Below are 72,089 nucleotides of genomic sequence, written 5' to 3' on the forward strand. Positions count from 1 at the left end.
GGCTCCAAAGTGTAAAAAAAATTACAGCACCATACAATCTATGCCATCATAAAATAGCCCTAAAGTTTTATAAAAAAACCCATACCAACCACGCACATGACTGGCAACAGGAAATTGCCGGTGGATGAATCTTAATGATCCAGGTTGAATCGAACGGCCAGAAATTTTCTGAGGGTTAAAAGATGATTTTACCGTTAGAGCACCATAACAAATGCCATATACATATATATCAACGATGAAATTGACTTTAAGCATTAGGTAGGCGTACAAGTTTGTCCGAATTACATCGGAGCATAGCACTTCCTTTATCATAAAATTTCCACTTGAATAAGTGTATCAATTGATTTGTTACATTAGACCATAAATAACAAAAATAACAAAAACGTACATCAATTGATTTGTTACATTCGATCATAAATAATAAAAAAATATGCTACTTTCCCGACTCAAAATACAATAACTCTGCTCCATAATTTACTACTGCTTGCAAAAACCAGCCATTACAACCACTCATATCAGGACACCTGCTTTTCAACTTTGATAATCTAACCTAGGTTCAGACATGCTTACCTGGATGATGTCTGAATGAATTTTTAACATGATGAGCAACTCTAGAGACCCAAAATTCTAGATAGCCTCACACGTGATGATTAGCCGCAAATTCATTTTTTTAAACTGATTTCAGCTTGAGAAACGAGTATATTCTATCACCATAACTCCAGCTCAAGCAAGCGAGCTCTCCACATACTCCAAAGCTCTCTTTTTAACGTGCTCTATCCTGTCTTCATCACCATGAGCCTTCTCATACTCCAGATACTTCTTAAACAAGAACTGCAAATATAGAGTAAGACCATGTTATATATTGTTATTTATTATTTAGCAAGAATATTGAAGACAGTGCACTAAAAGTTCTCCAGGAAACCACGATAATGCATTCTCAAGAAAATTATGCGATGACAATACAATTTTTGCAATTTCAAGACTACTAGAAAAATCAAGTATAATAATATGAAATCATACCAACTGTCTAGGATAACGCAAGCTCAAGGGTTTAGTTTAATTGATGCTCCAATCACAACCGAATTGTGAACCACACAAGATAAACCCAAGGCCCTTTTTGGCTAGATCTGCTGGGGCTGGGTGAAGGGAGAGAGGGAGCGGTACTGGAGGAACAGAGATCGTGGAGGCTCATGCGGCCCACTTCCTGTGGGATCAAAAAAGAAAAAAAGCCCCTTAAGATCTTCAGTGTTTTTATTTTACGATCCCACAAAGATTGCGCCCCGCTACCCTGCTAACCCATTCTCCCTTCCCTGCTCTCTTGCTCCTCCCTCCTTCCATGCACTCTCTCTCCAGCCATTCCTGCCGGATTTGGCATGAAGTTCCAGAAAGGCCTTAACAGAATTAGAATTTCTTCATGAAGATTAGTTCACTTAATTCACGTCCTCTAACTTTATTCTCAGATGTCTGTGTATTATCTAAATCCACACTATTTTATTAATAGATTTAGTAAATAAATATAAATTTTCATTTTAAATTAAATACGAATTCTTATTTTAAAATATAAATTAAAAAAAATGCAGAGGTATTCATCCTACTGCAAGAAATCATTGGGAAAGAATGAACCGTGAACAACTCACTCAAACCACGTGAATCAACAAAACAGTGCCTTACTGACAAAGTTCTAAGTGCCTTACTGACAAAGAAAGTTCACATCAGAAGAATGCAATAAAGAAAGTTACACAGAAGAAATTACTTGACCCTCCTTTTATTGTAGTTCCAGTCCATAGTTTCAAAGTTCAGACATCAGAAGAATGCAATAAAGAAAGTTCAAATGCATATAACTGAAAGGCTCACCCAAATAATTCTCTGTTTAATGCTTTTAGCATAGAGGGGGAGAAACAAGAGGCATATACCCTGAATAATGCTAGCATAATCATCAAACTGAACAAAGAAGTCAAAACAGAAAATCCAAAAAAAAGCATTTCACCGGTTGATGCCAGGACAATCTAGTGCATCAGATAACATGTACTGCTTAAGATTTCAGTTATTCATATGACCCTTTAAAAAGCTTCTCATACATTTGCAATATTCTTGTTGGAAGAGGGTATAAACAGCTGATATTTTCTTAATTGTGTGACACTATAAAAGAATGACACAGAATGTGTCCACAATAGCTCTGCAAAGGGGCACGCACCTTCATTTTTTTTGGTGGAAGACTCAGAAATGTTGCTCTCTCAAATAATGCACGTATCACTTCCACGTCACCCAGGCGAATTTCCTGCCAAAGGGAGATGTATCAGGGAAGGTAACTCCAGTACAAGGCAAACATTTGAATCCTGAATATTTGAGGGGCTGAGACTACTAACTTGATCGAGGTATATGCTCCAAAGATCTGTTCTCTTGGGATACTCTCGCAATATACCTTCAAACATAGATCGTCCTCTATCAGGCACACCAAACTTGAATTCTAGGATAGCAGTCTGTGAAATGAATTTAATATGCTTGTTGCGTGACAGACTCAGAAGAGCACGGTTTACAAGAGATTGAATTCCATCCTTGTCTTGCTTCAGGAAGCTTTGAACACAGTGTAGCCAAACCTACAATACCACAAGGGATCTGAGGTGTTTGCATTTGGGATCACAAAGGACAGATTCCATCACTTACCTTGCATGAGTTTTTGAACTTTTTGGTCATTCTCTCCAGAAGCTCATCTGCTAGTTTGTGTTGTTCGGTCCTTTCATACATTCCCAGAAGAGCTAGATACAATTTTTTGGGATCGCAATACTGCAATGCTCTCTGGAAGGTTTTCTTAACAGCCTCCTGATTATGACACAGTATTACTTTGTGCCTCCAAACATAAGATAGCATAGACTGTAAAAGATCACCATTTTACCTCTGGTGGACTTCCATATTCATTCTCTAGATTAAAACATGCGACCCAAATATTAAGCTTTTCCCCTTCCTCTCTGATGTTTATTGTTCTCAGAGCCCTTCAAAAAATAAAATCACTCGTCAAGAAACAGAAAGACCCTGATATAATAGACATAGGAACTACAGCATGTGACAGAGTGAACATTTTTATGCATTTTTTAAGGTCAATATCTTGTGTTATAATCAGTACAAATTCAACATAATCTTCTAAAACAACAAAACAATTTCATACAAGCTATGCATACAAGTGAATGCACATACGTATATATTCGTATAATCTTTTTATTGTAAGCAATTTAGAGACAGCGGATCACATTCAAACGCTTGGTGTAGGCCCTCATTTTCTGGCCAAGACCAACCTCATGAGTGCTATTTTTTGGGTGCCATACAATAGCTCTACTATGTGTGTGCACGCGCCTATGCACGCCTGTGTGTTAGTGTCTGTATGTATCCATATATCACATATGTCTATGCCTTGTATATGTATATGTGTGTGTGTGCATGTTGGTGCACGGAAAGAGAATGAGAGAGAGGTAGACTTGACTACACTCAAGTGGATCACCACTCAGAACAGGCCGAGTCTAGATCAGATGATGGGGGTCTCATATAGGACCCCTATTATCCATTCTAGATCTGACTAAATTTAATTAGTCTACTTGAGCATAGCCTTTAATTGGTCTACTTGAGCATAGCCAAGTCCATCTCTCTCTCTCGCTCCCCCGTGTGTGTATTTGTATGTATGTTTACGTATGTATATGTATATGCGTGTGCATGCTAGTTCTTTCAAGGAGCAACCAGGTCAATCCTAATGGAAAACAAGAAATACCCTCCTAAAGCTCAAAAGGAGGGGGTAGCTTTGGTCATTTTCAATAGTCAAATATCTCACGATATTCCTACTGCTCATGAGAAGTTGGCTTGTCCTACACAATGAAACACAAAACCTCATGAGAAACCTCTTCACTTTCCTCCTCCTCTAGTCTCTTCTTCCTTCACTCACCACAAGCCCTCTTCCTCTCAACATTTTGCTCAAAGGCCCACCATCTATTTCTCCCACCACCCATACCACCTCTCCTCCTCCTAACTCCAACCACCACAAACTTTGCCAACCATCCATCACCTCCCATCTCAGACCACCTATGGTTCCCATATTCCCAGCCTCATCCTCCCATTACCCATCACCAACTTCCGTCCACCAACTCCCATGGCCCACCACTTCTCCATCCTCTGCTCTCCCTCCCACCTCTCATCCTCTCTTTCTTCCCACTGCCCGTGTCTACACTTCTCCCACTCTTTTCACATGGTCCATCAATTCTCTTGATCATATTGCTAAACAATATGCTTAAAACCATAAGCCAAAACCAGTCATTGCCTTCTAGAGTCTATGATTAAGAGAGCAAGGGTGATTTTCCAGATATAAAAGGTCAGAATTGCTTGCTTTGGGTTTAGCAACATGATTCTAGGATGGTCTGGAGTCTCTGAAGTTCTGAACTAAAAAAATTTCTATGTTTAGATGAAAGAAGTGATTTAAGATTCCTTAAAAGAGGCAATCATGTTAATACGATGAATGGTTAAAAAGATGGACTAGAAATTTGGTGGGCTCTGAGCATGCAGGTGTCTGGTCAACAGGACTTGGGTCCTTTGGTTTCCTCACTGAATGCACCAGAGAGAGGTATGGGATTAGAAACCAGATGGTTTCTTTCCTACAGTATTTCTAAAAGAAAAACAAAAATACATCTATTAGGTAGTTGAAACTCTTTTTTTTTTTCTCTCAAAACAAAAACTTCCTAGATGGCATAATCACCACCATAGCAAGATCAAGACCTCAAACTAAACATGATGAACAGACCAAGTAATTTGTGAGATAAAACCATGAACTAAAATTTTGGAACCTGCGATATATTCGGTCAAACATTATAAAAAACTAAAGTGATTTGACATGATGGTTGTAAGCAGCACATTGGGGGTCAGGTGTTATGAAACAAAAAGATGAGGTGGGTTTCAATGATCAAGGAAGAAAGAAAGCAGGGAAAAAGCTGGCAAAGATTGGGGCACAGAAGGAAAAAGAAGTAAAAAGAGAGGAGAGGAGAGGGAAGTCCACAGGCTGGGATTGTGATCGGATGTTTGGGAAACCAAAATGCCATGATTTATTTGTTACAACTCACAAAGCATAACATATCAAAAATGTCAAAATAGCCCATTCTGCATTATTTTATTTTATTTTATCTTATTTTTTTCATTTTATTCTAGCATTACCTACAGTTGGGACAAGGCCTGATGGTTAAGGTCATAAAATGTCTCTACCACACCCTTATTCCACCTTTCCAAAAATAATGTATTACCTTAAAACAAAAACATAACAAAGAAGAATAAGGAGGAGGTAAATATTAAATTAAACAAGAAAAAAAATATACATGTTGAGGCATCAAGTTGGCTAATTTAATAAACATGTTTTGCAACCTAAGTCAAAGGCAGGAGTAATCACTACGATTCATCTCCTCGAATTTCAATATTCTATAAACTCTACATGCTTATTATACTCTGCTTTCTTTGCTGATACAGATGCAAGACCATTTTCTTTTTCTCTTTTTCTTATTTTCTTTTCTTTTTTTAAAATTTTCGAGTAAGCATGAGAATTTGATACAGCAACATCACGTTATTAATGGCTACAAAGAACGTTCAAGAGATCAAATAAATTATACTTATTGCGACCAATGACTCATGGCTCTGCATATGAAGCATTGTCCGCTCTAGCCCATAGGCCTCACGGTTGTCCTTCAAAAGGTGCCTCACATGGAAAAGATCATCTCTTCCTATATAAGCTAGAATCCCCCTTGACTCACAACCAATATAAGACTAATGATGCCCTCCCTTCTACATCACAACATAGCCCCCCAATCAAAGGAGAGTCTGTGTATAGACGGAAGGTGCCCTCCTTATTTTTATCAGAGACCGGTGTACAGACAGGAGGAGCCCCATAGTTGCAAGGGTGGTCTCCTTCCTAGTGTGCCACTATTGCGATCAAGGACTCATGGCTCAACATGTAAGGTATCAGGTATTGTCCAGTCTGGCCCATGGGTCTCACGGTTTTGCCCTTCAAAAGGCACCTCACGTCGGAAGGATGGTCCCTTCCTATATAGGTCAGAGTCTCCCTTAACTCACAACCAATAGAGGACTAATGATGTCCTCCCTTCTACACCACAACAATACCCGTACGTCATAAGTATGTTTGTCATTTTTGTTTCAATGTAAATCTCCTTCATTAAGTGATATTCCCCACTAAATGTGCAGAATGTGGTAGAGTAATAAAGTATGATACCATTACCTGATTTCCTTTTCATTATCATTTGTGAGAACTAAAATGATAACAATGCACAAACAATCTTTTACTTAGGGCTGTGAATATCTTACTGCCAGAGGCATACCTTTCTGCAATGGAGCGTGCTTTTTCAACATCTGCAAGAGATAACATGAAAGCCATGTACTTTATCCAGACAAAACTACTGTTAGGAGAACTTCTGACCAATTTCTCAAATTCATCTGCTGTCTTTGGTATATCCTTCTGTAGATTCCTCTCCTCAGAAGCACTGATTTCTAGCTCCCTATGCAAATGATAGCAATACAAGGAAATGTAAGTCCAGAGAGGAAATTGTGAAGACTTACACAGCCTTGAAAAATGACAGAGATGAGAACAGACCTTTCCTCCTTGGCTTTTTTCTTCGTGCGTCTATCACTCTTTTTTGCAGCCATATCGGTCAAATTGACAATTTCCTGGCTTACAGTTACATTATCCAAATCAGAACCATCTGAGTCATCAAGAACAACCTGAAGAGGAAGAACAGAAGCCCTTGTTTCTGCTGGTTCGAGAACTGCACAGGCCTCATTATCACACCCAAACATCCTTTCAGCATGGGGTAGGTCATCATTCTGCTGCAAAGCAAGCAATGTATCATCCACAGTAGAAATACCATCAAAACTGCCATCAGCTGTACCATGACGTGAGATGATAGGAGCATCGCTGGCATTTCCAATGTAAGATTTCTTCATGCCAAGGGATATTCGATGTCTTTCCTCATCAACCTGGCAAATTGAAAGTAAGCACACAGGTAGCCAGTCAGATGAACAAAACACATCTGAGCATATGTTGGGATACATTATCATGAGGCCCTCAAAACTAATGAAAGGGGGATCATTCACGAGATGGAAGCATGCTGGTTACCAATGTTGATACACACACACACACAAAAAAAAAAAAAAAATCTACTTACCTTCAAAACTTTTGCAACAACTCTATCACCTGCTTTATATCTAGTTTCAATGTTATCGATGGGCTCATCTGAAAGTTCAGATTTATGACATAAACCAACCTGTGCAAAGAAAAATACATCAAATCACTGATTGCAAAGTAATTCCCTATTGGAGGCGAGGTAAGAGGACATTTACCACATTGGTGTTATCAATTGCTATAAACAGGCCATATGGCTCAATCCGTCTAATCTGGCCAGAAATAACATCACCGACATGTAGATTACAAAAAACACTGGCATCGGATTTTGCTACCTCGGTCTTCATTTCCGTCTTCAATGTCACCTCAACTCTCTTCGATGCAGGATCCACAGATAAAACCCTGAACAAACCTTTTGTTACCTCGAAGCATCTGATAATCTCTCTCCTAATCAAATTATGGTGGATAATTTGATACATTACCTGCCATGTACAAGCTTTCCAGCTGGAAACTCTTTTTCAGGATTTTCAATGTATCCATCAGACAAGTTTGATAGGAGGATTCTAGCATCAATCATTCGAGACAGCATAATGAAACATCCTTTTGAAGTTACATTCTTGACATATCCCTGCACATTCAAAGCAGTAGAGCCACCTGTGATCTCAAATCCTTTATACTAAGACCATCAACAATAGTTGTTTTCAACTGCTGTTACAAGTTACAGTCTAGAGGGAAGAATCCAACTATGGAGAAAGCAATTACAGAAAAAGATAATTACTCGAGATTACTTTCATCTACATATTGTGTCAACGTTCACTCAAAGAATTAGATTAAACATGTCCAACCCGCGGCAACCAAAAAAATTCCTGATACCCTGTAAGTGGTACATGATTAAAGATGGCTCACCAGATCAACATGTATGCTCCTCATACAAGCAATCCAGCATAAGCAATGTTGCCAATTTGCCTTCTGTACAGTGTCTTGGCACTCCCATGGGTTGGAATATTTCTCTTACATCTGTGGCACTAGTGTCTTCTCACTAGGATGGGTGCTTCAAGAATGCCTGAATGTCTTATGGTAAGCTAGTCTTCTGATTACTAGATGGAATATTATGAAGTGACAAAGCAGTTGTTGACTCCAAAAAATCCACATTTGATGCTGATTCTTATGGTGGGACATGCCTCTCACTGCTAATCTCTCAAAAACTACTTCAACCTGGGTTAAGAATGTCATGTACTTTACCTTGGATAGGTCAAAAATATATTCAGAATAAATCTGTTTTTCTTTTCTTTTGATAAAATAAATCTGTTGAAATTTCATTTGATTGATCTTAAAGATTTGATCATATAACTCTAATATAAGGACTTTTAAAGAGGTGGTGCTCTGATATAGGACAGCCTAGGGGAATGAAGAAAAGAGGTCCATATGGCATTAGGATGTCGGGCTGTGTTTGCTGGAATTTTTAGGTTTAAACCTCAATATTCAATAAAATCAAATTAGAAAGTAAATGTTCTAGAAAAGAGTAGATGACTATCATATAACCTAGGGTTTAATCTAGGGCCTAACTTGGTTGTTAAATGTTTCTGCTATTGTAATCAAAATCAAGAACTAGCTGAAATTCTCTTGGAATAACTGATATTGATATGACACAAAAGACCTAGAGAACGTAACATGATTAGAAGAAAGACAGTTTACAACTTTAAAAGAAGAAGAGCAGGAAAGTAGCAGACAGTTAGTGCCCTTACACCGCAAGGAAACTTAGGCCTCAACCTCCACTGCAAAATTGCACCACAAGAGAAAAAAACCAATGACCTCATTAATTTCTCCCATCAAATCTCTTTGCCTAAAGAAGTGAACCTCCCCTTTTGCAGACTGTCTATAGTCAAGACCTTCCCCAAAGAAAGGAAAATCAATGGTTTCCAAGAAGTGCAAAATTTGAATTTCCCTCAAAACCCAACAGAAAAGTATCAAAACTACCTAAAAGCATAATCTTAGTGATATGAAGAGATTCCCCACCCAACCAATACTTAGAATAGAACCCATGGACATGAATCCTACTTAAAATAGAGCTTAGAAGCCTACCAATAATACAGTCTAAGAACCAATCCGAAATTACCATAAACTTGAAAATGGAATTTCATAACTACTATATATCTTGTTTAAATCTAAATAGGCAACCTCTGCATATTTCTCTGCAATAACATTTGCATGATTTATCAAACTGAAGCTTTTTCTGATGTGACTTTGTATGCACAGATTTACTGGCATATAGTCAATGTTGGCTGTCCTACAAAACCAACCTGGCACAAAGTCAACCACCATTTTGTTCCTCTTACTAGTTACTAGTTTTGTGATATTTGATTTTCTATTGTTTCTGGCAAGCAAAATTTTAAAATGCCTCAAATCTTACAGAGTAAAAGCCTTGTAAGAGTGCCTATAGAAAAATGCTTTAAAGATATATTGCTATTAGTAAAGACTCTAATGCACCTCAATGAAACAAGCAAAGATATATCATTCTAGTTCTAACCAAGGATTCAGATCCTAGCAGGACACCAGGACGAGGTATCATCCTATGTGTCAGGATAGTATCCCGCTAATGTCCCAGCATCCCAATCGGGACATCTTGGGATATCCTCTGTCCCGAGTGTCAGGATAGGACGGGATGGCGGTGCATCCTGTTTCATGAAAAAATCGAGACAACCTCATCCTACGGGATTTAAAACCTTGGATTTAGCTTTATGGTAGATTGCTAAGCTTCCTCAATCATCCAACTTGCTCAAGGTTACAGCTTAGGTTTAGGTCTTTGAAAAGATTTTGAATCAACTGAATAATCCAACTCCGATGAATTTTGCTCATCCATAGCTCATTTATCAAAGAATCCACAACAAAAATACTTAGTGTATATAAGATGCATGCAAAATATGTGCATGTATATGCATATATATGTTGATGTACCATATGTATAGAAACTATAAACATGGTGTTTGTGCTTGTATAAGCATGCCTGCACATGCACACATACATGAGATGAGTTAAAATCCATCTTTGATAATGGAAGGCTCCGTCTTATGCGTAAAATGAACAATGAAACATCTAAATTGACAAGAATGCCATTAAACACAGCAAACAACACCTAAAAATGCCTAGATGTTATAAAAACAATGCCCAACAATATCTGCTTGATAACCTTCAAACTGGAAAGAGAAGGTGAGAAAGTAGTCAAAGGGGAGATTTGTGGGCTTAAGAGAAACTGTTGATCCAGCAGTGTCCAAATTGACAATACTAGAATCCATTCATAGATGATTTATTTTATCCCTGATTCCCTGAACTTTAAAAGATATGATGGGCTCATGATTGGTTGGGTCCTCCATGAGAGCTGTCAGTTTCTTCTTTTCTTACTCCAACTTTCACATCTTTCCACCAGCACAGCTGCAAAATGTATTGGTAACGCAAAATTCTTTGAATTATGGTTTAGAAGCACCAAGGTTGGTTCAACTTTTTGTTCCTGCTATGTATCAGACATGTATGGATTATGATCACTAGCTAGGATTCTCAATTTATATGGGCTATGATGTTCATCAACTTTTGTTCTGAACCATCTGATTTTTTTTTTTTTTAAATAATGATCAACAGTGTTGATCCTTAACATATAAGGCCCATCAATAATTTGGATGTTTCTAGACCAGACAAATGAAATTTACACAGATCTGGATGCTCCCAAACCACAAACTAAATCAAAATATTCTTTCCAGTCACTGAAATGCCTATTTTGTGATGCTTGATACAAAAAAAGGTAATCCAGAAAACTTTTTCAAATTTAGTTTTGAGGCATTTCAGATGTCGTACATCATGTTTAACTATGTAGATATTCAATTTAGAAGTTCCATGATTGGAAGGTCCCCCATCAATACAGGCAAGCAAACTTTCTGGTGGCTGTGCCAAGAAACCTGGGTTCAAATCCTGCCTAAAGGTTTGGGGGTTGGGGTGTTTGAGGGAGGACTGCCCCCAAAGGTTTATGTACCGGTCATTCCCAGAAGGCTATGGTACTCGGACGATTCCGGTACCAAATGAACCAAGACAATCAGTATCAACAAGAATAAAAAGTAATAAGTAGAGTCTATAAAAATTTGTTGATACACAAGCAAGGCAGATCATACAGACCAGTTCAAGTGAGAGCCAGCATCTTGAAGCCATACCAGTGTCATTTTTCTCTAAATGGTATGTGTTATCAAACAAAACTAACAGTATATAAATCCCTGGCTACCACCATTACTTAGTACATTGCCCACTGATCTCTTCTACCAGAAAAAAAAAAAAAAAAGAAAGAGAAGTACCATCATTGATTTTGCATTGAAAGGATTAACGCTTCAAACTAAAGAGAAATCTCTACAACACAGAGTTCACTCTATGCATTATAAGGCTATCATGTCGTTTAAATAACTGCAGTAAAAGCACCAATACCAGTTTGTAGCAAGTGTTGATTGGCGCACGTACCATGGTTGCCCTTGATTACCACAAAAGCACGATTCACTTCTAAGTTCTAATCCTTAAAAGCTAAAAGCTAACAAAGTTCCACATAAATCACACCTTGTTGCACCTCATAAGACAAAAATAATTCATAATTTAATGCACAAAGTACATCTTCCAAATATAAGAGTAAGCAAATAAACAGTCATGACAAATAATTTCGACAATTATAGGCATTTCTTGATGACAATTGACTGCCTAATATCACTAAGTGGTTTTCAAATAAACAAAAGAAATACAAAAAGAAAAGAACTACCTGCACATCCATGTTAGGATGAAGATCTTCAATCTTTTCAAACCGCTGGATGTGAGTATTCCTACAATGCATAATAAGCCTTTTAAAAACTTCTTCCCACCAAAAAAGAATTCATAATTAATCATGCAACAAAGCTTTACTGAAGAGGTATTTACCAAGGAGGCCTCTTTTATGCCCTTTCTACCTTAACTAATAACATTCATGTACCATATGACCACTCTAACAATTTCATGTCCCTCTTTTATCCTTAGATGCTTGAAAAATATTAACGATACCAATGCACCGTACCGAGTACTGCTGTATTAGACTGCATTTGAAATCTTTTAAGAAGCTCAAATAGCACATCTAATTTTGTAGTTGCTTTTAAAATGGTGCCAATATCCAGGTAGGGTAAGCAGAGATATAATGAAGAATTGCAAAAAATATACTGTACACATTACATACAATGTGTGTACACAAGTGCCAAGTAATGATGTGCTTATACATCAATTGTATTGATATGACCAGACGATTCTTTATAATAAATATATCCAGGTAAAGGCACACATTGCATGGATCTGATATAAACAAGAATTATACTCTGACAGGACACATTAGATTGATTTTATTCCCCTCATTTGCTAATTACAAATTCAGATAATCATTCCCAAAGGCTGGACTTATTAGTTAATAATTGATTCAATCCCTCATTCTATCCATGCACTGTCGCCTGCTTTTATCTTGTTCTCAGAAGCATCATTCATAAGCAGGTAGGAAGAACAAAAGAGGTCCGCGAAATATTGAATAAGACGAATAAAGTATGCACAAAGGAGATAAGCTGGCAGGAAAATATACTAAATTAAACATAAAGACCATACCATAACAAACAGAACATATTCCATATATTTGTGACAGACTAAACTGCACTAGAAAAAAGGGCCTGAACATCTTTTATAGTGATGTTAATACCAAATAGGTTCTGAGACGAAAAACATTCAGCCCGTGTATTTTTTTCCTACCGCCACACATTTTTAACAGAATACAAAATGATCACATGATGGTATTCAGTGCAACTTCTAGCTACATATAAACAATTATGGCCCTCAATGGTTCATGAATAAACAGCAAAAACCCTACAAAAAAAAAAAAAAAAAAGCCATTTATTCAGCTTTATTCTGCAAACCAGGACTAAGCATGTCAAAGGAAGAATATTTTGGGGATTTTAGGAAACCTGAAGACAATCCTTAATTCACTTATTCCTCTTAAATCCTGATAAGACATTTCAACCAAACAGTCTTTAGTTTTATCCGCACATGTTCAGCTTTAACCTCATATTTGGCCCCCAAGTCATTCCTCCTATTTTCAAATAGCCTGAATAATACTATGCTGGAACCAAAAAGGGCATATGTGACCATAATTATATATAATATTTTTTTTATGATGAACTGACAGAATAATGATACTGCAAAGTCTTTGCCACTTACAGATTGTTGTCGAGCACTGTGGAATCAACTGATTGGATGTCTTGTAATGAAGAACGTAGAGACAGATCAACATGTAAAGTTCCCTCCAACGAACGAGTTATTTCCAGGATCTTACATTTGACAAATTGTCCTTCATGATATCCACATAGGGGTTGAGGAACCCATGTATCTATAAGTTCAGTATAATGAGCCTTTCCAAAAAGATGAGGCCCAATCTGCACAAGCAGCCCACTAACACCAGGAAGGATTCTTTTGACTTTACCACCAACAATGTCACCTCGTATAATGTGCTCAGCACAATCCACATTAGAAACTTTATTTTCTTGAATGTCTACCTTCACAATTTCATGATCAACCGATGACCCAGAAACAGAAGAAGATGGGCATGATGCTAACCTCAACAGCTTTTTCTCTTTATTTATGCTAATGATTTTGCCTTTGACAGCTTGACCCACACTGTACCGCTGCTGAAATTCTTGAAGCTCACCAGGTTCACAAGAACTATCAAGGACAAAAATATGAGACATGACGGATCGAGACACGGTTAACCAGACCCACTCACCATCCACCTTAACAACATAACCTCGGACAATGCTGCCCACTGAAAAATTGAACTCCTCGGCAGTGGGAATTTTCATTGATTCTCCTGTGTAAGAATTACAAAAGAGAATTCTTCCAACTCAGAATGATAATTATCTGAAAATTGCCAAGAAGATGACATAACAAGTAAACAAAGACAAATTAAAAAGAGAAGCAGGTACTACATTGAATGGCACATAAAATATTGTTTCTACAAAAAAAAAAAAAAAGGGAACGAAGATAAATCAAAATGTTGGCTACATAGTACAAATTGTTATTCAGATATTCACTCAGTAAACCTTCACCATAAGTTGCTTGGCATTTTATCATCGTTCAAGACATTCCAAAAGATGTGGATTGCAATAAGAACGAAAATTGATGAGAGAAAAGGAGAGACAAAATGATTCTTTCTTTTTTTTTTTTTGGTTTGGTGGAGGGGGGAAGCGTGGGGTCCAGTGGACATTCTGTTTGTTTTATAATCAGAGCAATAATTGTCAATTTGATAGATGATAGGTCAACGCTAAAAAGCTTTACATTTTTGTATTTTGTAATAAATTGTGAAACTATACTATTTAATATTGTTTTTTATAGAAAAAGTGAATATTGAGTTGAGTATTAACAAGAAATGATATGATTATTACACGAAAATCACAAAAAAAATTAGTAAAAAGATGCAGGAAGATAATTTACATATTCAAGATATAATGGAAACTAAATTCAAGCAAAGATATCTAATGCACCTGTAAGCAGAGAGGGTCTAACCGACAGCTCCCATTGATACCCTTTTCCACTCTTCCCTGACTGCTCAAGCTTCGCAACTATCCGTGCATCAAGCAATTGTCCAATTTTAAATTTACTGAATGGATTCTCTGGAGCATGATTATTGTCGAATACCTACTCATACAAAAATTGAATTCAAATTAAAGCAACAACAGACAGTTAAAAGAAATAACATGAAATTTGGTAAATCAACAAAAATAATACATAAAATTCACCTCGGTTATATGAATTCTCCCACGAAACCCGGTCCCAAATTTCAAAATAAGTTCAAGAGGCTTTATGTCAATAATCTGGGTCAAAACATTGAGAATTAATCAAGTGATGCTTGAATTTGCAATTTAAAGGACAATCAACATTTAGTAATTCATAAAGAGAAAAGCATTATACCTCCCCCACAACAAGCGAGCCCACTGTGTAGCTAGACATTTTTCTGGCCCTTTTAGATCTAGAAGTCTCAGAAACGTCACCCGCAGATTTAAGAAGCAGCAACAGTCTTCCAGAAGAACATGAGCTTGGAAGTACCCCAACAGTCACAAGGACACTATAGTTCCAACCATATTAAAAGCAAGAAATGCAATGCCAAGTTAAATTTTTACAATGATCATTTGTAAAGGACATGAATATTAGATAATTATCCTTAACGAAAACTAGGCTATAGGAACCTGCAGAAGGCATGCAAAAAAGCACATATATGCACAACATAAACAGGCCATAGACATAGAGTCTTAGACACAAATATTAGCTTCAATATTTTAATGCCAAATGAAGTGACGGCGCAATGAAAAGTAACCAAAAGATGGAAGATTCCAAAAAGACCGATCAATATCCAATATCATGCATTAACCAATCAGCAGCACTGCAGTTGGAATATCACATCTATGATAAACAGCTTCTAGCTTGACCTAGCATCAAATGTGATTGTTACTGTGGAAATAATATATATGCATTTGTATGAGGTTGACTTTTCTCCTCTTAAAGGAGTATTGCTTTCAAATCCCAGACCATCTGCAAATCTTTTTCCACATCCTCATCCTCCTCCTCCTCAGACCTCACGCATTTTGCCTGTTAACCATTTCCAACTTGCCTCATGCCCACTCCCCTCTTCCAATCAAGCCAATTCAACAGCCCCCCTACGTTATTCATATCATTTCAACATCACAGTCCCACCTCTCTCACATTGCACCAGGAAAATAGAACATGCACATCCACCATAAATGAACCACCACCATGGTAATCATGGTAAGCACGGTCATCACAGCATGAAAAAAAATGATCTTAATTGGGTTTTGTGACACACCACTATGACTTAGCTTGTCTTGACTTTGTTCATAAACTTCCAAAAGAATGCTACGAATAGTGTAGCATAGTACAACAAAATGAATCTCAAATGAGACATAGACAAGAAGATTACTAGGACCAAATCAATGACAAAATGTACAGTTCCAAGCCACAGCCACAAGTTTGGTGTTTGGGACTTATTTGGTGATCTTGAAATTTTCAGGATTTGGAAAAATCTGGCATACAAGATAAAATTCTGGAGAAATTCAGAATTAAATCGATAAATAATAAATATTCAAATATAAGTATTTATAAATAAATAAGTATATAAGTATATAAGTTCATCCCTTCCAACATGTTTTCATAGTAAAATCACTTCCTCAATTTCATTTACCATCACCTTCAAGTTAAAGTAACTTCGATTTATTATGTTCTATTACCATCCAATCATGGAACGAAGTATATTAATTCAAATCAAATGAAAAAAAGTTTGAATTGGGATTTATATAAGGATTTATAATTTCATGGCTCAACCAAAAAAGAAAGCTACTAGCCAATTCTCTCTGCTGATAGCATATAAAAGGAAAAGAGAAAAATCATTTTTGTTTCAAAAACATAAAAAGGAAGTTAAAATATTCAAGAAAAGAGTTTTCCACAAAAAGATAAGAGCAAGACCGAGCACTGAGTCTTCTTGATAAAATTAGGACGTGGGGTGGCATTCATGGTGACCTTTAGCTTTCCCAAATTCTCAGAACCAGCCTGTTTTCTTCACATTTTCACCCACTTTTCAAGTTAGTTGCAACCGATTTATAAATAAATGAATAATTCATCAAACAACTCAGTAGCATTATTTATTGCAGATCACAAATAACTCACGATATTTTGAAAAAGTCAGCTGAATCCTTTGCCTGTGATCCAAGCAAGAGAATCCACAGATAACAAAATAAGGTGCATAAGGTAAGCCCAATTCAAATAAAAGATATAATTTTAAGGAATAAAAAAGATGGCAAAGCCACAATTAGAAGGCAAGAAGCCAAGCTCCACCTACTGAAATGAAAGTGAAAAGACACCGATAAAGAGCTTAATTTTAATAAATAAAATCAAAAAGTTTTCTAATTAAAACTATTGAAAACTATAACTAAGAAAAGAAAAAAAGAAAAACAACTGAAGAAGCACATATAAGTGCAAACCTGCAAGGCTGCAACCTTATGTTTTCACAAATGGGGAAAACACAATCCAGGATACCAAAAGAGTCTTGAGATAGAGATAGATATGGCCTAAACCATAGTGCCAAAAATAGGAAACCGAAATTTTGTCCCAAGGGAAAAGAGGAATAGGCATCTGCTTATAGACCCCAAACTCCATGCTTAATCACTACTGTTTAGTCATACTGATGAATTTGACCGGAGAAAGAGGATGAAAATACAAAAACTGACCTAGCAAACAAGATAGTCAACACTCATCACTTTCAACTATCGTCATTTACAAATGGTTAAGGTAAACCAACTACTGGAATTCAAAGAGGGTGCAAACAATCAATAGCAAAATTATGTCTACTTTCACAAAACAACACTTCTTATCCCTAGTAAATTCTCAAATTTGTCCCCATCAACACCAATTGTTAGAGCATCTAGATCAAAAAAAATAGGGGACAAAACTGATCCAATATGTTTTATAACTGAAAAACCAGATAATAAAGCAGAAGGAATAATTGTTGTAGGCTTGTAGCACCTTGGGTCTTTGTATCTTTGATTTATATGAGGAATTGAAATATCAAAGGTCGCCCTCCTAGACTTCATACTCAGCAGATAACCATGCAACAAAAGGTGTTCATCTCAACAAATTCAAAAGTCAATTTTCACAGCTGGTGCATGAAAATTTTCAGGACCATATACTCACATGGTTTTTCCTTCATGGCAAACCGTCAATTCAGGAAAAAAAAATCATGTGAAACCTAAATTGGGCTAAGAAAAGCTGGCACCAACAGTAATTACGGGCATCAAAAAAGGATTATCCAGCGAAAAATACCATCGTTATCATGTAATTTAAGTTGATGCAACTAGGGAGTGATTGTCTTTGTGAATATATCAAATTTGACCATAGAAATGCTAAAAATCAGAACTACTACAAACTAGCGACAGTAGGTACCATGCTCACCTTTGTCCATTCAAGAAGTGCTTGCGAGGAAGCTTTTGCATGTTATAGTCAGTTATTGATGCATATCCTATAGCGTAATTATACTCCGGAATCGAAAGAACCTTCAAATGGGGGAATAGGATTTAAGATAAGTGGCACATTATCAAAGCAAAGCTATTCCAGTCAAAATCTACTAAGTTAACCTACAGAAGCTCTAGTGATCTTATTACCAAATAATTTTCTTTCACAATCTCCACCACACCATTTACTGTTTGGTGCAGCTGCAAGTCCGTAGATGTACTTCGACATCGCTTCTGGGAAAAAGAAAAGTATAAAAGCTTAAGAAAAAAACTATTTACAGTTGATTGCCTTGACACATTGATAGACAGACAAACGACCATGGAATGTTCATACCCAACATGAATCCAGATCATCTAGAGCTGAAAGCATTTTCATATACATTTGTATACATCATCACATATTCAATCTTTTCCAACAGAAAATGCATTAAAATAAAGTAAATTTAACCAAGACCCAACCTTCTTAGCTCCATCTACACAAGCACTTGTCACCAGCTCCGATTTAAGGGATAAATCAACAAGGCCATCTGACTTAGCTATATCCAGAACCAAAGCTTTAACAACAGATCCCACTTCCACATTAACTCCACCAGCTGTAGCACATTAAAATAACCAAGTGTTCACTATGTGAATGGCTTCAATCAAAATATGTAAAATATAAATAAACATATATAAGTAAATGACTTACATTGATGATGTGTAACAAACCCAACAACATCACCATGATCTCTGAAGCTAACAACAACACCAAATTCTTTTATTTCCTGAATCTCTCCCTCAACCAAACTGCCAATGCTGAAGCTTCTCGTCCAACTTGAATCAGAATTATTGGCATCTGACATCTGCAATGCTGCTATCTGTACCACAAAGCAAAATGTTTAAAAGCAAAACACAAAGGTTAAATTTAATTTTTTAAACTGATCATACGAAAGAAATAAAAAGGAATGAACAAAATGACATGGTCAAGAGAAAAACAGAAGATACTCGTAGATAAATAGCCAAGGATTATTAGATCAAAAGTTTATGAATGATCATGGACAAACGAGAAATGTAAAACAACAGTTTGCAAAATGAAATTTAAAGTGACTGGTCACTGTAAAACAACACCATTGCAAAAAATCTACTTTTTTTTAGGAAAAAAAAAAGCAGCATTAGCTTGCATAACAAAACATTCAAGTGAAAATTAAAGAGAGTTTTAAATGAAAGGAGCAAAGATCAGTTGAATTAAAAAAAAAAAAAAAAACAAAGAAAATAGAAACACTTCCTTGTTACTGGTCAATATAATATCTCACCAATATAGAAGTATCAAGATTGTGCATACAAGATACAACGAAGACAAGCCCTAATGATAAGGAAGGCAATATAAAACAAAAGCTGGGACCAAAAAAGAAGAAGAAGAAGAAGAAGAATTAGTGACCACTCAATCACAATCCAGCATTCAGACCACCACCAACAATTAAAATCAAGGGCAACCATTTCTCAGTAGTCTGCTGTAAGCAGTAGAGAATTCTTACCAACAGAAAGCTAGCAAAGTAGCAATATCTCAGTATGAAAATTTGCATCAACTTTTACAAATTAAACTAGCTTAGAACCCCATGCAATGCATGGGATGCGAGCTCGGGAAAAAAATCATCTATATGGAAAAAGTCTTATTCTTAAATTTTTGCCATCTTTTCTATGTTTTCATTATTTTTTCTATATTTTTTTTATTTTTTTCATCCTCAGAAGTCTCGATCGGATAGGAGGCTTGGAGTGGCTGCATCCATGTGATCGTATTTATGGTCGTATTTTTTCTGCTCTAAAATCTTTTTAAATTTTTTAAACAGATATTTTATTTTATTTATCCTTTTCTCTCTTTTTTTTTCTTTTTTTTTCTTTTTTTTCTTTCTTCCGTCTTCTTCCTCTCTTCTTCACAGAACAGAGGAAGAAGCTGTCCCGAGCCCCACCACCACCGCCCCAAGCCCCAATGCTGCCGCAACCGCTTCACGCATGCCAGTCCCACCACTGCAGCGCCCATTTCATCCGCGTCGGCGCTGCCTCCACCACCGCACTGGCGCCCCAACGACCCCTTCGTCCTCGACGGGCCGCCATCATTCCTCACCATAGGCCTCCCCAATGCCCACATCCGCGCAATAATCCTGCTGTTCTTCCACCGCCGTGAGGGCCAACAGCAGTTTGACTCGCCGGGACGATCCCCCACCACCGTCCTCCACTCCAAGAACCACCACGTCGTCGTCGCAGGCAAGGGATGATTGGGAACCAACAGAATGGAAAAGATGGTACGAATTGCATTGGCTAGAATTAACCCTCCAAACTCTTCCACCACATCCTCATCGTCGGAGAAGACGTCCTCTTCGTCGCCGTCAGTGAGGAAGCGGCGGCGGGGCGACCAAGGCACGAGGGCCGGTAGGGGTCGGAGCGGATGGCGGTGGGGGCAGCGGCTGAGAGGGCAAGCGTCGGGAAGGGCAGCTATGGACGAGAGAAGCGAAGGGCAAGAGCAAGAGGGTGGAAGGCTTGGAGCGGCTGAATAGCGAAGCTGAAGCGATGGCTGGGGCTTTACACTTACGAAGCCCTTTCTTTCGAATAGACGTGGCTTCGTCCCATTCTTTCCCAAACCCAGGTGTCAAACGGAGGCAGAAGCCTCTATTTTAATATATATATATACATATATATATATATATATACATATATATATATATATACATATATATATATATATATAGATTAACATACACCAACTGATTATACTAAATCATCGTGAAAACAATTAATTATTTCTGTTTCAAAGTTGCAAAAGTAGAAGCAATTACACATATCCAAATAAAAACAGAACCTTGAATATGTATAACAGCATAAGATAATCCTTAAGTGATTCATGTCTACCATCTTTCCAGATGTACACACAAAACTATGTTTCCATTGTATACACAATCCGCACTCCTTTAAGATTATGATATTGATATGATTGGGACAATTTCAATAGTTTCCTGACAGATCAAAATGTATATGGAAGTCTTACAGAACTTGCTATTTTCAAAGTGGCCCCTGGTTTCATGGTCCTGTCAATTAAAATGTCCATCTTTGACCTCAAGGCTCTCCCACCAGTGAAATCCTCCCCCACATCCATACTAGTGTCCTTAAACTAGCTAGCATGATTTTGAAGTGCTAATGTTTTCTTCCTCCAGTACTGCAACATTTACTTCTAGAAGTAGGAGGTAATGCTGCCAAAATGATGCAGGTAGAGGGTTTCATATCTGAAAAGTTGACTTTGGGGCCAAGCAAGACAGTTGCATGCAAAACAGTAAAATACAGATCAAGGCATCCAAAAGGAAATAGGAGTTGTTCTCTTGATCTCTTCCCTTTTCCTCATAGACAACAATTGTATTAACATTTTACAGTTATGAAATCCATAGTTCCCTATCTTCCACTTATCTCCACTCTTCCACAAATTAGGATATGTTCAAACACTCTAATACTCTCTCACCTTTCTCATGTACAAGGTAAACAAATCCTAGAGGAGCTTGTTATTCTCCCTCTCCATGGGTTTAATATAACGTAACTATAACTTATCTTTTCTCACATTGACAACATAGCACTTTTTATCCTAACCTGACATCTACTTATCCCTCACCAGTCACCACCATCTTGATATGTCATTGGAATCATAATCTAGCAATCCAACTTGTACTTCTTAACTTACCCATCTTCCAACTTGCCGGATTTAAAAACTTCTGTTTCGCTTTTTTGGTTCAATAAAGCTAAACATGATTTGATGATGATGATTTTTTGGGGGTCTCTACTCCAGTTTCAGCAATTCCGACTGAAAAAGTCTGAAAATCAAAAAGTGAGAAACATAAACCATGCCAAGAGTAATGATAGACTTGATTGTTGTACCTCATATTATATGCAAACTTCACGCAGTAAGTTTAAGATAAATATGCATATTAAGAATAACATGCATCACATCATCTTATCATTGTTCAATGAAAATCCATCCATGAGATTTAATCTCGGGTGCTGCGATTTAATCTCGGGTGCTGCAATTTCACCCTGGAGTATTGTGATCGTACCTTCTAGGGGATTTGATCCGTGGATGTAGGTCTAGGCTAAGCAAGCTTAGTTTGATATTATAAAGCTCAGGCCAAATACAAAGTTAGAGTAGGCAACGGGGATTGAAACAAGAAATTAATAAAAACTAGCAAAGTTTAAGAAATATTATGGATTTAACTTTCAACAAATTAGCCTCCATGTTATTGAAGACCATATGGAATATAACTATTTCACTAAAATGAAGAATAAATGAGCAAACATCAGAGAAAAGTCAGCAAATAAGCATCTTCAAGCATGAATTATTCACAAATTATGTATTATTCAAACAAAAACCCAGAAATTGAACCACCAAAGCCATCTAAAATTCTACAGGACAATTTCCACTTGGAGAATGTCAAAGAATATGCAAAAATCATACTCAGCGAAGATCAATAAACAACGACATGCAATTCAATATATGCAATGTTGGGGAAATAGTTATGACCCAAACCTTATCCTCCAGAAGAAAATATCCTTGAATAAATGAAACATCTGATGAGGAACATAAAGACTGCTTCAAGGATAGTTTAAGCCGACCAGTTTCACCATTAAACTGCATGCAGAAAGTTCAGAATGTTTACACAAAACATCGATAGTGCATAATCAAATAAACCTACTATCAAACTTTACTCACAGTGAGGACGTGACTACGAACTGATTGTCCAACATAGAATGCATCCAATAAATTATCGATTTGTTGATCGGTAACCTTTTGAATCAAGCAAGAAAAGATTAGATGAAAAACAAGGGAGTATAAAAAGGAAAGTGACAAGCACGTCATGGGTAACATTTACTTTATCTTTTGGAGAGAATCCAGTCAAACGTCCCAGAAAACGAACAAAGCAGCCATTTTCAATTATATTGCAGATATATCCCTGTTTTAAGTCAATGAAGTATTACAAAATCATGTTAACAACGGTTCCATAGAATCAAAGGATGAGTGAAGCAATGTTATTATGTACGTATCCATGTAGGTTACATGTGTTCCTATGTACATTCATATGTATGCATATGTACGTGTCTGTGTATATGTACAGGTAGTCGGGTATACCATATATCAGTTGAAAAATATAGATCCCATTAATAATACAGACATCGGAGAAAAAAGAAATACTCTTACATTGACTACAGATAAGGGATGAATTTGTGAAAGATCTGAAGGTATCTCTTTGGCATAATTAATAAGAGAGTACTTTGCTGAAAGAATTAAGTTCTGGCCTTCAGTATCTGCATCAAAGCAATTTAAAAGAAAAAAACAATAATAAGTTAGTAAGACAACAAGACATATACTAACCTGAAGTCAGTTTTGAGTTATGCTGATGTATAATTCTTTTGATAACACTACAGAGTAGGACTCTCTTTTGTTAAGACAGGTTTTATGATGAGTAGGGGATCATTATTTAGAGAGCCATCAACTATTTGAAACAATATAAAGCAGCTGCCCTTTATCTGGCAATAGCAAAAAATATTCAAAATTAGAGCAGATCAATCGCTTAGCAGATAACATGTTTTTTCCTAAGCGAAAAGAGCCCAACATGCAGTCATTTACGAGGTGATACTAGGAGAAAGCCCAATACCCTACCCAAACAACTGAGACTAGAAGTAGCAGATGTCTATGCTAGGAGAAAGAAGAAACGAAACAAAACAAAACTACACAATGACCAAGTGCAAGGTAGTCAGATATGGAAGAAAAATTATAAATTATATAAGAAATTTATAACTCGCGAACTTTAAAGCATAGGATGCAGGATGGAATGGCATGCTTTTAGGAATAAGTTGCCAAAGAAATTGTAGCTGTGTAACACTATGTCTCTAAAGATTTTTTTTTTTTTTTTTTTTGAGAAAAAAGGGAGCGGAACAACACCCCAGCAATTTATCAAAGAATGAAAAAAATGAAGGATTACATGCATTAAGGTGTAGTTAGGATTACAGGCAGCTGCTCAATAGTACAAAACTATGGTTTCCCACATCCTCATGAGAGCACCCCACTCCCCCCTGTGGATTCGAATAATCTGATAGCTACCGTCAGAACTGTCTTGTAAGAGGCTTGCTTCTGGAGGAAAATACGTCCATGGTGTTCTTTCCACACCTGCCAGCACACTGCAAGAACAAGCTGGTACCAAGCCTTTCCCCATTTCTTCACTCTTTTCTTTCTCCACTTGGTCCATAATGACTATAAGATCGACTGTATTTAATGTTCAAGTTGTTCTTACTAATGCTCCAAATGTTCTTAACAAAAGAACAATGGATGAATAAGTAATTGGCAGTTTCCGGTCTTGCATCATGCATAAAACATGTTCGATCTATACTCCATCATTTTCTCAACAATACATCTTTGAGTGAATTCTGTTACAGAAGGCAAGACACATCAAAATACTTCTGTCCTTTCAGGAGCCATTGTCTTCCAAAGATTCCTAAAATGGAGGTATAACAATTTTCTGTTTAAAAACATGCAATTAGAGGTTACAGAAAAGCAACTACTTTGCTTAGCTTCCAAATTGGTTTATCCACCATCCTTGCCAGTTGAATCTCCAATAGCAGAGTATTAAGTCCTGATAACTTGTTTAAAGGCCTTCTTGTCTTCACTTCCACTTTTGTTCCCTCCGATTCCATTAAGATGCTACCAAGATATTTCTCCTCCAAATTGATCCATACAAAGCCGAAAATAAATAGCATAATAGTGTATTAGTCAACCAGTCATCCTCCCAGAAATGAATATTATCCCATTCCTCCACATTGCTTTTTGCATTGTTAAGAATATCCAAAAACATTTAGCAAGAAGAACCAAGTTAAAATCCTCAGGGTTCCAAATGGCAACCCCCTCCCCCCCCCCCCCCGCAAAAAAAAAAAAAACTTGCTTTATTTTGCATGCATTAAACCAATTAACCAAACAGTTAAATCCCCTCAATTTCTCATTGCCTTTCTAGAAGGAGGCTTTCTTCTTGCATCAAAATCCTGTTAGTGACCGATTTTGGGAGCTTGTAAATGGCTATAAAATACCAAAGAGCTGTTATTGCTACACACAGAAGTGTTAGTGTACCACCATAAGATAATAATTTGTCCTTCAACGAAGCCAACCTGTTATCAACTTTATCTAGCAGTGGGAGCCAAGCATTATCGGGAAGTTTCTTTTATCACAGATAGGAAATCCCAGAAATGTGAATAGAAAAGTATCATTGGCAGTTCATTAACCTGGCTAATTGGCTTCATCATCATCTATGAGATAAATGATGGAACTTTTGTGGATGATCGCCTTCAGCCCTAAGACACTTTCAAATGAGATCAATAACATGTTTCGAGTTATCAGATCTGACACTGTGCCATTGCAAACTAATATGGAATCATCTCCGAAACTGGAGGTTTCGAATGTGGCCCACAATTCCACGGTTGGTAAAGCTCTTGATTGGTCCAGCTTTCCCAGCTTTGTAGGAGCTCGGACAGTACATTTGTAGCAAGAATAAAGAGGCTAGGAGACAAGGGATCTCCCTGTCTAACTCCTTGTTTTCAAGGGATCCAATTATCACTAACCCATTCATGAGCACCCCAGCTGGAGTAGCAGCAGGACTTTAACCACCTAATCTATTCAATTGGAAAGCCCCTAACCTTGAGCAGTTCAAAGAGGAAGGAACTCTCTAGCCCATCAAAGGCTTTTGCAAAATCAAGTTTGCATATTATGGCTTTGTTCTTCGACCTCTCATTAGCTATAATTTCCTGAGTAGCCAAGAAACTATCTAGCATGGACCTCCCTTTCATAAAAGCTATCTGAGCATCATCTATGAGCAAAGATAGAAATTTGGATGGCCAAGATGACATACATCCAAAATTATCTTCTACATATTGTTCAACAGACAAATTGGTCTAAAAGCTCCACTTGACAAAATCCCATCGTTCTTCACAATAAGAGCAACAAAGTGCAATCTTTGAAAATTGAGATTACCTTTATGGAACTCTTCGAAAAGAGCTGCAAAGTCATCCTTAAAAACATCCTAGTCATGATGAGCAAATGGCATTGAAAGGCCATCAAACCCCTGTGCTTTTGGTTTTCCTAAGGAGAAAACGGTGTCTTTGATTTCCTCCAAGATGAAAAGAAGGGCAAGATCAGAGAACTCCATAAAGGGATCACCATAGAGCACGTTCCAATCAATAAGGATTGGTTGGTTCCTCTAGAAGAGAATAACCATATATAATACTCCTGGAATCGAATGCCTATGTCATCATCAGTAAGTGCTCCATGTCATTCTCCACAATGAAAAGTATAGTGTGTCTTCTTTTGCGTCCAGAAGCAACCTTGTGAAAGTAATCAGTTTGACCACCTTCTAGCAAAGTCTACACAGCTCCTCTTTCAGGAATTTACAAGTTACCAGCTCTTGATCAGTAAGGTCAAACCCTTCTTATCTGGTTGATCAATCTCAAGTATCAGTTTGTTTTTAGTTTTGGAGGTTTGTTTTTCTTTCTTTTGCCCTGACCATCGTTTGTGTTAATCACCAATGCTAGAAGTTGCTTACCCAACCTCCTGTCATCCAATCATTAGGCCCCACAGAAATCCACTTGTTTCTGATAACATCATCAACATTGGGTTCTTCCAAGGTAGTCCAAATTCAAGAATGATGGGTACATGGTACAAGCAAATATTTGGTATCATCCATTGGGTTGTAAGGGGAAGCTTATCATCCCATTTAGAGGAAATGAGGAACCAGTCTAGGTGGGTCCTCAAGTTGCTCCAGGTAAAATCACACCCTTTCAGATCCATATTAATAAGCTTTAAAATGAAATATACAAACTCTGGGCAATCAATTAGATTATGAATTGCCCCTTTGTCAGTTTCCAAAACAATACTTTCATTGCAAAGAATGAGAAAAACCACTTGGCCAATATTAGATATAGAAACTGAATAGCAATGTGATAAGATAAAACTGATACCTGAGCAGCAACTTAAATAACATGAGAAAAAAGATTGGATCAAGTAGCTTTAGTAGATGCCTTCTCCTTTTCAAGGGCCAAAATTATCTTGATCACCAATACTACCTCCTTGTCATCACAAGTAAAACCACACTTTTCTCCCCTCTTCACAAAGTTGATTCAGTAGGATGTCATGCAGAGATATGAAGAGCCTATTCATCTAGCACATGGAAGCTTGTGTCGAGGTCTTTTTCTTCTTCCTAGGCACCAACTTGGCCATTGCAGCTTTCACTGTTTTGACGGCCTCCATCCTAACCTGCCCTGGGGTCTAAAAGAGAAACGCAATTGGCTCTAGAGGAGACTCTAATGGGTTCCATCTCCTTTAACCCTGGGTTTCTGCAATGACATCGACTACAGGATGGGCCAATCTGAGGAAGAAAATTCGACTGATGGGAAAGACACGGCAATTTTTACAACAGGTGAGTGAGGGGGGAATGCCCACCTATCAACCTATTAGTTCAAGCCCACCAAGTCCACATGCCAACTTTCAATAGACTCAATCACCAACATATGCCCCAAATTTGAACTCGGATCATTAATTAAGGAAGTGTCAGATATTACAACCTCAATAATCTTAGAAGGGGTCTTGCTTCTATCATCATCAAGCACTATCAGATCTCCTAGGCTTCTTTTTCAGATGCGGTCTGGTTCATGCTCCTCCTAGGCAACACATCGCGGGTGATCAGGTTGGTTGCCTTGGATATTGGAACCTGGAGAGAACTGGGAAATGATCAGCAAGCCTCAAGGATTTCTTGGCACTAATAGGTGGAACAAGATGATCCATCCAGAAGTGTATGGCTCCACCATGCCTTGACCCAAAGTTGAGCAAGCAACCACAAAAACGGAGGGAACGCACATCGAAGTAGAGTGAGCAACCACTGGAGGGGAGCCAGGAAAACTACAAGTGATACCCGATGTCTCAAGTTTAGGATCCTGCTTAGGGCCTATTTGGCTGTCTGGGCCCAAAATCCCATGGGATTCATGGGATTGGGCCAGCACAGCTAAGAAAATCAACCTAGGCTAGAGTTGTTTAGATAAAAAGCCAAGGGCCTTTGGAGTGGGCCGGCCCGAATCCCAGAGGGAGAAAAAAAATGTCATGTTGGTTTTTGTCTAACTAAGCCTAGCCAGGCTGATTTTCTTAGCTGTGCTGGCCCAATCCCATGAATCCCATAGGATTTTGGGCCCAGACAGCCAAACAGACCCTTAGTCGTCTCTTTTGGTGCTCACTTGGAGTCCGTCTACTGATAATAAGATCATCGACGGCTCACACTAGGCCCTACACCTTAAGAGTCACTCGATTGACTAGGAGGGTGCCTTGATCGAAAGCATTATCCTCCATGTAGGCTTTGTCACCCCAAGGCTGACCAGCACCCCAGTTCTAAGCTTGAAGATCCAAAGGAGGGGGATTTTAGGAAAGGGGATCTCTAGGGACTTCGATTAGACCCATGAAGACTTGATATCAATCATCTCTATGAATAACTTAAACTCAAACATGGAATCCTTGTGGAATCTTCAATGAAAGCGAGAACTTAATAGTTGGCATGAACCATTTCTACAAGAGTGTTATAGTGACCCTATCGAGAAGGACAAAGCCAGCAATAATAGATCTAATAGATTCCACCTCACAACAAGTAATAGGCTCTCTCCAAAGATGAAGACATGCCCTACAAACAAGCCAGTGTGGCTGACCATCATCCATGATAGACCGGGAGAATGTGGAAGGAAAAGTCTCTAGTATTAATCACCTCTTTTGCAGCATTATCAATAAGAGTTGATCTCTTAGAAGATTCCACAATGTAGCAATGGTCATCCAACTTCTTCGGCTCCCATTCATAACCATTGAGAGGCTAATTAAGGTCCTTTGCAACTTGATATCACGCCAACTCTCTACCACTCCTCGAAGAGATGTGGACCAAATCAACAAACAACAGTGGGTCAAACAATGCAAGTTCTCTCTCAATGGGATGAAAGCTAAAAGACTGTCTGGTCTCCCCCTTGGGTGAACATCCTTGCCTTCAACAAGGCTAGCAGGCACTTACAAGTCACGAAGGAGCAGTTTAAACCTTTGCAAAAGGGACAGAATCAACTATTTCGACAAGCACTTCTGGAATGTCCCCTCTCCCTGCATCTAAAACATGAACCCCTTTTAACAAACGAGCAGGTTGAGATAGTTGGGGTTTAACTCGGTCCTTCAATGCTTTAGCACTAGCCCTCTCTGATTGGTCCACCTTTTTGCTACTAGGTGATAAAGAATATTACTGGTTAAAAAGATCCAGATTGGAAAGCCAATGCACCTTTCTGCTACCAAACAAGAAAGAGAATTTATGGCTAGAAGGAGCTGGCTTGGAAAGCTGAAGCTTCTTAGGAGGAGCAACTTGCTGTCAAGAAGACAACAAGTTCTTCTACTCAATCCATTCCTTCAAAAGAGAAGTCTCTCTTGCTGTGGTCCTGGGCCCTCACATGGCCCTTGTTCCCTGGAATCAAAGCTAGAAGAACCCAAAGAAATGACAAGACCTCCCTTGCCTCTCAATCAAATAGTTTGTATTCCAACCCCCACCCCTTCATGACCTGGTCACTTCTCATCGACTCCTCACCAAGATCTTCTCTTCTAATCTCCTCATTGGAACATCTCATTGGAATAATGACATATTAGAGGTGATTAAGGAAATTAAGTCAAATTAAGAAAATAGCAGAAATATACAGCATCAATGCTGGTATGAAACGGACTAGGATGAGAAAATGTTAAGCTTGACATGCAAGTTACGATGATCCATATGAACACTAGACTTTAACGAAGGAAACGAGATGTCTATAATTATCCATGGTGATGAAGAGAAGTATAGATTATACACAAACTAAATGCATTAAGAATAAGAATGATGATAATTTGATTTGTCAAGAAAGATGGGAAGACAAAGAAAGATGAAAAGTTGCAAATACAAACTAGAGATCTTTCGTCTTTACTACAAATGATTTTTCTTCGAAGAAGTTAGAGACAAGAGGCAGTCTGAAGTATTGTTTTCCCTTTTTCCTTCACGAGGGATTATTTAGTGGCAAGTACTGGTTGTAACTCAAGAGTAAACAAACAACTGAGATGTTACAAAATCTAAAGGGGCATCTTGATGTACTTCAGAGGACAACAACACAAGTACAACCTCACTACCCAGGCCACATATGAATCCTCTTCTCTATGTAGTTATTCATTTGTTTGCTCATCAAATTATCTATGATAAATCATATGATACCTCAATTACACTTATAATCTACCAATTATAGCATGCAAATCATGAATCTTATTGCAAACTTGCATATTTTCCACGTTAGTGGGTGTGGTATCATCATAATATACATTGGTTGCATACTAAAGGAGAAAACATGCATGCAAACATATCTAATATAATTTCAGCTTGGCAAATGAAGTAGGAAGGAGCTTTAGGGTTGTTCTGAGATGAATGAAATATCTCACAGCTTAAGGCAGATTGGTGGAACAGCAATAAGGCACACAAATTGGTATTGTTCAGCAAGGTAAGTATTTAAGTGGGCCAAGGGAAAAAAGATGACGAGAAGAAAATGTTATGACAAATGTTATGTAAAAGTGGAAAAGACAGTCGACCAACTAATGGATGTATCTGACAAGGCATAGGTGTTGCAAGAAATAAGGACGAAGCAATAAAGCATCCATGAAGAAGCTATAAGTACATGCAATGAAGAACTATGGACTCCCAAGTAAAGAGAGGAGCTCAAACCTACATTGAAAGGTCAGAAAAAGCAAGTGGGCGTAGGCCTATGGTAGGACAGGTGGAAGTTGCAGTAGAGAATTTGGAGAAGTTTGCAATAAGTTTATAACACAAAAGGGAACACTAGAAAAATATAAGTTTAACAAATTGATTCCAAGTTCTATTGACATGAGCCGATGGTTATGATGGATACTAAACACAATCTAAATGCAACTAAAACTTCAGATCATCATAATAATGTGTTGTGTCCTCAAGCATTTTGTCAACTATATTTCTTTTAAAAAAGAAAGAATGAAGGAATTCACTAAATGCCTAAAAAAATTATAAAGAAGCCAAAACTGAAATAAGCTACGGCAATACAAATTTGGAAACCCATAAGAAGAAGTTTATACCTAGCACCAAAAGCTGATCAAACTGATATCCAGGTCTCAATAAAGATTTCAAAAGAACGGCTTGCCCTGAACAGTGGTATGAATGAAGACAGGTCACACATCATGCCAATAGTCAAAGCATAAAAATCAAAAGCAGGTTTTATCAAACAAGTACCCTGGTGATCTGCTAAATGCTCATCAAATAATGTCCCTTTCAAATAAGCATTTCCATTCACATGGATAATAACTGCTGCAGGCGTAAGTCGCTCAACAACACCAGAAACAATACTACCCAACTTGGCAACGTCATTCTCAGAACTCCTGCCACTAAAATAATGAATTATAGGAATATCTTCTTGAGATGTATACCCACACCAAGCAAGCTGAAATTTTGAAAACAGAAGATTTGCATTGAAACAGAAAGCACAAGATACCCAAAAGGAAACTGACGGACAGACAGCAGTGATTGCTGTAAAAAGGCTAAAATAATACGGTTGGGCAGGTTATGTGAAAAACTAACATTGCAGGCAGCCACGTAAATTTTCAAGCATGAAATGACATGCACAGCCATGCACCCAGAAAACCAAAAAAAAAAACCAAAAAAACAAAAGGCTTCTAGCTTAAATTGACTTGGAACAGAGAATGAAATAGCCATCTTAAATAATGTTCAAGAAGGAAACCTTTGATGCAACATTGAGTGAACTAATTGGCTGAAAGAATTTCAAACAAGGTTCGTACACTGGAACCACTACAACCAGTACCCATAAGAGGATTGGCAACCAGCACACACCATACACATGGCAACGTAGTTGATGCCAGCACACTGGCATCAGTGAAGGTGACACCAACTAGTGTATCGGTATGATACATAAGCATCATACCAAGCAGTGGTTCCCTCCCAATATGACTGGGTATGCCCAACTGCTAAGAACCAGTACTTCGACCCTTTTTTGGAATCTGATGGTTCAGACATGTTCACATGCACATGCCCCCACCCCCACCCCCACCCCCACCCCCACTCCAAAAAAAAAAAAAAAAAAAGGAACATCATCCCCCCATCCTCCTCTTTGACACACAAATAGAGAAATTCTTTTTGACACACAAATAGAGAAATCAAGTAAGAGTTGTAAACCTTTTGGGAGATATAACAAAACTAATGCTGATTCTTCGCGAAGCTGGAGCTGAACTAATTACCCTACATTTGACCGCCTGTCCAACATGATATGCAGCATCTGCCTCACTTCCTGGTTCCAATCCAAGCTCTGATCTGGTTAAAATGTATAAAGAAATAAAAGAATATATTATACATGCATCACTCACGTAACAGAATGATATGCTAAATTTTGAATAAAATGGAATGGAGAATAACACTATATACCAATGAAAAAATGTAGTATATATACGTGGCTTCCTTCCTACATTTACCTTCATATGTTTGCATCAAATAGTATATTAGAAACTAAATTCCATAAAGATCCACTCAACACACATATGTCCAGTTGAAGTTCATTCCTCCACTTAAACAGCAGATTCCAACAACAAAGTCAGTGTCAGAGTCTGAAATTTTGGAATTGTTCAGAAGGGTACTTTTGTTCCTGCTGATTGATATGAACAAGGGGATGAGGGGCATCAAGTAGCTTATCTTTCAATGTCAATCCTGAACGAAGGCATCTCATGGTAATCTAAAACCATTGGTTACATCAACAATGTTGACAGATGAAAAGATGGTAGCCTAACAAATTTGTGGCATGTGCAGGAATAACACTAAGTCCAAAAGTATGTTTCCATTAAAATGACCATCAATCCAAATTTAGCATGGTCACTGTGTATTATTCTAGTCCAGAGTACCTTAGATTGAAACAATGTATGATGGTTATTCTGGATGTCTCCTTGCCAGAAGTACAATATGCCGACTGTTTTAACATCTCACAGGATTTTTCCACCCATGCATTTCGATTTCACATCAATAATATTCAGACCCCTATCCTCCAATTAGATCCAATGCAAGTTAAACTAGCATTCAGACCCTAGTACCATTACTTACTAAACTAACAATATAAAAACATATATTAAGAGATCCTCAACATGAAAGTCATTCCAATTCATCTACATAGCACAAACACAAATTTCATAGCCAATTTCCTGCCCATGATGTGGCTAATTTCACCACAACTTCGACAAATTTGTTCATGCAGGTCAAATGCTGCCAACATATTCATTTCATATTATTCATCACCCATCAAACCATTTTACCACATCGTATGCTCTCTCTCTCTCTCTCCCCCTCTCTCCATTAATTATTTTCTGAAGTATTTCTCAAGGAAGAAGAGCTTGATAAAAAGTCCAAAATACTCAAAAGCTGTATCACTTAAGCAACATTTGATCCCACATAAACTTTTGTAGCTCCATTCTGTACTTAATGTTTCACACCAAAAAAAAAAAAAAAAGAAGAAGCAGAAGCTCCAGCTGATTCTTACACATTGCCATTATCACTAAGCAAAAGGGCATGATAGCCCATAACCTCCATTGAAACATAACATCCTCATGAAGATCTCATTTATCTGGTATGTAAGCCATATTACAACCATCAGTTTAAAACCATGGGATATCATGTCCGCCTATTTATCCTTGTTGATTAAAATGCAAAACTTGATGAACAGCATACAACTAAACAAGTGCAACATTGAAAAATAACCCTCCTATAGTATAATCCAGGCAATTTCACATTATAAATTTGAATGACCAAGAAATCTATTGGAAAAAAGGTAAAGTATGCAGGTGACTATCAAGCAAAAACATGTAGCTGAACATAGACTTCCTACAAAACCAGCACAAGATACCTATAGGTCCTATATGGTGGCAAAGTGTAGCCCACAAGGACTTACCAGATCAAAAAGAGGCTATAGATATAATCATCGGGATAGAGCAAAATTAATAGGGTGCAAATCTCCACAAGTAATAGCACTACATGCAAAAATAAAAATAAATTACAAGACAGGACTTGTGGAGAGAGTCTAGCCTTTGTGCAAAACCATGAACTCCATTGTAAAACCTCACAAAGCAACCATGCTTTTCAATTTTAGTTATCCATCCATGCACAATTAATCCTTCAGTAGCATCAGCATATGAAGCAAGCACAGGCAGCCTTGATTTAACCTGCCAGAAATAAAAAGGAATAAAATTAAGATGTTTTATTAGAACTAAATAGTAAATAAACATAAATAAACTTAAACAAGCAAAGCACTATAAAATTTTATCTACATTATATAATAATTTAAGTGATAGTGACATCAGAAACCAACAGTATGAAAGCTCTTATAGTTATGGTGGAGTAAAACATACTAGAGTTTTCTTGTATGTGACAGTTATTCTCTTGGATTTGCAACCCAGCACACGAAACCGCAACTCAGATCCAACCTGCAGGTTGGAAGAATAAACAAAACAAAAATATATAATATGACAAATAGTCAACTTTAAGCTTCTGATGGTAAGGATATCTGGAGCATGTTACTTTTCAAGAATCATGGATCCGTAAAAGAAAATGAAAATAAAGAAAGGACCTTAAACTTCTTGGGAGGCTTTAGAATGTCCAACTCTGACATGTGTTGAAGGGGGCAAAGAGCTTTCACACCACCAGAAAATTGGACAATAGCACCAAAATTTTCCGCAGCAATAACCTTAGCTTTGACCAACATTCCAGGCTTGACATCTGAATGAGTGAAAACCGACCCTTCCAAAGCACTAGCCTGTAAGCAAACCAACATGGCTGAGAAAGTCCCGCATCCAGATTCTTCTCTAAAAGTGATGCAAAAAATACTGTAAAGCAAGCTACCTTCAAGAATATTAAAAAAAAAAATACTAACAAAATGATGCATTAAACAAATTCAAAAGTCAAGATAAAAAAACAGTATTACCATTATCCATCTAAAAAATAAATGATGCCTTAGACAAATTTAAAAGTCAAGATAAAAAACAGAGTATTACTATTATCAATCTTGAGTTTACAAAGGCTATAGCAAGATATATCAGGAAGGAAATTAAATAAGTAACATTGATGCTTCCAGATAGTCCTGTGTTTACTGACATTACTATGCTAACACTTGATTCCCTATTATCAATCCCAATGATGATTATAAGATACAATTAAGTGGTACATAATAAAGAACAGAGCATTGGTCAAGAAGGATGGTAAACACAGAACAGAAGAACATAATGTGCATAACACAGAACAGAGGAACATAATGTGCATAAGAAAACATTAAACTTAGGAAGCTGAACAGTCCGATTAATAGATAAAGAACTGCCCTGCATGGCATTCTGAAACAAGAAAAGATTTTAAAAGATTGGCAAGAACAAAATGAGAAGAAAGTTTAAAATTAATAGCAACTAATTCAAACCGGTCTTTCGCATACTAAACCATAACAAGTGCTCTTAGAGCTTATATGCCTGCTAAGTCACAAGATTGTGTGATAGCAGGGCAACCATTTAGGCCAGTCAGAACCCTGTGAATACCTGTCTAATTTCAATTAGATCCTAAGTATACACATCAACATACATAAAGACTCGTCCCATCAACTAGGGGTTTGCCTGTACAAAACCTGATCAACTTTCAGTTCCCGACATTCTGCATCACAGGGTCACATCAGGCTTACAGCAGAGATGCCCAGCCCAACACTAACAGTGTTATTGCATTTTCCCCCCACAAATGCCTAACTTTTCTCGCATTGCTCACTCTATCCCTCCTAGTATCATTGTGCATCGATCTCAAAATCATTTATATTAGATTCATCCGATGCTCATTGTTTAACTGCCCCACATTCAAGTCCATTGAAAACTGCTGGTCCTACAAATAGTTAGTGAAGTTTCCTATGTCAATATTATTTGATTACAAACACATAACACTTTAGAGATACATCTTCACTTTATCCACCATTTCTTGACCCAACTAAAGACAGCCTCATTTTGTCTCTGGATCTTCTTATGTAATAAAATTTAATACAGCAAAAGCAACCTGTTTAATAATCCTCTGAACTAACTACACTAGAGTTTCACTCCAAATGGCATGTGCAGATGTATTGCTGCTTGTTAAAACTTTGCCCTCAAGTAATTCCTTTCATCTCATCTGCAAAAAACATGCACCAAGGGGGCATCCACTGGATAATGTCCATTAAGAGAAAGCTCCTTATATAGCCGCATTTAGTAGTAACATCTAATATCAATTCCCAGCAAAATTACTCTTTTTAAACAGTAAGCATACTGATAAAGTTGACCACAATCAAAACCCTATTAGCACAGAGTATTCTGGTCCATCCACAAGTATCTCTTGATTCTCTTCAAATTCACCTTTGCTTCCACATATGTTAAAATCATGGAAGCTTCTCGCATTCCCGATTTTGCAAATAATTGAAATCGAGATAAAAGTTTGTGCGTGAATAATTAAAAGAGAAACCTCCATTCGTTTGTGATCAGAGCCAAACAAAAATGATTCAAGAAGAAGGATTTGTGAATCAGCCCTTAACTAAAGGAAAAGGATGCAGTAGGCTTATGCTTTTAGCATTACATTGAGCAAGAAGTGCAAGGAAAGCCATAAGGGGAATCCAAATGCAAGCACAAATGAGAATTTGTGCAGAAAAAACACAAATCTATCCCACCTTAGATATAACCCATCCAAGGTAGGTAACATCATGATTATCGTACACCATTTAACAACACATGCAACTAAAAGTTCATCCATAATTCAATTATAGCTGGCTTTTCAGGCCAATTCCTCCATGCAACATTTTGGTTCATTTTTGGTTAATGTAGTATACCTGATGCATTAGTCAAAAGATTAAAACAGGGTGGTATTGATGAAGCTACAGGATACAGAAAATAACTAAATAGAATGCATAGTATGATGCCTGTAAAAGACCACATCCTATTGGCTTAAGAGAAGTTAAAGAAAGCATTAAATAGTACCCTTAAGGTGCCCATTGCTAGTCCATCTAAATGTCTCATTCCAAGAACACGAACACGAACATAATCTCCTTCCTTGAACTTTTTTTCTAGCTTTGTAACTTTTTCATCAGAAACATCAGATATCTGCCAAATAGGGAAAAGGGCAGGAGGGAGGCCACATTCAAGTTAACAAGTGCCCAAAAACCTATATCAAAGCACAAGAAAGCATCAAACTACTAAAAGATACACTTACACTGACAAATGCAGGTGAAGGAATTGGAGAAGAAGGTACTTCAAGAAGAAGACCAATCCCTCTATCAACCCTTAAAATTCGTGAATTATCATAAATTTCTCCAGTTCTGACAATCTAAAGATAAGAGTCAGATATTAGTAGAAAGAGAAACATGTAAAAATTAAGACAAACAACTCTTAGTTGCCAGAATCAGAAGTGGGCATGGGGGTGCGTGAAGCAGACAATAAATACTTTTAGCAAAGAATCTATTAGAACACAGGTGGAGGTTCAAGATTTTGGAAAAATTCCAAGGTGAGTGCATCACCTAGGCATAAGATTCTGGCAACTAAGAATCAACAGACTTCCATACATAAAATATGCCAGAACTCTATAAAGAAATAATATCCAATATTGTAATTGGAAGATTCAGCTCACTAGCTGCACAACTGTAATCACCAGTTCCAATTACTGTAGTTGGTCTTCATTTTTCCAGTAGAAGGAAAGAAGAGAACAACAAGAACAAAATAAAAGTATTATGCCACTTACAGAAGGAGGAGCCTTATTTTGAACAAGGTAAGGATTCAAGGTCAGCCCAACAGCTCTAGTTGATGGATCAATAAATAATATCCGAGCATTCACCTAAATTAATAATGAGTGCACATCATAAGACAGTACTAAAAGATGCATAAAGTTTAAAGATAGAATATGTATAGCATAGACAATGATGATCAGGATACTTAAAATAATAATGGGATATCTTGGCACAAATTGACTGTAACATAGAAACGAAATGGGGGAATAGCATTCAAGAGTTAATATGCCAACTAGAAAATAACATGTCTTGCAACTAAGAAGCCAGGTTCCATTGATAATTAAGAATCATGAGATGACATTGATGGAGTTTGGCAACTGACAAAAGAAATGGATGGGGCAAAAGATCTTCTCAACTATCTTAATTCAAAAAATATATATTGCAGCTTAAATTTTCATACAAATTCTATTAGTGAATTTATCCAAAGATATACTGATTAATTTTAAAAATCGTTTTCTCCATGTGCTTTTTATTTCTTTTATGGTTTTTATTATTCATTTTCTCCTTAGTGCTATGAATATATTAGGAACAAGGGAAGAATTACAAGTGTGTCACACCTTCAATTGGCAAAAACACAATATGACTAATGGCCTGACACAAGTAATGAGGTTGATAGATAGGCAAACAGAAATGTATATATGTATGAATATATGCCTGCACGCATGCATATGTCGGTGTTGTGTGCAGGTCTGTCTGCCTGTATCTATATATATACATGTACTGGAAAATACACACACACACACACACACATATATATATACATATATGTACTCATACATATCAATATGCAATATATCCATCTACATAAATGTATATACATATAAATATATTCATGTGGTTAGATAGATATACAAATGTATATAGGCACATACGCACATACGTATGAATACACACGAATGAACATGTGTATGTGCTGTTTTAAAGAGAGCGAGTTGAGGACAAGAGTATATAATCCATTCTACCAAAATTGCCAATACTTTGCTCCGTAAAACTTCCAATGAAAAATATTCTAATGGCATACAATTGTAATTATTAGAAAGACAATATTTAGTTGTTTGACTAACTTCAATATTATTACTTTCAAAAGTTTACACCTTGAAAGCCCATACAAATTCAAAGTGTTGACAAATCCCAATTTTTTTGAGTTTAAATGTGCACTAACATATATAATTATATTAGAGAGCGGGTTAGTTTGTGCTTCTTTTTTTTTATGAGTGGAAGGTTTTTTTGGTGTATATGTTGTGTGTGTTTGGAGAGGGAGGGTTAGATATTAACATTGACAAGGTTAATGAAGGGAAGAAGACAACTATCTAGATAGTTAAAAACTAAAAAGACTTACAGGTTATTTTGTTTGAAGATGATAGACTACAATGGAGTAAATAACTTAGAAAGTGATGGAATTCTAGATACCTTCTTATTCTGATTGTAGTGATCTTTCCAAGTTGCATGGGAGAAGGAGTTTTGCAGATGGAAAATATCTACCTGAAAAGGAACAAGTGAATTAAAGAACAAATTCGAATTGCTATTTAATTTGTTGCTATGGATATATCAATAACATAAAGGTAGTCAAGAACTCACTGTTCCAGTAAAATAAGTGAGGAATGACAGCATAATTCCATTCTCAAGGGTAGAGTGGACACGAGCATTAACCATCATGCCAGGAACCAAAAGGTCAATCGAGAGTCCTTTTAGATCTTTCATCTACATAAATCATAGAGGTATTTGACATCCAATGAAGATGTACGAAGAATGAAGGTGAACTAGAAATGACATAGCACTTCAAGGATGCAACTCAAAGGAACAAGTGAAAACATACAGCACTTTTAGACACCAAATCGGCATCAGAATTCACAATAGCAACAGCTCGAGCTTTATCTATACTTTTGACAACACATTGTAAATGTTGTCCACTACTAAATACGCCACCATCTGCCAAAAGAAAAAAGGAAAAAAGATTGTCAAGCATGACAATAAGGTAATTTGTTGATCAGCACCCTAACCAGGCTCCACCAAAAAAAGAGCATAATATTGACTAGTGCTCCCAGGACCATGAACAAATTATGATCAACAATTGGAAAAGTGTGAGAAGGATGGGTACACAAGATACATAAACGTGTGTGCGTGTGCGTGTGCATGAGAGAGAGAGAGAGTCTGTGCATGCATGCCTACATGTAATTGTGTATGTACATCAACAGTCATGATGGAACAGTTGGGCAGGGTGGCATTCGCTACCTTGTTCACTCTTTGGCAAAAAACCAGTAAAAGATGACACTCCGAAGTAAAGAATATAACCACGGTCTTCAATACTCTTTATTTGTGCAGTCAGAACCTGAAATGGACAAACATTGTCAACAGATAAGCGTTTCTGATTTAATGGACATCAGGAAAGCCCAGCACTGAAATGACAAAATGTAGGGAAGGCTTGGCAGTTTAGGTTTAAATGGGTCTTCAGTTTACAAAAATTAGTTTTCAACTTTCCTTATTGGTGGCAAATATGGAAGGGCAGTAGCTTGAAATTCTGAAGCCTATGCAAACCAAGTTATCCTGGTTTTGGGGGATACCACATGAGGTGCATATATTGGATGTGTCAGGTTCACAAAAGATCCCATTTTGACCAAGTTATTTTGACCTAAAGTGTCACTGAATTAGAATTGTAGCCATTTTTGATCAAGTTATTTTGACCTAAAGGTGTCACAGAATTAGAGTTATAGCTGGGATATTTCTTTTTCTTTCATGGCAAGTTTAGTTTGATGTTCAAGGTTAATTTAATTAAATCCATGATTTAGATTACATATAAGATTAAGAAAGAAGGGCCTATATACAGCAAGGCAAAAACCACCAAGAATTTAGAGCTTCAATGTAACTATTGAAAAATGAGTATTCTTACAATTTTGGACTGGACTTATTCCCACAACGTTTTGTATGATTTGGTGATATTTCATAAATAAATATAAAAAATTCCAAATCTAAAATTGATTTCGGACCATAAGAGATTACAAGTTCAGCCATGCTTACACCGAGGATTTTTTGTGCCCGTACCCGGTCCCATATTGCCCAATGGCACAATGTGGTATATGCCCTGGTGCCATTCCATGCAGGACCCATACCGACATGGTAGATAGGCCGGGGGAAAGGGAGATTAGGAGAGGGGAAGAGAGGGAGGGGGGAGAAGGAAGGAGAATGGAAAGGGGAGAGAGGGAGAAGGTCAGTAGAATGCAGCCCAACATGACAGAGAGGGCAGGGAAGAGGGAGAACAGGTGAGAGGAAAAGAGAGAAGGAGGGGGAGGGAGACGGATTGGGAGGGAGGGAGAGAGACGGAAGGTGGTGGACAGCCAACAAAGAGCCAGAGAGGGGCAAAGGTGGCTCCACCCTCCGATTCCCCTATTTTGTTCGAAACAAGGATCACAGAGGGAAGCCCTTTTTTATTTAAAAAAATTTAAGTGAAGTTGGAAACCCTTTTGCCTACTTCACTTAAATTCGTCAAAATAAAAGAAGGCCCCCCTCCTCCACCCTAGTATGCCCCTCCCCAACCCTGCGCGGCCTTTCGCCGGGCGGCTGTCACCCTTCCTCTCCCCTCCCTCCCTCCCTCCCTCCCCACCTCTCTCTCTCTCTCTCTTTTCCTCTCTTTCCTTCTCCCTCTCCCTCTCCACTGGTTTCTTGACTTATGGGCCAATCCACCGCTGGTATGGCTCAATATGCCCCAAATAGGATAGTTTGGGATGGTTCCACTGACACAGTCTTACACAAATTGCAGTTAAAATACACAAAATATAGTTGAACAAGGTTAACCATGTCGTCCTCACCATTTCAAGTTCGGAGATGCCTCTTTCTTGACCATATAACTGATTTTCTTGATCAAGCATTGTATTAAGGAGAAAAGGGAAATGCAAATGCATGAACTAGGATGAGCAAGTTACTATCACTAGGAATATATGTATAGAAGTAATGAAGGTCGAGAAAAATCAAAATAGAATAGTCAGCCAGCTAACTTGATGAATTCTTGATGACAATCCAATGTTGGTAAATCGTGATGCAATCAACCATCAAATTATAAAAACAGAAGAAGAATGAAATCAAACAATTTTGTCAGCATTAAAATATTGACCTCATTGTGAAGTTATGGGACAAACAAGAAAAAAAGATTAACATTGAAGACTAGGACTGGATTACGAAATTATTTAGGTCCTTAGATTAGGAAAACAAAAGTAATACTCAAAAAGAGATTGAATAGAATTGACAAAGACACATAGAGGTCATTAGGTGAACACCAAAAAATACGTATCTAAATTATGGTGATAATAACTGTCAGTATCCTGAGTAAGCCATAATATCATTTACTAAATCAACATTGTTAGACCAAAATCATAATGGATAGGATAAGTTGATTGTCTTTTAATTGGTGAACCCAATTGGTGATCTTCAAATGCTTAAGGAATTGGTGCTTACATGGTTTTAGAGAGAGAGAGAGAGAGAGAGATCAACCTGAAAGCTTAAAATGACTTGAGGAGACCTAAAATCTAAATCCTAACATCATATAGAAAGAGGTATAGTGTTTTCGCATTTTCAAAACCTTTAATTTCAGTCTAGTACAAGCACCAATAAAGAACCAGCACCCTGAACACCAATTCGTCAGCGAACCTCTCCAAACCAACGGTACCAAATTAAAGGTAAGAAAACACTCCTTTTTTCCTTGTGCTCATTTGAACATTGGGAGGGAGTTTTCAGCTAGAGGAGGCCTGGACCAGAATTTGTAGTAATTAAGTCATACATAGTGAGAAATTAATGAGAAGTCACTTAACCATTGCTATCTCAGTAACAGCCCTATAACCCATTTCTTTTGTATTTTTTCGTTAAAATGCATGCCAAAATCATGTGCTTTTGAAATTCAGGAGCGGGTGCAACATGTTAGGTTTTTATTTTGATTCATACAGTAAGAACATGAATGTATGATCAACTTGCACCCCCCCCCCCATTTTTTGGATATCTAATGCATTAGATATGGTTTGACTAGCCAAGAGAAGGTCTAAAACAACAAATCTAAAAAATGACAATAACATTCCCTGGCCAGCTATACCATAAGGCATCCAACTTGCCATAGCAATGCCGGTGAGCGACCAGCATGGTAGCAGCCAATTGACTAGAATCCTAGAATTACCCTATAACATTTTTTAAATTCCTTGTAGGAAAAGTTTACCTCACAGAAAACCTATGAGCTTCATTAAAGTATATTATTTGATATAATGGAAGAATTGCATAAGCCAAAGCTCTATTTAATTATTATAAAGAACAATAGTTTTTTTGTATATTCAACTAAAACTCATGTTCGTGGCATTGCAACTCTACATATCAACAAATATCAGGCATTATTTTTTTAGAAAATTTATTATTGTTTATACAACTAAGATGTTTGTAATGCCTACCTCAGGTTGAAACAAAGATGCAATTCTCCATAGCAAAAGTGGCTTCTCTATACTTCAACGGAACACAAATTTCTGGACTGGACTACATAATCATTAAGTGTAATTTCAGGATAGTGGTATCTCCTAACAACATGGAAGCACATTTTTGTATCTAAAGTTTTATGCTACTACTTCCTTCTAGTTAAGAATTTTGCATGCATAGACAAAGTCTAATCGGTAATAGGCCAGTAATAAATAAATGACTGACAGACCAAAATTTAGAAGAATAGATAATGCAAGGGTCCATTATATCATTTTAGGAACAAAAGAATTTTATTAGCAATTTTTATTCCCTTAAATGGTCATTACATACCATGCCATCTTGAACAGCATCCAACATAAGGCCCTTGTACAGCAAACTAAGGCGAAGTGACAGCCAAATTCTTCTGTTGCCCTTTCCATCTTTCTTATCATCATCCACCCGTACCACTATGCAAGAAACAAGCTGCCCGACATGGAATATGCTACAAAGCAAATTACTTTCAGAATCCTGCAAAATTAAGAACAAAATAGATGGTCTTAAAATAACTCAACAGCATGTCTCTAATGTTAAATTCAGTTTAAGTACAACAACCTTACAGTGACTTAACATAATTTAGGTGTCAAAGTAAGCAGGAGTAAGCTAGCTCTTATAGAGAGAGAGCGAGAGAGAGAACTTGTGAGCAGCATATCTTTTAAGCTTCCTCGAAAAATTTTATTTCAAGTGTTGATATATAAATACCTTGTTTCCATCATCTATAATAATGTCAGACACTTCTTCTGCACGAACATATCCTCTTAGCCCCCCTGGAAGACCAATTACAAGATCTTTTGTGTTTACTTCAATGATGACTCCCCAAAGCTTCATTCTTGGTGAAATATTCTGGCCAAAAAGCAATAAAAGATTCAATTACCATGCAAGTTATAAAACAACTTGCAAACTTTGCATATCCAGAATGGTGTGTAGGGCTGAAAAAACATATGAGACTATACATTTCATATCTCACGATTTCAATATCACACCACACTGTATGCAAGAAGCCCTTGATGACAACACACAATCCCCGTATACTTTCATAGCATGCATTGTTCTTCATATTGACTGGGATCCCTTCGTGTCACATTGTATGGAGCAATGCCATATGCCATACAATGATACATAATCTTATGCATCAATATATAACAGATATTTATCTATATAATCAATAACAATATGATCAATGCAGTTTGAACTCTTTGAATTTTTACGAATTGTTCATCAGTCTAATCTGATAGCCACAAATGAAACAACATGAAAGATGTGATTAATTTATTAAATCAGGAGAATACAAGCTTCATCATCAGAGGGAGGTGAGATAATTGCTGCAGGCAGCGAGCCCCTTATTGCTCACTGTTAAACTAAATCAAACTACCATTCTAGCTTGCTTGTAAAATCTCATGGTGCATGTATATATGTATGCATATATGTATACCTGCACATATATAAATGCAGAAGTCCATGCTGCTTTGGAAAGACCTGACCTGCATTCTTCCCACTGCTCATACCAACACAGTCATGTTCATGGGGGGCACCATGTTCATGGTCGGCTGGTGGAAATCCAACATGGCTAAGTGTCCTGAGTGAGATGTAATGGCCTCAAAATGTTTACCCACTGGAAACCTTGTCGAAGGACCAAGCGTCCGGCATTTGTTTGAATAAGTTAACAGACTAGTCTACTTACGGTTGGATATGCACTGGTTATTGAAGGAAGGACCACATGGACCAAGTTTTCTTAAGAAATATGAAAGAAACTTGTACAACAGAACATAGGTCATATACTTTAAGGTATAAAGCACCTAGACATATCCAAAAGTTTTTTTTTTTTTTTTTTTTTTTTTGGTTTGGGGAGGGGTGGGGGGGCGGGTTTGCTGGGGCGGCTATGCCTAGAAAACCATGAAATAAAGGATTGTACACAAGTAGTAATAGTCGTTTTCTATTGAGACTATTAATGTATGCCAGTCACATCTACAGTCAATTTTATACATTGTAAATCCAGTTGGCACAGCTTTATTCATGGAATTGATTCACTATGTAACCTGAAAAGACCATACTTACCATTAATTCTTGCTGCAATCATGGGCTTTTGCATGTTAATAATGCAGTAGCTTATGTTTGTCCATAAAGAAACATCAAATTGGAGACTGCTGCTAACCCTATAAATCTTAAGATGTTGGAACATGAAGCTCTTCTAGTATGACAGTGTTCAGTGTGAATGAATCAACATTATGCACTGGTGTCCAATCACCAACATTCCATAAAAGACTGAATATTGAGTGTCCTGTGCTTCATATATTGCTTTCCACTTCATGTGAATGAGTCATTCATGATTAATTCATTTCCTTGCATGGTATCTTAATTTCCATATCTTTGCATTAAATCAATGGATAACAAAAATTTGGAATCTTATAATTCTTCAAAGCTAACATTTATAAATTATTGATTTGTTTACAAAGGTAGATTTGGTTATCTAGCTTTAAAAGAAACAGTCATATACTCATGGACTGTGCACCCAACAAAATCCACCAAGCCCCAGCGTATACATCCAATACAACTGCGTAATAAACAGAGATTCAGCAAGGTTTGTTAATTATCAAATTTAGGGAATGCAAATAATAATTCTGTGAAATAAAAAATATCAGAAGTAAGAAGGATAAGTCTGCAGACAGTCATCAGAAGATTGATGTATTCACACAACAACAGCCGATTAGTTGAAAGCTCACAAATCTACGGCAAAGGGAATTAAATGCACTGGATACCTTCAACGTGATGCGGTTGGCAAACCTAGGTAGCTTCCCGGTCACGCCATCGCCAAAAAGTGATCCAAAATCATCCACGGCTTCAGCCAACGACTTCTGGGCCCCTTTGTTCTTCCTTGTGTCCTTGCTCTTCTTGGACTCCCTCTCAAACTCCTCTTCGGCCTCCGCTCGAGCCTCTGCTATCTCCTCCCGAGTAAGAACGCTCGCTCCTCCTGATCCAACCATCAAAAATCCCCCAAGAACAAAGAAGAGGGCTTTCTTTTAGCATCAAGATTAGCTTTTGAAACGATAGGATCAACGAATGGGTAAGAAAAAACCTCTAGGGAAATCAGGATCGTCGTCTTGAACGAGGAGGGAAGAGGGCAGCTCCGATGGAGCCGGGGGGCGTGTCTTATCCTTTCTCGGCTTCTTGAAGGTCTTGTGGGGTTTCGTTCCGTTGATGGGCCGCTTCCTCTGGGGCGCCTTCTTCTCAGTGAGAGCTGCCATTCTCGTACGGAACGAGGAAGGAAGCGAGAGGCCGGAGAGAGGGAAATTGGAGAACTTTCTTGGCTCTCAGCGTTGGGGAGGTTCTGGGGTTTAGGTTTTTGGGGGACCTAAGCGACAGCTCGGCCTTATATAGCGGAGTTGGGTTGGAGAAATTATTGCTTGCACCAGGTGCGAGGGAACCAGGACAAATCCCGGAGATATGGACGGTGGATTGCGCGCAATCGGGAATTGGTGAAATACAAGGGGTAGCGTGGCGTGTTATCCACCGTGGGATTTGACGCGGTCCAATTGTACCTGGTGCATGCACTATGGGCGCTTTGGGTTAAGTTGGGTTTAGGTACGGTTTTTCCTGTGAGAGGTCGAATAGGAAATCTTAGGGAGGCGTTTGGTACAGAATAATCTATCTAGAACTAAAAATAGTGTTGATGGTGATAATAAGATCATTATATTTAATTATATCATCATAATTCTATACGATGATAATTTTAAATTATTTTTATTTTTTAAATCATCTTTTAATGTAGTAGAGATATAAAATCCGGGTATCTAATATCACTCTATCACAGTGGTCTTAAATATATTAACCAAAATATTCTCATGGTTGAAAAATTTTTATAAAAAAAAAAAAAATTTATCGTGATATTTTTTCCGTACGTGTGGGGTGAGATGAATAGTTGAGGTATCTTCTCCAAACGGAAGAGAAGAAACGTGTGCACATAGCATCATCTCCACGAAAAAAAAAAAATCATTTTTTCTCTCATCATCTCATTAGAAAGGTTTTATTCTAAAACTAATACTTAACCTCGTATTACATGAATTTAATTGATAATAATGATAATATTTTTTTTACTATTAATGTTAGTAAGTATAAAAATTAATAATGTTATAAGATAGGTTTGTAGAATCTATTCTATAAGCATCAAAAAATAAAATATTAATTATTTAATATAAAGAAAAAAATTTTGCTTCTCTATAGAACACCGCCACATCAAATCAACCAATTATTTAAACAATCATTATATAATAGAAAGTAATTAAGAAATGAAGGCATCATAAATTTATAAATCCATTCAAAACAATCAATAGAAAATAATAACAAATCATAACTTGAATAATAAATTATTGCATGATCAACATCAATTTTTTCTTACGGTAGTCTCAACTTCATACTAAAATCCTATTTGGTTATTTAGTTCCAATAAAAACTGATATACCTTATTATAGGTCATGTTGCGCTCAATCCCCTGTTGCATCCGTCGTCGGAGAAGAGCACCTGCAAAAGAAATCTACACTGACCGGAGTTGTGTCCGGTAGGGATCCTCCAATACTTAAGTCAGCAGAGAGTGATGAACAGCAGATAGAATTTTGAAAGTGGCAGAGTCTCAGCCCAAAAGTGCCTTACCAAATGATGTTCATTTACCTCTTTTTATAGACGAATAGTTGGTAACCGTATGTAATGGTTAGATACGTGAGTCCCGCATATTCTGGTATTATGTGATCGTAGGATGGGTAGTTATACCCACCACTGATCATGTTTTGGCCATTATGCACTTTCTGCGCTGGCAGTTTTAGATAAGACGACTATATATCGGTAATAATAGTACGTCGATCGTATGTCGGTAGAAGTCGTGGAGATCCGAATGAGCATCGATCGATAACTCTGATATATCGATGGTCATCGATCTAAGATTAATCGAGTTGTCGTAGCTAAATCTGTCGATGGTTGAGGATAACCGACTGTAGGTTGGCCAACTAATTGTTAGTCGGCATTTTGTATCCATGAAGCCGATTTAGAGTCAAAATCGAGGGTCGGTTGAATTATCCCAATAATTGTCCCCCACTCCCAAGTCCAAGGTAGTCTGACATGCATGTCGTCACGTGGTCTATCACCTTGGACGATGAGAGTTGTCACGTACTATTTCAAGCCCCAATTCGACTGCAGACATTAATAATTTTTGAAATATGAGAGGTCTTTAGCTATTTTGTTGTTTCGATAACTATGGGATCATCATTGAGATGTTGTTTCAGAAAGATAATTTGGCATCCGGAGAATTCAGACAATTTGATTTTGATTAGTAGTTTTTGGCCACGTGTCTAGATGTCATTGACTCTGTGCTATTTACGTGGATAATGGTGAGGGGGCACGATCTAGGAGTAGGTGCATCGAATCGTCCGATCAATGATCGATCTTGATGTAATCACGTGTCAACATCTAAGGAGATCCTGATTTAAGTGACTTCATCTGGATCGTTGAGGGATCCTACATATATAAAATCATTTTCATTTAGATTTTTTACTTTTGCATTCATTATTCTTTCTCTGCAACAGAAGGTTCTGCCCCAGTGTTAGGAGCTTCTCAAGTTTTCTTATTCCTTGCATCATCTTTAGCTCCAAATCGAGTTTCCATCCCCTTCTCTTAAGATTTTCTTTTTCTTTTTTATTCTCATTTTCAATGGTTGGTAGAGTAAAAAAGCTTCATCTTCTCGGGATAGTCGATTGGAGAATCCAATCGATGATTCTCCTTCGGATCTGAAGACAAAGGTCACTTCTTTATTCGAGCCCAATGTTGAACGACTCCGGAAACAGTACCGTATTCCGAAGCAATATCAGCTTTCCGCTTTTGATCCGGACAGTCGGATAAACTCTCTTCCTCCGGATCGAGTTGCATTTTATGTCGAGGACCTTTAGGCTAGTCTTCGATTTTCGATTTCGGAGTTCATCTGGAATCTTCTTGACTATTACGATCTTTATCCTCCTTAGCTGGCTCCGAACTCTATCTGGTTGATCATTAGTTTCGCCTTGTTATGTCATCTTATCCCGACTAATTCTCATCATTCTCTATTTCGAGCTTTCTTTGTTCTCCGTCCTCACCTCAAAGCCAAGGATTGGTGGTTTTTCAATCCAAGGAAGGGCCTTTCTTTCATCTACGGTCTTCCATCGTCCATTCATGGATGGAAGAATTAATTTTTCTTTGCTTCTTCTTCGTCTCTTTAGGGCTTTTCTTCGTGCTGGGGTGATTCGAGAACTGGCCCTAACGAGAATAGTCGGGTGAATACTGTCGATCGAGAAAACTTTTTCTGACAAAAAGATATGAAAGTTCCACCACAGCGAGAGCTAATGACCGAACAGACTCTCTATGATACCGAACTTAGTTCGGTAACTTTTTTAGGTATAACATAGTCGGCCACTTTATTTTTTTTTTGTTTGTTTCTGAATTTTGTGCTGATCTTTATCTTTTGATTACATCTATGTGGACAAGGGCATGAGTTTTGACTACTGACATCCATTCGCATGCTGCCAAGAAGAAGATAGTGATCGATGTTGGATCCTCCCAACCATCGAGAAAAAGTTGGGTTGATACTCCATCGGTATCGGCAAAGGAACCCGATGTTGCATCGGAGATGGCCCCTGAGCCGATCCTAGCATTATCAACTCCGACAATGCTTCCGCCAACTGAAGTGCCGTTTGCTGAAGTCGAGACGGCGAGAGACGAAGAAGTCGCAGTAGGACCATCAGCAGCTCCATTAGTGGGGATTCGGGCCAAATCAAAAGTCGTGGCCGAACTCGAGCAATCTGCTGCAGCACTAGTTGTTCCTCCAGCAGAGCGATCTTAGGCACAGTCAAGCACTGATTTCATGGCGGTTTCAAGTGTGCAACCGCCAACTGAGAACCGAAGAAAGATGCCAGCTACTTTCGTCAACGATGGATCGTCTGCAGGCCTCTCCACCCTCTTCGACATCAGCATTTCTGTCGGTGAGTCGGCCTTGGCTAATCCACATTGGCCAGATGACTTATCAAGGCTGTGCTTCTCCCGACTGACAGGATGAACAGGAGAAATCGAATGGTGTCCGAAATATTTTTTTTCTTTTATCCGACGATGCTTGGGGTAAGTTTCTGGCATTCCTTTCTCTGTTTTTTTTTTAATCTGACTCGACTTTGTCTTTTTCTTTCAATGGACATACGATATGTACGCTCTAGAGAGTGGATATCGAAGAATTGCTAACTTTCACCAGACGTGGATGGATGAGGTGGCAGCCGCCAGCGCCGAAAAGACTGCTGTCGTTGAACAGCTTCATGCGATAACTGAACGAGAGAAGAAGCTTCAAGAAGAAATCTCCTGTATGACGGCCAACCTTCAATCCTCCAGAGCCGAATTTGAGTTGGCTCAACAAAACATCACATCTCTTGAGTCTCAGATCAGGAGCAAGAAGTATTCCATCAGTCGGCTCCAGAGAGAAAGAGACAGATGCATTGAAGAGCTGGAAGTGAAGCACGGCAGGCATCGGGCCACTATGAAAAGGCTGGCACTGGCTGATGCCGAGTCAGCCTTCGCAAAGACTGAAGTTGAATTGGTGAAAGATGCCTTGAGTCTGGTTATCGAGAACTTCAAGGATTCGAAAAAATTCAAGGATGAGATTCTCGAGGATGGATTCGTTTCTTACTGTGTCAGATACAAGGACAGTCGAGATATAGATGAAAAATTGCATCCGCACTTGGACTTGAGCAGCGTCATTCCTCTTTGTTCGGGAGAAGAGGCTGCTGAAGAGGGTACCATGCCAGCTGAAGGAGATGCACCAGCTGCACCAGGATCTGCTCCAACTACTAAGGCTGTGCCGGAGCAAGGTGATGAAAAAAATGATTGGTGATCGGTATAACATTTTTTTTGTAATTAGATAGTTCAATTTTGTAATCAGACCTCAGATCCAATTTTGTAATCTTCTCTTCAATGAATGAAAAGAAAAATTTTCTAAGTACAGATTTTCTTTTTACATTTGTACTTTCAATGTCGTGAAATCACAGTCGGACAACCGATTATCCATCAGTAAGTTAGATGTTAGTAATAACTATAGTAGAATTTATTCGTTAGTCTAATGTCAATTGACATACTTTATATACTTTTTAGATATTTAGATATTTGATAGATGGTGATAAGTTGAATATCCTTCGACTGGCCGCAGTCAAATCGGTGTATTTAGATATTTGATAGACGGTGGTAAGCTGAATATCTTTTGACTGATCGTAATCAAGTCGGTGTATTTTTTATTGAAATTCGTATGTTAGGACATGCATGTGTGTTTCAAAACTTTCTTTTCAAAATACCACAATAGAAGAGAAGATTAAAATACCTTTTAATCTATATGATGTATGCATAAAAATATAAACCATAAAGATCTAGTTCACATGCTGAAATTGTACATATGCTAAAATTCAATATGTGATCAAATCACATACCTATTTCACGATTTCTTTCTTCAAATCTGGATCTGAAAAAAAAAGTTTTCTTCTAACCACACAAGTATCCGGTCTCTACGAGTATCCACTCGGAATCAACCTGGAGCAGTCCTCTTCAAGTTGAATTTTTTTTTCTAAGCAAATTCAGCCTGTTGAATCTCGAACGAAGCTTGGATCGCGACCAACTCTTGATCTCTTTCTTTGATCTTTTTTTTCTTCTCTTCTCTTGTCTTTCTTCCATTTCTTGTGCTGCTACCGTGCATCAGGAACTAGCACTAAAGGTGACGCCCAACAGCCCTTTTGGGCGTGATGATATGGGACACCCAAGGTGGGGCGTGTGGGATGCCGAAGGGAGAAAAGAAGGAGAAGAGAAGAGAGGGCATGGGGATCTCTAAAGGTGATGTGGGGCTGCTGGTTTGGATGCCTAGGGACCTTAAGGGAGGTCTCTTTAAACAAACATAAGAATTAAATCCTATTCAATCTTATAATACAAGTCCTACTTGCATTAGGTTTCCTAATAACTTAAGTTATTCAACTTCCTTTAAGAATCCTTTTAGGCACCAACTCTTGGAGCCCTTGCACCCACATAAATACACTCCAAAGTACACCCAAGGGATGCTCCATATGGGATCCATAAGTCCTCTAATCATGGGATATGCCCAACTTGATCAAATCAAGTAGCGGCCCATAATAACTATCAATGAATATTAATTAAGGACTTGCACTCTTAATTTATTTGATCCAAAACCTTAGACACCCAACAATTGAAGTACAATAAATCTAATTTATTTAGGTTATAGCAGATAATTAAGTTTGAATTATCTTATCAAATAAGAATCCAAACGAAAAGAAAAAATTGGATCCAGCCATATGCTAATAAGGTTACCTTGAACCCAATCAGATTTCTCTAAACCCAATTGACACTACATAAGTTCAATTACTAATTCAAGGTCTAATCTTTTTGTTGTGTGACATCATAAATTCAATTCTATCTGATAGTAAGATATACAATGATCTCTATCAAAGTATCATTGAAACTCTTTTTAATGGATCGAAACAATTCTACTCTAACTCATCAAGAATTATCGATCCAAAACAATCCTAGTGAGCTCTCACAATCCATCAGTGATACATAGCAGTATGTAGTGGCAATCCAATAAAACTGAAATGAACCTCTAGGTATAGTTAACGTGTGATTCAGTTCCTCTATTGTAAGTTCCGACTAGATGGTAGATCATGGATAAATCGTCAAACTTCAACATCAGTCATATGATAAATTCGATCAGCTCAAGTTCAATTATGACTTCTATAGAAACTCTTTTCCATCAATCATACTACTGTGGCCACAGACTCTCGAACTTAACCTCTTAAATTTCATATGGCTACTCCTTTCTATCAAGATTGATAGATCTCATCTTGATGCGCATCCTACTCCTACAGTAGACCAACTGTCGTCAATATCCACTATAAGGGCTCATTGAGACTCATGTTTATGTGTTAATCAAACTCCAATAGTCTCACTGTGAGTAGTAGTACCATCTCAGATTAAAGGACCAGCCACACAACTATAGCATCGAGATAATCACTGACGATTGAAAAGAAATTCAAGTGATCTCTCGTGTGGTCACGCTCAGTACTAGTTGTTCTCTAACAACTATCTGCACTTATCATCCAGTATCTTTACACTATAGACTAAAAACTCATCTATCCCAAAGGAAGCGATCTGTGCGTCGGTCTATCTGGATCAATCACCATCCTCATGATAATTCTATGATTGGGAGTATTTAAGAATTAAATATATATCTCTAATTCTCAACACCTTGAGAATATGTATCGAAAGTTAATTCCATGGATGATTCAAGAACATATCACACTTGAATAAAAAATAAATATTTTTTTTATTGATTATATCAATGTATTAAGTATAAAATTATATCTTAGAGTTATTACAATATGTCAGCCATATTGGCTTCTAGGACATATATCTAACAATCTTCCACTTGAGCTAAAGCCAATTGGTCACAAATCTAAGTCTCATCTTCTCAAGGTGGACTTCCATGTTCAGTTGGCTCAATTGCTTTATCAGTGGGTCGCCACGTTGTCCGCGAAGTCTATTCTTCGCACATCGACATGTCTCTTTTCGAGGTAGTCGCATATTATATGATACCACCACTCGATGTATTTTGATTTTTGATGAGATCTCGGCTCCTTAGCAAGTGCTATGGCTCCATTGTTATCGCAGTAAAGTGGTATGGCATCCGATGTCATAACTCTAAATTTTGCAATAAACTTTTTGAACCAGAAGTCTTTTTTTGCAGCAACTGAAGTAGCGATATACTCAGCCTCTGTGGTCAAATCCGCTATGATGTGTTGCTTGAAATACTTCCAGCTGACTGCGCCACTATTACAAACGAACACATATCTTGATGTAGACTTTCTATCATCAAGATTAGACATAAAGTTTGAGTCAGTATAGCCCTCGACTCGCAACTCAGAATATCCTTCAAAGATCAAAAACAAATCCTTAATCTTTTTCAAGTACTTAAGGATATTCTTCACAGCTATCCAGTGCTCCTCATCTGGATTCGACTGATATTTGCTCGTGACACTCACAGTAAGGGCAATATTAGGTCGAGTACACAGTATGATATACATGAGGCTCTTTATGATCGAGGTATAAGGAATCCTACTCATGCACTGAACTTCCTCAGATGTGGTCGGACACATCGTCTTGGAAAGATTAATACTATACCTAAGAAATAAGAATCCTCTTTTAGAGTTTTTCATGCGGAACCTCTTCAGTACTTTCTCTATGTACCGCTTTTATGACAGACCTAGCATCCATTTAGGTCTATCCCTATAAACTTTTATTTCAAAAATATAGAACGCTTCTCCTAGGTCTTTCATAGAGAATTCTTTGGACAACTATCTTTTGATCGTGGTCAGCATGAGAATATCATTTTCAATGAGGAGAATATCATCTACGTACAATACGAAGAATGTTATTGTGCTCCCACTGATCCTTTGTATACACATAGTTCTTCTTCATTTTTGATGAAATCAAACGATTTGATCGCATCACCAAAACGATGATTCCAACTCTGAGAAGCTTGTTTTAATCCGTATATGGACCTTTGCAGCTTGCAGACTCTGTGATCACCATCACCAGATGTGAAACCCATAAGCTGCTCCATATAGATATCTTCCTCAAGATATCCATTCAGAAAAGCAGTTTTCACATCCATCTGCGAGATTTTATAATCATAATAAGCTGTAACAGCAAGCAGAGTGTGGATGGATTTCAGCATGGCTACGGATGAGAAGATTTTTTGATAGTTAATATCCTCGTACTGACTGTAATCTTTTACCACAAACCTAGCTTTATAGGTCTTTACCTTACCATCGGTACCTTTTTATCTTTTGTATATCCATTTATACTCAATGGGTACAATACCCTTAGATGGATCCACTAAGGTTCATATTTGGTTTGAGTACATCGAGTCAATTTCTGACTTCATAGCATTTAATCATTTTTCAAAATTGATGTCAAACATCACCTTGTCAAAGATATTAGGATCATCACCATGACTTCTATCTCCCATAAGAAATATTTTTTTTACTTTCTTCGTGAGTATACCCATATACCTTTTAAGAGGTCGAGAGATCTTGCTAGATTTACGAGGTGGTAGATGAACATCAACTACTGGCTCATGAATAATGGATTTTTGAGGATCTATAGCTCTTTATTTTTCAGAGATCTTCTCTTCGAGCTCAACTAACCTCCCATTGCCACCATCCTGGATAAATTATTTTTCTAAGAATATGGCATTCTGACTGATAATCACATTGTGGTCTTGTAGAAAGTAGTATTATCCCATAGATTTTTTAGAATATCCTATAAAATGAGCTGTTACAAATCTATCCTCTAGTTTATCAGCCATCTGTCTCTTGACATAGGCCGGACATCTCCAAATCTTAAGATAACCTAGACACGACTTCTTACCTACCATATCTGGTAGGAACAGACTTTGATGGAATCCTATTCAACAGGTGAATGGCAGTTAATAAAGCATATCCCCAAGGATATAAGAGTAGATCAGTGAAGCTCATCATAGATCTGACCATATCCAATAGGATTTTATTCCTCCTTTCGGATACCTCGTTGAGCTGAGGTATTTTGGAAGGAGTCTATTGAGAGACTATGCTATTGTCCTTAAGATATTTTAAAATTTTTTGATTAAGGTATTCACCTCCTCGATCAGATTGAAGAACCTTAATAGATTTACCAGTTTGCTTTTCTACTTCATGTCTAAATTTTTTAAACTTTTCAAAGGCTTCAAACTTGTATTTCATCAGATACACATATCCATACCTAGATAGATCATCGATAAAGGTAATGAAGTAGCTATAACCATCCTTGACCTATACATCAAATGGCCCACATACGTCGGTGTGTACCAGAACAAGTAACTCAGTGGCCCTTTTTCTATATCCTACAAAGGATAACTTAGCCATCTTTTCTCGAAGACAAGATTCACAAGCTGGATACGACTCTGGATTAAGAAAGCCAAAGATCCCATCCTTTTTCAATTTATTTATCTTGTCCCCTCCAATATGGCCTAGTCTATGATGCCACAAGTACTTCTGGTTAATTTCATCTCTGGATCTCTTTTAACCTACGGCACTCCCTCTTTGCTCGTTCAAATTCACATTCACATCAACATGCAAGTGATATAGACTGTCAATTAAAAGATCTGGTGCACCTAATTTATTTCATAAATAAATAAAATAAAAATTTTTATTGAAATTAATTTCAAAACCTTCCTATGCTAGCACAGACATGAAAATCAAATTCCAACTAGTTATAAGAACATAATAACAGTCATTTAAATCTAATCTAAAATTAGACGATAATTGAAGAGGATAAGTACCAACGGTCTCTACAGTAACTTTTGCTCTATTGCCGATCCGAAAGATCATGTCACTTTTTCTCAACCTTCTACTTTCTATTAGACCCTGTATTAAGGTACATATATGAGCACTCGAGCCAGAGTCTAATATCCAACTAGAAGTAGAAGAAATCGTAAGGTTAGATTCAATTACAAACATACCTTTCGAAGGTTTATCACTTTTTTTGGTCTTTAGGCTCTTCAGATCAAGTGGATAGCTCCTCCTCTAATGGCCTTCAGCATTACAGTGAAAATACTTTTCCTTTACCTCAGCCTTCTTAGGAACTTTCTTCCTTAGCTTGCTTTCCTTTTTCTGCTTCTTAACAGATTTAGTCTTCTTCTTCCCAGTAGATTTTCTCTTGGAAGAAGTCCTCTCCACAGCAAGAACAGTGTCTCTTGAACTCTTCAAGGTTCCTTTCGTAGTGACCAACATATTGACCAGTTCGGGTATAGTGCAATCGAGTTTGTTCATATGAAAATTTATAATAAATTAATTATATGAACTCATAAGGGATTGAAAGAATAAATTCATCTGCAATTCCTTTTGCATATTAAGTCTGAGCTTTCCAAGCTTCTCAATGTCCTTAGTCACTATTATACAGTGCTTATGGACCGACTGTCCTTCGTGCATCTTTAAGTTGAAGAGTCTCTTGGATACTTCGAAGCACGCAGTACGGCTCTGCTCACTATGCAACTCTTGCAGGTGAGTGATCATAGCCCTAGCAATAGGCAGATGCTTATACTGGCTTTGCAACTCATTTGACATAAATACCAGTACATAGCACTTGAACCGACTGTTTTCATCCATCCACTTCTCAAAAGTAGCTCTTTGCTCAGCAGTAGGATGGTTTGGTAATACTATGGGTTCTTAATCAAGTACATGACTTAATTTTTCTGAGATCAAGACAATCCTGAGATTTTTGAGTCAGTCTTTGTAATTAGTTTTGGTCAAAAGATTGGTTTCAAAGATGCGAGCTAGAGGATTTGAGGCGGATATGGTTTAACTGTGAAAGTAGAGATTTAAGTTAGACTTTTATACTTGATCTTATATTTGCTTCTAGAAATTTTAAGATGCAAACAATGACTCTCACTAATTTTTTAGATCCCTTCGCTCTTCGAGAAGGAAACGAAAACTCTGACGCGATAAAAGATTCCTAGTGGGTACTGCAGTTCTACCGATACCATGTACCTCACCTAATAGTTATTGATAATATACATACCGATGCGTAGGCAACTCTTTGTCCAGAAGCTTTTTTAAGCATGTTGCAGCGACTTAGTTTCTAAGTCATGTGGGCTCATCTAACAGTTATTGTCCACACTTCTTAGTTAAGCCTGATCCACCATTCACAAACAGGTGCAAGACTGTTATTGTATCCCTCACCTAATAGTTATTGGATCCAACCCCATCCTTATCCTAGAGTAACTCTTTGCTAATAGAGTGGTTGTGTGTTTTCGATGCAACTGAACCACTGTGACCAGCCAAGAATAATAAACATCGATAACACGCCTGCACATCTACAACGGTAGAAGACCTATAGATTTAATATTTATGAGAAGATTTTAGGTTTAAATTTCATCTAATCAGTCATCATATGATCGTTCTAATTGGTATGGGCTAAACCAAACCGCTAAGCAACCTTATTTAAGATCCAATCTTCCAAATTGATTAGGTAAATGAAGATCGGTGGGGTCTCCCATTGCTTTTCTTAGACACAAATAAATTGGTCATATAAGTTAACAGAATAAATTAAATAACCACGTCTCAATTATTTGTCTTAGACACCAATAGATCAATTGGTCCAAACAGATTAACTCAAGCGAATCATGCTCAAACCATCGAGCCAAATTAGGTTCTTAGGTTAATCGATTTTACATATGGAATTCAAATAATTTGATTAACAATAATTGTATGATCATTTAACTTAATTGATCTAACTCTAATCAATACTTGACTTGGTTTGATCAATTATTAATCGAATTAAATCTATATGATTCAAATCAAAAATCCTAAATGCAATCCTATTACATGATCTAATTTTTGATTTTTTCATAACCAAAATTCTCATGCACAAACATAAATTTCAGATTTTAAAATTAAATTTCAGATCTAAATTTTTTATATAAAAATAAATTTTAAATTATGAAAATAATTTTTAGATTTAACATACAAACATATATCTTATATATGTATGTAAAATTCTGATCTAAGCAAAAATTTAGATCAACACATGATACTATATATCTCAAATATTAATCATGAATCATATTGAAAATAATTTTATGACCTAAATATACAATCACATATCTCATATATGAATCATAAATCAAGTCATATAAAATTTCAGGTTTATGCATGCATCTACATATCATGTGAACATGAACTAAAAATTATTCTAGATCAAAATTTAGATCTATGCATGCTTTGATATATCAACTATATGTTCTAAAATCAAATTCAAAATTAAATTTCAAATTCAAAGTATTCTTTTCAAAACATGTATGATAATTTTATACATATGAAACCCGTGGCTCTGATATCACTGTTGAAATTCATGTGTTGGGGCATGCATGTGTGTTTCAATATTTTTTTTCAAAATATCACAGTGAAAGAGAAGATTAAAATATATTTTAATTTATATGATGATGCATAAAAATATAAATCACAAGGATCTAGTTCACATGCTGAAATTGTATATATGCTGAAATTCAATATGTGATCAAATTACATACTTGTTTCGTAATTCTTTTTTTTAAATCTGGATCTGAAAGAGAAATTTTTTTTTCTAGCCACACAAGTATCCAACCTCTACGGATATCCATTCGAGATCAGACTGGAACAGTCCTCTTCAAGTTAAATTTTTTTCTAAAAAAATTCAACCTGCTGAATCTTGAACGAAGTCTGGATTGCGATCAACTCTTGATCTCTTTCCTTGATCTTCTTCTTCTCTTCTCTTGCCTTTCTACCCTTGTTTGTGTTGCTACCATGCACCAAAAACTAGCATTAGAGGTGACGTCGAACAGCCCTTTTGGGCATGATGATATGGGACACCCAAGGTGGGGCATTTGGGATGCCCAAGGGAGAAGAGAAGGGGAGGAGAAGAGAGGACGTGGGGGTCTCCAAAGGTGGCATGGGACTGTTGGTTTGGATGCCTAGGGACCTCAGGAGAGGTCCCTTTAAATAGGCATAAGGATTGAATCCTATTCAATCTCATAATACAAGTTCTACTTGCATTAGGTTTCCTAATAACTTAAGTTATTCAACTTCCTTTAGGAATCCTTTTAGGCACCAACTTTTGGAGCCCTTGCACCCACATAAACATATCCCAAAGTATATCCAAGGGATACCCCATATGGGATCCATAAGCCCTGTAATCATGGGATACGCCCAACTTGATCAAATCAAGTGGCACCCTATAATAACTTTCAAGAAATATTAATTAAGGACTTTGCATCCTTAATTTATTTGATCCAAAATCTTAGACACCCAATAATTAGAGTTCAATAAATTTAATTCATTTAGATTATTAATAGATAATTAAGTTTGAATTATCTTATCAAATAAAAAATCCAAACAAAAAAAGAAAATTGGGTCTAATCATGTGTTAGTAAGGTTACTTAGAATCCAATCAGATTTTTCTAAACTCAATTGACACTTCATAAGTTTAATTACTAATTTCAGAGCTAATCCCTTCATTGTGTGATCCCATAGATTCAATTTAATCTGGTAGTAAAATATACAATGATTTCTATCAAAGTATCATTGAAGCTCTTTTCAATGAATCGGAATAATTTCACTCTAACTCATCAAAGATTGTCGATTTAGAATAACCCTAGTGAGCTCTCACAATCCACCAGTGACACCTAGCAATATGTAGTGGCAATCCAGTAGAACTGAAATGAACCTCTAGGTGTAGTTAACGTGTGATTCAGTCCCTCTATCGTGAGTTCTGACTAGATGATAGGTCATATATAAATTGTTAAATCTCAATATCAGTCATATAATAGATTTGATCAGCTCAAGTCTAATTATGATTTATGTGAAAATTCTTTTCTATCAATCATACTACTGTGGCAACAAACTCTCGAACTTAGCCTCTCAAATCTCATAGGACTATTTTTCTCTATCAAGGTCGATAGATCCCATCTTGATGGGCATCCAACTCCTATGATGGACCAATTATCGCCAACATCTACTATAAAAGCCCATTAAGACTCATATTTATGTGTCAATCAATCTCCAACAACCTCACTATAAGCAGTAGTACTATCTCAGATCAAAAGATCAGTCACACAACTATAGCATCAAGACAATCACTGATAATTGAATAGAAATCCAAGTGATCTCTCATATGGTCACACTTAGTACTAGTTATTCTTTAACAACTAACTACATTCGTCGTCGAGTATCTCTACACTATAGACTAAAAACTCATCTATCCTGAAGAAAGTGATTTGTACATTGATCTATCTGGATTAATCACCGTCCTCATGATAATCCTATGATTGGGAGTATTTAAGAATTAAATACATATCTCTAATTCTCAATATCTTGAGAATATGTATCGAAAGTTAAATCCATGAACGATTCAAGGACACATCACACTTGAATAAAAAATAAATTTATCTTTTTATTGATTATATCAATGTATTAAGTACAAAATTATGTCTTAGAGTTATTACAATGGGTCAGCTATATTGGCTTCTAGGATATACATCTAACATTTTCTACTTGATTGAGGTCGAGTCGGTATAATATTTTGCTTAGCTAAAGCTAAGTCGGCATGAATAGTCATTCGACTAAAGTCTATTTTTGTAGTGAAAAATCAAGATATAGTCGGTATATTGATTTTTATAGTAAAAAATCAGGATGTAGTTGGTAAAATGATTGATTGTTTATCGATCTAATATCATTTTGTAGATGTACTTGATTGAAGCTTTTATGATTTTGAATTCTAATGTTTTATTTTGAACATTGTACATGGAAATAACTTTATTGATAATACATCTTTAAATTATCGATATTCTAAGTCCAAAAAATAGTCATTCTATCAAGAATTTCTAGCCAATATACGTCTGGTCGAAGTGTCTCGATTATTCTGTAGGGTCCGTCTCAATTTGGAGATAATTTTTTTTGATCCAGAGGCTTTGAAATTTCTACCTTTTTTAGAACCAGGTCTCTTGGATGAAAGATCTTTGGCTTAACTTTTGAATTGTAATACCGGACCACTCTCCGTCGATATGCTACCATTCGAACTTGAGCTTGCTGTCAGACTTTCGAAAGTAAATCTAAATCGACTCTGTAATATTTTGAATTACTCAGCTCATTATACGGTTCTACTTTTGCTAATGGTAATCTGATCTCAAGTGAAATCATCGTCTTTATTTCATAAGTCAGATTGAATGATGATTCTTCCATCGGTATTCGAGGAGTTGTCCGATATGCCCACAGGATCGGATATAACTCTTCCATCTAGAGGCCTTTAGCTTTATTCAGTCTAGTCTTGAGACTATGCAGGATTGTTCAGTTTGTTACCTCCATCTCACCATTGGATTATGAATGATCAACTGATGTGAGCTTGTGTGTAATAAAAAATTTCGCACAAAACTCTTTGAAGTTCTGATTATTAAATTGTCAATTATTATCGATGATGATAGTGTATGGTAGATTGAATCTGCATATGATTGACTTCTGAATGAAGTCTTCCATCTGACTTTCAGTAATCTATGCCAAAAGTTCAGCTTCTACCTATTTAGTGAAGTAATCGATAGCAACTACAATGAATTTTCTCTGATCGGATGCTGGAGGGAAAGGATCGAGTATGTCAATTCTCCACTGTACGAAGGGCCATGGTGTGATAATTGATGTCAGCTGAGTGATCGGTTAATGTTGTATATTAACATACTTCTGGCATAGTTCACATCTTCGGACAAGTTCAGCTGCATCTTTCTTCATAGTGGATCAATAATATTTTTATAGTAGAACTTTATAAGTCAAAGATTTGCCCCTTAAGTGATTTTTATAAATCCCTTCATGAATTTTTCGGAGTGCATAGTCGGCATCCGCTGGTCTCAAACATTTCAGTAAGAGAAGAGAGAATGACCTTTTATAGAGTTGTTGATTCATTAAAATATATTGTGAGGCTATCCATCATAGTCGTTTGACTTCTGAAGGATCTACAGATAGAGTTCCATCAGTTAGGTATTGGACAATCAGGTTCATCCGACTTGATTTGTCATTGACTTGTAGTACTTCTTTAACTTTGTCAATGCTTGACTGTTCAAGACATTCGATGAACGTCCGATCCAGCGAGTTGAATGAAGTGATTGCAAATAAAAAAAGTACATCAGCTCGAGCATGCTTCATTCTTGGAATGTGAGAGATCTCAAAATATTTTAAAGTTGATGTAAGATCTTTCACCTTTTGAAGATACTTCATCATAACGAAGTTTCAAGTTTCAAACTCATCTTTGACTTATCTGATAATCAATTGTGAGTCGGTGAAGACCTTAAGGTTGTCTATGTCAAGTTCTTTGGCAATTTTCAAGTTGGCTAGGAGAGCTTCATACTCAGCTTGGTTATTTGAAGCTTTGAAGTTAAATCGAAGAACATATTTGATTACAATCTCTTCGAAATTGGTAAGAATGAGATCAGCTCCACTGCCTTATGTGTTGGATACTCCATCAATATATAGCACCTACACCAATGTTAAGTCAGATTCAGAAGTTTCAATTTGCTTTAATTTGAACCAGATTTATCCTCAGAGTTATTATCAGATATAGTACACTCGATGATGAAATCGACCAAAACTTATACCTTCATCGATGATCATGGACTATATTGAATATCAAACTCACTGAGTTTTATTATCCACTTTGTCATTCGACCTGAAGTATCAGATCGATATAAAATTATCTTCAATGGTTGATCTATCAAAACAATAATGAGATGTGCTTGGAAGTATGGACGAAGTCGCTGTGATAATATGATTAGAGCGTAGACCATCTTCTTCATCCTTGAATATCTTATTTTTGCATTATGAAGCACCTTATTGGTGTAGTAAATTGACTGTTAAAATTAGTTTTCATCCTCTTGGACGAGTATCGAACTAACTGCTTCCATCGAAGTCGCCAAATAGAGATACAAAATTCTCTGATCTTTGATTTTGTAAGCAATGGTGGAGATGTCAGATATCTTTTTAAATTTTTGAAAGATTGTCGGTACTAGTCTGACCATGTGAAGTCTTTTGCTTGTCTCAAGATCTTGAAAAAGGACAAGTATCTTTCTGTCGATCTTGAGATGAATCAGCTGAGTACGGCAATCCTTTCATTAAGTTGTTGTATCTCTTTCTTGGAGCTTGAATGCTTCATATTGATGATAGCTTTTATTTTTTCGAGATTGACTTTAATTTCTCATTGTGACATAAGAAATTTAAAAAAAATTTTGAAAGTTACTCCAAATGCATACTTAGTCGGATTCAAATTCATCTGATGTTGTCGAAGTGTGCCGAAGGCTTCCTCCAAATTTTGGATATGATCAGAAGTTTGAGGGTTTTTTACCAGCATATCATCCACGTAGACTTCCATATTTCATTCAATTTGTACTTTAAATATTTGTCGATTAGTCATTGATAAGTAGCTCCAGTATTTTTTTAAATCGAATGGCATTACTTTGTAACAGTTGATGCTTTTATCAGTTATAAAGGCAGTGTGCTCCTTATCTTTGGATGCCATCTGAATTTGATTATAGCCTGTAAAGACGTTCATGAAGCTTAAGAGTCAGTGTCCCGAGGTCGCATCAACTATTTAGTCAATTTTCGATAAAGAAAAACTACCTTCGGACAAGCTTCATTTAGATTTATATAGTTGATGCAGATTCTTCATATTTCATTGACTTTTCTCACCATCACTATATTAACGAGTCAATCGGGATAATTAACTTCTCTGATGAAGCCAGCTGCGAGTAGCTTGTCGATCTCTTCGTCGATGACCTTCTGCCTTTCAAGAGTAAAAGGTCTTTTCTTTTATTTCACCGGTCTAACTTTAGGATCAATGTTAAGCTGGTGGGTTATTATTTTCGAAATTTTTTTTGACATATCCGTTGTCGATCAAGCAATAATGTCAATATTTGTTCTTAGCAGATTCATCAGTTATTGCCACTCCAGATCAGACAACTGCGATCTAATTTAGACTATTTTCTCAGGATCTTCTTTTTTTAATGGGATAAAAATCAGTTGCTCGGTTGGTTCACCCTTTTCTTCATTTTCTCTTTGATCCAATTTATCGACGGACAAAGAGTCTTCAGATTGATTATTCTTTGTGGAGATCAAGAAGCAACATCGAGTAAGTTGTTGATCTCCATGCATTTCTCTGACTCTATTTTTTATTGGAAATTAGACTAGTAAATGGTATGTTGAAACTACTGCTCTCAGGGCATTAAGTCCAGATTGTCATGTATGACACTATAAGCCGACGAAACTCGGATGACTGTGAATATCAGGAGAACAGTACTTTATTATGGATCCATTCTCATGGTTAAAGAAAGAGTAATTTCTCCTTCAAGATAACTGCATCTCTAGTAAAACCAACTAATGGCGTCGAGACTTTTTTGAGTTGGTTAGTCGGTAGTCACATTCGAGAGAAAATCGAGTAAAAAAGAATATTAGTTGAGCTTTTATTATCAACTAAAATTTTTTTAAATCATAATTTGCTATCATCATCGAGACAACGACAGCATCATCATGAGAGTTTGTATTCTCCAAATATCATCTTTCAAAAAAAAAATTACATTATCGAGTCGTCGTTTCTTCACCGACTCTTCTTCGAAAGTTGCCCCCCGATCCTTCGATCGCCCAGAGATTATATTGATGACTCCCACTGTTGGTTGATTGTTGATCATTTTCTCAGCTTATTACTGAGACTGTCATCGGTGGGAGGTTGAGTCGGACGATTTCGTCAAAATTTTTCAAGGTAGCTTCGTCGAATCAGGACTTCTATTTCATCTCTGAGTTGAATGCACTATTCGATATCATGATCTTAATCATAATGAAATTGATAGTACTTTTTTCTGTCACGGCTCCTCGATGGTACTTTCATCGATGGAGGATGTCGTAGGTACTCTTCTCCTTCGATCTCCATTAAAATCTATGCACATGGAGTTGAAAGAAGAGTATAGGAGTCATACCTGTCATAATTGTATGGCCTTGGACTCCATCATTGAGGTGAAGCTCGCTTATTGATAGTTGACCGATTTGATTCGATCGAAGCTTCACTTTTCTTCTGCTTCTTTTTTTGATTTTTTTCTTCTGTTTGACATCGGTTAGAAGTGCCCTCATCTACATGAATATACTTGTATGCGCGCTTCAAGAGTTCAGCATAGGTCCGAAGGGGAGTGTTGTCTAGAGAATAGATGAATCTGGATCTCCTCAGACCTCTCTTTATGACCGATATAGCCATATCTTCATTAAGATCTCTGACCTCAAATGTGGCCGCATTGAAGCGAGCTACAAAATCTCTCAACATCTCTATCTCGTCTTGCTTGATGGAGAAGACACTATCTGACATTTGTGGCACCTTTCAGCTAGTACTGAAATGGATCACAAAAGAATATTCGAGCTGCTCGAAGGAGTTTATGCTCTCCGACTGCAGTCCAGAATACCAAGCTCGAGCAGCTTTCTGAATAGTCATCGAGAAGCTGATGCATAGAAGGGCATCAGTTGCCCCCTGGATCATCATGAGAGCCTTGTAGCTCTCCAAGTAATCAATTAGATCGGTGGAGCCATTATATGCTCCATCTGTGGCATCTTGAATCGAGACGAAATCAGCTCATCCAGGATGCACTGAGAGAGAGGTTGGGCAGTGTGAAAGTCATAATTGTTGGCTGACTTCCGATCTTGCACCTGAAGTCGGACAAGTTGGCGGTCGATTTCTTTGAATTTGCACTCGTAGTCATCGAGTCGTCGTTGCTGAGATAATCCAGAGATAGAGTCCCTCAAAAAATTTGAAGATGGAGAAGGAGAAGGTTCATGCGGCCTTTTCTCCTTCTTGATACTATGTACATGGGAAGGAGAAGGAGATCGTCGTGAAAGATGTATAGTGTGGCGAGAATGTCGAAAATACAGTTGCTCAACTCGATGAGAATCTCGAAACAATCGTTGTTCTGAAGATGAAGAGGGTGAACGTCGTGGAGGACGGTGGCTGTGCCTAGACATCACTGAATGAGCCACCGGCTCCTCCATCGGTAGTCGCTGCTGCTGTTATGTTTGTTGCTGTTGGAGGCTGTGAACTACCTCCGTTAACATCTTCATTTGCTGCATCAAGGCAGCAATTTGTGCATCCATTGTGACTATAGGATGCGAAGAGTTGGGTTCTGCCAATGGAGGAGGAGAAGGAATATCTTTTCGATGAAAAGATTGTCTTGCGGATCCCGTTGAATGTTGAGCTCTGATCTTAGCCATGGTTGCTTATATATGCCTCTCTATCTGATGCACCAATCTGTTGCGATCAATCCCTTGTTGCATCCGTCATCGGAGAAGAGCACTTGTAAAAGAAGTCCACACTAATCAGAGTTGTGTCCGACGGAGACCCTCCGATGCTTAAGTCAGTGGAGAGTAGTGAACAGCAGATAAAATTTTGAAAGTGACGGAGTCTTAGCCAAAAGTGCCTTACCAAATGCTGTTCATTTACCTCTTTTTATAGATGAGTAGTTGGTAATTATCTATAACGGTTAGACACATAGATCCCACATATTTCGGTATATGTGATCATGGGATGGGTAGTTATACCCATCACTGATCATGTTTTGACCATTATGCACTTTCTGCATTGGCAGTTTCAGGTAAGCCGACTATATGTCAATAATAATACTACGTCGATCGTATGTCGGTAGTAGTCGTGGACATCCGAATGAGCATCGATCGGTAACTCTGATATACCGATGGTCATTGGTCTAAGATTAGCCGAGTTATCGTGACTAAGTCTGTCGATGGTTGAGGATAGCCGACTGTAGATCGGCCAACTGATTGTTAGTCAGCATTTTATGTCCATGAAGCCAATTTAGAGTTAGAATCAGGGATCGGTTGAATTATCCCAGCAGGCCTTATTTGAATATATCATGGCTCAAAGAAGGATATTTACATATGTACAACATATCATTATATCATAGGCTATATATTTTGATTTGATTTAATACAAATAGACTTATATGGATAGCATAATTGAAGCTTATACTTGACTTCTTTGAAACTTTCATATAGCTTAATACTAAATACCATTATCAATCAAGCCAATGATATGCCAATCTGTTCTATGCATAGTAAATTTTAGTTTCAAATTTCAAATATCGGGTTGCAGTTTATCTGGCTAACGAATCATCAATGTAATAATTTTAAAAAGTATAACATGCATGATGTGAATTCTATGTGGAATTTTTGCAAAATCAATTGAAGATAATTTTTATGAGTCAACATGAAATTTGCCATTTAAACCCAACTGCAATGCAAATGCTTCTAAACTAAAATGCAAGAAATTAGCTTAAGAAGAAAAATCAAATGCTTCATGATAGCTATCTCTAAAATTTTCAATTATGTGATAGTAAAAATATTACCAAAAATTGAAACAATGGTAATTCAAATTAAAAATTTCTTGAACATCTCATAAATTGAAATACGATCACCAAAATTAAAAAGACAGAGAGAGATATAGAGCATGCCTCAGTGTTGCTAGCCATGGAATATAATAGAAAGCTTTAGGACATGCAGATGCCACTACATCCAATATTTCATACTATAACAATATCACATATTTATGTATAAGATAGGCTGGCTATCCGAGGAGGATGGCGTGGGGTCCCTTTTCCACCACATCAACGAGGGTCGGATTGACGGTCAGGCGTTGTAAGAGATTATCCTATAATCTTACGTGTCAACATCGAATACCATCCCTAATATTCGTATATCGCTTTACTATTATTATATAGATAGAAGTAGAATATTTTTTATTTTTTATCATACTATTTTTATTTTTATTTTTTATTTAAAAAATATAAATAAAAAAAATAAAACTTAACATGTGGCATTATAGGAGATTATCTTATAATCTTATGTGTCAACATAAAATGTCATCCTTAATATCCGTATATTACTTTACTATTATTATATAAATATAGATTATATAGATAATTACATAGATAATTTAAAATATTCTTTATTTATTATCATTCTATTTAGACTTTTATTTTTTATTTAAAAAATAAAAAAATAAAAAAAATTGATACATGACGTAATGGGAGATTATCCTATAATTTTACGTATCAACACGGAATATTACCTTTAATATCCGTATATCACTTCACTATTATTATATAGATTTAAAATATTTTTTATTTTTTTATTATATTATTTATATTTATATTTTTTATTAAAAATATATAAAAAATAAAATTTGATGCGTAGTATTATGGGAGATTATCCTATAATCATACGTATCAACACGAAATGCCATCTTTAATACCCGTGTATCACTTTACTATTATTATATAGATTTTTTCTACTTCAATCCTCGATCCCAACTCTCAAACAAGTAGTCAAAGATATTTTTAGTGTTATATAATTGATGATTTTGAATTTTTATAGCATGTATATATCCAGAGATCTTTAATTACTGCACTATGGTAAACCAAATATGACGATCTTAGATCACTAGAGATTAGATCATTCCAAAATTTGGATCACCAGTGATCTTAGATCACCGTGGTGATCTAAGTTGGATCACCACATACCCCCTAGATGGCTAGGGTTTTGTGTTGAGTATTTATATGTGAGAGTTTAAATAAGTTATGGTGGTAGTTACACCATTTAAATATTTGAAACCTCCTGTCCTCCTACTATATATATTTTTATAAAAAATTATAATACATATATTACTGAAAATCAGATTTGAGTAAAATAGGAGGCAAATTCTGCATCTATCCTAAATCAAAATAGATTTTAATTTTACATCCCAAACTCTTCCAAATTATATTGGATTTTGCTAAACAAGTTAGATATAGCAATGAATCAGATACAGGCCAAGTTGGCTAATATCTGTATCTATCATATAACTAAAAATTTTATATCCATACCCATCCTATATTCATTTTAGATTGGATCAGATCAGGTTAGTCAGATAAGAGGGGTGGAGTCGGATCGGCTTGGGTCAGATAGAGAACTCATTAAGCAAATATTATAAATAATTATAATTTTGAAAAGAGAGATTTGGACTAATGTTATATTGGGCCGGATTCGGGATGGAGCATATCATTGCCAATCTAAACATACTTCGAGATTTTATCTATAACTTGTACCCCCTCGAATTTTAGTTAGGCTAGATAAAGTTTTCCTCGTTCGAATCAAATCTAGTGGGTCGGCTATAATCATCATCCCTAAAATAGGTCTAATATTGGATCTAGATTCAATCTAATATAATATTAGATCAAATTAGATCGGATTAAATCCACAATCAATATATATCCCCAAGGGGCAAATTTCCAATCCATATCAAATCCGAATGAGTTTTAATTTCCATTTCCAAAAATACATAAAGATATATTAGTTTTTTCTTGATATGTATAATTTTGTTATTATAATAATTAATATGATATTTGATAATGATAAGTTTATAAGTTTGAAAAAATTAAGAGGTAGAAAGAGAAGGAAAAGAGGAGGAATGGAGGGAGAGAAAATCTTAGTTTAATCATCCAGACATATAGTTTGTTTACATAGGATTTTGATTTTATGTATAATCTAACAGAATCAAATCCTACATCCTATCATAAATTTTATTCTAATTTTATAAATTTTGGATATACAAATAGGCCCTAAATAAAATTTTCATCCTATATTAATAGTTAAAAATTATCATTATTATTTTTATACATTAATGGTTATAACAATTATTGCAAAATTTGACTTGTCATAATAGCTTTGACTATCAGCAAACACTCTAAAGATTAAATAATAGAAAATAAGATAATAAATCATATAACAATGATTGATTAAAAATTTAAAAACTATATTTAGTTAAAAGTCACATATGTATATCTAGATCAGAGTTTATTAAACACCAGGCTGAGTCGAGCTCTATAGTAGAAATTAGGCTCAAAATTTATGCTCAAGCTCGGCCCAGATATCGGGCTTTATTTTTGTTTAGGCCTAGCCCAATCTTGAAAGATCAATTCTAGGCCAAGCTAATAGACGTGATATTAATATATTCACTAGCATATAACCCGCCCAATGCATAGGATTTTTTTTTTTAAAATGAATTTGTAGTATGTAATATATTTTATGTAAGATATGCTTACACTTGATATGTTTATTTAAAGCATGTAAAAAAATAAAATTATTTTAGATGTACTTCATATATTTTCAAAGGAGAAAATTTTATCACATGAGTTCCCACAAAATTGGTTGATATTTTATAGGCTCTTAAAAAATTAGAAAAACAATCACATATGCATAAGAGATACGATAATACCTCCAAATTATGTCTCTTTAGGATTTCTATTTTCAAATATTTTTATGGTATCTGTTGGTTTGTAATAATTGGACGAATTTTTTTACCAAACAAATAGTTTCTCCTCTCTAATTTTTCTATTTTAAACTGTATATAAATTTTTCTTATTTTTAAATTCTTGATTATGCTTTTTGAGATATGTTGTTTCATTCGTATAACGATTCATCTCTAAATTTGCAAAGTTTTATCTCAAAGTATAGTATTTTATCTGTAAATTTACAAAGTTTTATCTCAAATAAACTACCTTTGACTTATTCATTTGTGGTGTTTTTCATATGATAACACGCAACGCAGTGGGCATGAGTGTGACCTACAACAATCTACAGTAGAAAACCTCTACATTTTTTATATTATTAAAAAGAACTATTATGCAATACTCTCAATTTATAAGCAAAAGAAATACTATATATGATAATATTAAAAAAAAACATCAATAAAAGAAGTTAAGTCAAGTATAATGTTATGTCAAGAAA

The 72,089-nt window shown here is 36.7% G+C and overlaps 1 protein-coding gene across 3 annotated transcripts; it reads right to left on the reverse strand.

Moving 5' to 3' along the window:
- Positions 1–259: 259 nt before the first annotated feature.
- Positions 260–46,996, reverse strand: LOC105054684 (rRNA biogenesis protein RRP5). Of its 3 annotated transcripts, XM_019854325.3 has the most exons (41): positions 46,721–46,996; positions 46,404–46,615; positions 44,350–44,490; positions 43,942–44,118; positions 40,402–40,498; positions 39,986–40,098; positions 39,748–39,870; positions 39,580–39,651; positions 38,124–38,216; positions 37,599–37,712; positions 37,367–37,489; positions 34,969–35,154; positions 34,751–34,825; positions 34,428–34,564; positions 32,541–32,675; positions 31,584–31,735; positions 31,430–31,495; positions 23,462–23,568; positions 23,136–23,216; positions 22,976–23,050; positions 22,793–22,894; positions 18,941–19,109; positions 18,712–18,845; positions 18,403–18,486; positions 18,194–18,294; positions 15,146–15,299; positions 14,974–15,048; positions 14,719–14,872; positions 13,400–14,045; positions 11,937–11,997; positions 7,636–7,781; positions 7,372–7,555; positions 7,197–7,295; positions 6,626–7,008; positions 6,354–6,530; positions 2,894–2,990; positions 2,665–2,820; positions 2,519–2,597; positions 2,367–2,422; positions 2,195–2,278; positions 503–831 (listed from the first exon to the last, which is right to left on the reverse strand). In XM_019854325.3, exons 1-41 carry the CDS (start codon positions 46,887–46,889, stop codon positions 724–726), a joined length of 5,697 nt encoding a protein of 1,898 aa, XP_019709884.1. In that variant the 5' UTR covers positions 46,890–46,996; the 3' UTR covers positions 503–723. The 3 variants fall into 3 exon arrangements, with proteins under 3 accessions (XP_010934559.1, XP_019709884.1, XP_010934562.1); XM_010936257.4 differs by having other exon boundaries at positions 260–831; positions 2,367–2,597; XM_010936260.4 differs by having other exon boundaries at positions 2,367–2,597; positions 31,584–31,729.
- Between the last annotated feature and the right edge of the window lie 25,093 nt (positions 46,997–72,089).

The sequence above is a fragment of the Elaeis guineensis genome, chromosome 2 (assembly GCF_000442705.2).
Source record: "Elaeis guineensis isolate ETL-2024a chromosome 2, EG11, whole genome shotgun sequence".
NCBI classification, from domain to species: Eukaryota; Viridiplantae; Streptophyta; class Magnoliopsida; order Arecales; family Arecaceae; genus Elaeis; species Elaeis guineensis.

Coding starts and splice junctions, on each gene's coding strand:
- LOC105054684 (XM_010936257.4), bottom strand. CDS start 46,889: ATGGCAGCTCTCACTGAGAAGAAGGCGCCCCAGAGGAAGCGGCCCATC. Junction 34,565..34,750: donor TCACATACAAGAAAACTCTA/GTATGTTTTACT, acceptor TATTTCTGGCAG/GTTAAATCAAGGCTGCCTGT. Junction 23,051..23,135: donor GATTCTCTCCAAAAGATAAA/GTAAATGTTACC, acceptor TTGATTCAAAAG/GTTACCGATCAACAAATCGA.